The sequence below is a fragment of the Psittacula echo genome, assembly GCF_963264785.1.
Source record: "Psittacula echo genome assembly, chromosome: 3".
In the NCBI taxonomy this organism is placed as follows: Eukaryota; Metazoa; Chordata; class Aves; order Psittaciformes; family Psittacidae; genus Psittacula; species Psittacula echo.
The window spans coordinates 2,103,253-2,174,189 of NC_137736.1; the positions used below are offsets into that span (position 1 = coordinate 2,103,253).

The 70,937-nt window shown below is 43.8% G+C and overlaps 3 protein-coding genes across 4 annotated transcripts in view; 2 read left to right on the forward strand and 1 right to left on the reverse strand.

Moving 5' to 3' along the window:
* Positions 1–5,444: 5,444 nt before the first annotated feature.
* Positions 5,445–51,868, forward strand: MYH15 (myosin heavy chain 15; the record flags this gene model as incomplete). 2 transcript variants are annotated; one of them, XM_080613602.1, is made up of 42 exons in its annotated part: positions 5,445–5,535; positions 6,848–6,951; positions 7,482–7,625; positions 9,195–9,351; positions 10,934–10,961; positions 11,880–11,973; positions 13,368–13,388; positions 13,980–14,072; positions 15,336–15,399; positions 15,492–15,590; positions 17,841–17,944; positions 18,384–18,522; positions 19,111–19,229; positions 20,303–20,452; positions 21,437–21,607; positions 22,676–22,855; positions 24,125–24,257; positions 26,085–26,152; positions 27,324–27,411; positions 27,640–27,757; positions 28,068–28,191; positions 28,905–29,041; positions 29,385–29,640; positions 30,050–30,292; positions 30,924–31,100; positions 31,621–31,766; positions 32,274–32,364; positions 33,346–33,735; positions 35,117–35,243; positions 36,330–36,448; positions 36,920–37,116; positions 38,123–38,472; positions 39,129–39,253; positions 41,545–41,660; positions 43,292–43,484; positions 44,183–44,386; positions 45,411–45,536; positions 46,990–47,160; positions 47,665–47,769; positions 48,934–49,029; positions 49,545–49,682; positions 51,851–51,868. In XM_080613602.1, 42 exons carry the CDS (start codon positions 5,445–5,447, stop codon positions 51,866–51,868), a joined length of 5,814 nt encoding a protein of 1,937 aa, XP_080469728.1. The 2 variants fall into 2 exon arrangements, with proteins under 2 accessions (XP_080469728.1, XP_080469729.1); XM_080613603.1 differs by having other exon boundaries at positions 13,371–13,388.
* A 2,041-nt stretch (positions 51,869–53,909) lies between these two features.
* On the reverse strand, positions 53,910–60,569 carry HHLA2 (HHLA2 member of B7 family; the record flags this gene model as incomplete). The annotated part of the gene is made up of 6 exons (XM_080612677.1): positions 53,910–54,017; positions 54,204–54,298; positions 56,490–56,780; positions 58,621–58,881; positions 59,105–59,425; positions 60,518–60,569. The coding sequence occupies 6 exons, from the start codon at positions 60,567–60,569 to the stop codon at positions 53,910–53,912; spliced, it is 1,128 nt and encodes a 375-aa protein (XP_080468803.1).
* Positions 60,570–66,049: 5,480 nt separating this feature from the next.
* IFT57 (intraflagellar transport 57) overlaps positions 66,050–70,937 on the forward strand; it is a gene marked incomplete at its 3' end in the record, with an annotated part of 16,272 nt that continues 11,384 nt past the window's right edge. Inside the window, exons 1-4 of the mRNA XM_080613759.1 lie at positions 66,050–66,186; positions 67,976–68,138; positions 69,140–69,258; positions 70,174–70,264. Of these exons, the coding sequence (XP_080469885.1) occupies positions 66,092–66,186; positions 67,976–68,138; positions 69,140–69,258; positions 70,174–70,264 (468 nt within the window). The 5' untranslated portion in view covers positions 66,050–66,091. The remainder of the gene's footprint in view (positions 66,187–67,975; positions 68,139–69,139; positions 69,259–70,173; positions 70,265–70,937) is intronic.

A 70,937-nucleotide genomic window follows, 5' to 3' on the forward strand; every position in this document is an offset into this window, starting at 1 on the left:
CTGCCTGGGCTCTGACCTCTCTCATAACTCCAAGCACATAAGACTGCTGAAGATAAAAGGTTTCTCTCCTGGATGCCGTAGTGCTGCTTTACACCGTCACTTGCCCCCATGGTTCACCCTCAATATACTGTGGGGGGAAGAGAAAAGAAGGTGATAGCTGAGTAACTGTCCCTAAGAGGTCTGCAAATGGAGCTAGGTTCAACAGAGTACCTTAGAGCACTTTAGTGCATATTAGGACTTATGAGAATCTGTCCCAAGTCCTAGAGATTAACTCTGGAGTGGCTCCTCTGGCACTGGCATGTTTAATGTGAAATGGCATTTACATGCTCTAGCGCCGTTCTGTTTAAATGTATGAACTGATGCAATTCCACTGCTCCACTAGAGCCAGGACACACTCCCCACGGGAGGCAGAATTTGCCATGCTGGTTTTGAGCTGTGCTCTCAGCTGGGAGTTTCTCAGATGATGTGACAATAATTGGCAGCAGTTGTGCTTATGTAGGTCCTGAACCTTCAGAACAGGAAAAAAGCTAAGGCTACGAGTGAGGAAGAAAGTTTTTGCTGTACAGCAACAAGACAGAAGGTCCATGCTTGTACATGCTTGTATCGCGGGAGAGGGCTGAATGTAAAAGGTTTGGCAGTTCTGCTGCCTTAGGGCTTTGTGCTCCTGAGGAAGAAATGCGTTGGAAAAAAACCTCAACACAACTGCCCCGGCTGATGAAGAGTTTTTATCCCTACCAGGATTTTGGCAGGGGGCGTTCCCGCGGTGACGGCGGGAGATTTAAAAGCGGCTGAAACTCGATCCTAGCAGTCAGTCAGCTGATCGGAGCCAGCCCAGCTAGAGCCGGAGCCGGCGCGCTTCAGAGACCACGAGGGTCAGCAGAGATTAGGAAAAGCAGACGGGACAGCGCAGAGATATCGCGATACCCGACATCTCCCGACCCCCGAAGCCCCAGCAGCCCTTGCGAGAGAGCGGCTGACGCGGCAGGGGGCGTTCCCGCGGTAACGGCCACCTTGCCTTGAAAGAGCCTCTGAGAGGGCAGGGAGGGACAAGCCGGTCGTGCTGCGGACCCTGTTGCTGGTGTCCCAGAGTGCTGACCAATATGGTCGCCTCCAGAAGGAGGGCTTGCAGTAAGGAGACTGTAGCAACTCAGACAGAGACCCTGCCCCAAACCGTGGCTGTTCAGGTCTCTGGCTGCAGGGAGTGCCAGAGCCTGCTGCTGCCGAGGGAGGGAGGCCAGCATTCCACCTGCGTGAGGTGTGAGCAGGTAGAAGATCTGCTTAGCTTGGTGGCAGAACTTAAGGAGGAGGTCGAGACGCTGAGGACCATCAGGGAGTGTGAAAGGGAGATCGACTGGTGGAGTAACTCCCTGGCGTGCCAGCAGGAACGGTTCCAGGGAGATACCCCCCACAAGGGGATGGACCCCCTGCCCTCTCAGACAGAGGGGGACGGCCCGAGACAGCCTCTGCCCTGTAGTTGTCTCACAGAGGTAAGGGACCAAAAAAACGATGAGGACTGGAAGCGAGTTCCAGTTTGGAGTCGTGGGCAACCCTCCCCCCTTCCTGCCCTGCTTCCCCAGGTGCCCCTCCGTAATAGGTTTGAGGCCCTGGATCTTGATGGAGAGGTAAGTGAGGATGTGGTGCAAGGCCAGACCACAAGGTCACATAGGAAAAGGCGGTCGACTTCGCACCTCAAGACTGTCTCTGATAAGAAAGAAAGAAAGGTCATTGTCGTAGGCGATTCCCTTCTGAGAGGAACAGAGGGCCCGATATGCAGAGTTGACCCTCATCACAGGGAAGTGTGTAGTCTGCCTGGAGCCCGGATCAGGGATATCACCAGGGCGCTCCCCAGCCTGGTGCACCCGACAGACTACTACCCGCTGCTGGTCTTCCAGAGAGGTGGGGGGAAGCTGCTTCCCGCAGTCTGAGGGGGATGAAGAAAGACTACAGGGCCTTGGGGCGGATGGTGAAAGAGTCTGGGGCTCAAGTGATCTTCTCCTTACTCCTTCCATCTTCCGGTGATGATGTGGGGCTGAATGGGAAAATTCAGTCCGTAAACAATTGGCTACGAGACTGGTGCTGCAGGCAGGGCTTCAGGTTCTTTGATAATAGCTGGTTTTATAAGGCTCCAGTCTGGATGATGGCACTTGGGAAAGGTTTAACTCACAGAGGCAAAAGAATGCTGGGGCATGAATTAACAGGGCTCATTTGGAGAGCTTTAAACTAGATTCGAAGGGGGATGGGGTTGTAACTGGGCTTGCCCCAGTGGGGCAGCGCTCTAGAATTGATGAAGACTGGGAGGCCTCCTATAATCCTAGGGTGGAATCGGTGAGCTCATCTCCCTCCTTGAAATGCCTGTACACCAATGCGCGCAGCATGGGAAATAAGCAGGAGGAGTTAGAGACCTGTGTTAAGTCAGGAGATTATGATTGGTGGCAATTACAGAGACGTGGTGGGACAGCTCGCGTGACTGGAATATAGTCATGGAGGGCTATGTCCTTTTCAGGAAAGACAGGCCAGCCAGGCGGGGTGGTGGGGTTGCTCTTTATGTGCGAGAGCAGCTGCAATGTACTGAGCTCTGTCCAGGAACAGGGGATGAGCGAGTTGAGAGTCTGTGGGTGAGAATTAAGGGGCAGGCTGGCAGGGGCGATACTGTTGTGGGTGTCTGTTACAGGCCACCAGATCAGGGTGAGGAAGTTGACGAGGCCACCTACAGGCAGCTGAGAGCGGCCTCACAGTCACAGGCCGTGGTTGTCTTGGGGGATTTTAATTTCCCTGATGTTTGCTGGAAGGACTACACAGCAACCCAGCCACAGTCCAGGAGGTTCCTCCAGTGTATGGATGATAACTTCCTCATGCAAATGGTGGATGAGCCAACCAGGAGAGGAGCGCTGCTGGATCTCATCCTCACTAACAAGGAGGGTCTGGTCGAAGCAGTGAAGGTTGAGGGCTGCCTTGGTTGCAGCGACCACGAGATGGTGGAATTCAGGATCTTGTGTGGTAGGACCAGTACAATAGCAAGCAGAATTGCAACCCTGGACTTTAGCAGGGCAAACTTTGGCCTTTTCAAGCAATTGCTAGGGGAAATCCCATGGACAAGGCTGCTTGAAGGTAAAGGGGTCCAAGATAGTTGGTTGACATTCAAGAATTGCTCATTCCGAGCTCAACATCGGAGCATCCTGACACGTAGGAAGTCAAAGAAGAGGGACAGGAGACCTGCGTGGCTAAATAAGGAACTGCTGGGTATGCTCAAGTGGAAGAAGAGAGTTTACAGGTCATGGAAGGAGGGGCTGGCCTCTCAGGAGGAATATATGGCTGCTGCTAGAGGATGTAGGAAGGCAGCTAGGATGGCTAAGGCCTCCTTAGAATTAAATCTGGCCAGAGGGGTCAAGGACTGCAGAAAGAGCTTTTTCAAATACATAGCTGATAAAACTAACACCAGAGGCAAGGTTGGCCCACTGGTGAATGGGATGGGTGCCCTGGTGACAGAAGATACAGAGATGGCGGAGTTATTGAATGCCTTCTTTGTCTCTGTCTACTCTGCCGGAGGCAGTCCTGAAGAGCCCTGTACCCCTGAGACCTCAGATGAAGTCAGGTCACTGGAGCAGTTTGCCTTAGTCCATGAGGAATGGGTTAGGGACCAGTTGAGCAATCTGGACATCCATAAATCCATGGGTCCAGATGGGATGCACCCGCGGGTGCTGAGGGAACTGGCGGAAGTCATTGCTAGACCACTCTCCATCATCTTTACCAAGTCTTGGGAAACGGGAGAGGTGCCTGAGGACTGGAGGAAAGCAAATGTCACTCCAGTCTTCAAAAAGGGCAAGAAGGAGGACCCGGGTAACTATAGACCGGTCAGCCTCACCTCCATCCCTGGGAAAGTGATGGAACACCTTATCCTTGATGCCATCTTAAGGCATGTCAAGGATAAGAGGGTTGTGAGGGGCAATCAACATGGCTTTACCAAGGGGAAGTCATGCTTGACCAACCTCATAGCCTTTTATGAGGAAATAATATTGTGGATGGATGATGGCAGAGCGGTGGATGTGGTCTACCTTGACTTCAGCAAAGCATTTGACACAGTCTCCCACAGCATCGTCATAGCTAAATTGAGGAAGTGTGGCCTGGATGATCAGGTAGTGAGGTGGACTGCAAACTGGCTGAAGGACAGAAGCCAGAGAGTTGTAGTCTATGGGGCGGAGTCTAGTTGGAGGCCTGTATCTAGTGGAGTGCCTCAAGGGTCAGTACTGGGACCAGTGTTATTTAATATATTCATCAATGATTTAGATGAGGGAATTGAGTGTACTGTCAGCAAGTTTGCTGATGACACTAAGCTGGGAGGAGTGGCTGACACGCCAGAAGGCTGTGCTGCCATCCAGCGAGACCTGGACAGGCTGGAGAGTTGGGCAGGGAGAAACTTGATGAAATACAACAAGGGAAAGTGTAGAGTCCTGCATCTGGGCAGGAACAACCCCAGGTTCCAGTATAGGTTGGGAAACGACCTGTTAGAGAGTAGTGTAGGGGAGAGGGACCTGGGGGTCCTAGTGGACGGCAGGATGACCATGAGCCAGCACTGTGCCCTTGTGGCCAAGAAGGCCAGTGGCATTCTGGGGTGTATTAGAAGGGGGGTGGTCAGTAGGTCGAGAGAGGTCCTCCTTCCTCTCTACTCTGCCCTGGTGAGACCGCATCTGGAATATTGTGTCCAGTTCTGGGTCCCTCAGTTCAAGAAGGACAGAGACCTGCTGGAGAGAGTCCAGCGCAGGGCAACTAAAATGATTAAGGGAGTGGAGCATCTCCCTTATGAGGAAAGGCTGAGGGAGCTGGGTCTCTATAGTTTGGAGAAGAGGAGACTGAGGAGTGACCTTATTACTGTATATAAATATATAAAGGGGGAGTGTCACGAGGATGGAGCCAGGCTCTTCTCAGTGGCAAACAATGACAGGACAAGGGGTAATGGGTACAAACTGGAACATAAAGAGGTTCCACTTAAACTTGAGAAGAAACTTTTCAGTGAGGGTGACGGAACACTGGAACAGGCTGCCCAGGGGGGTTTTGGAGTCTCCTTCTCTGGAGACATTCAAAACCCGTCTGGACACATTCCTGTGTAACCTTATTTAGGTGTTCCTGCTCCGGCAGGGGGATTGGACTAGATGATCTTTTGAGGTCCCTTCCAATCTCTAACATACTGTGATACTGTGATCTGTCTGGCTGCAAATAAGCTGAGCCAGAGAAGGATTTAACTAAGGGTGCAGTATAGCCCCAAATCTGTGTTAGGTATTTGCGTTTCAAATCTCTCATCACTTTGATTGGCCACCTGCCACATTGTGCTGTTTTGTGTTGCCTCCAATTGCCATGAAAGAGGTTTATTTTCCCCCCTCCTTTTCTTTGGCAGAGGAGCTCCTTTTCTTTTTCCTCTTTGAGCTGTGCCACACTGAACCCTTGCCAAGATGATGGACATGTCGGAATTCGGGGAGGCTGCTCCCTACCTCCGGAAGAGCGAGAAGGAGCTGATGATGGCGCAGACCGTCGCCTTCGATGGTGAGTTGCGGTACCCTTTAGGCTGCCAGTGGCTGGTTAAAGGGGATAAGGGCTTCATCCAAGTGTAGTTCTGGGAGTGCAGACCAAAGCAGGATGCAAAGCCTCTCCTGTCCTTGCTGTGCTGCCTCTGCTTGTTTGAGGTAACTGGTTCAACCAAGTTCTGGTTTCTTTATTCTGCAAAGTGATTAAAAAGCCCCAGGTAGCAATGAATAGAAATAATCTATCAATTTATGGTAAGTAATTAATTAACTAGATTTAGAAGCAAGGTGTATTTGTACTGATCTGCTAAAGTGGGGATTACCTCTTTGTCCATTTGAAAGAAAAGCACCACACATTGATGTTCCTGGAATGAAAGAGTTTCTGTGGCCTGACTAGATGTCTCGTTATGTTGCACGTCTGTTTGGTTTGCAGGCTGCATGACAATCTGATGTTAGCTTTTAGTTTGCCATAATCAATTCTTTTATGAAATGGATTTATATGTGCCCTAAGGTGTAGTAGTAAGTATATATACAGCAATAAGGAAGAAATTCTTTACTGTGAGGGTGGTGAGGCACTGGAATGGGTTGCCCAGGGAGGCTGTGAATGCTCCATCCCTGGCGGTGTTCAAGGCCGGGTTGGATGAGGCCTTGGGTGACATGGTTTAGTGTGGGGTGTCCCTGCCCATGGCAGGGGGGTTGGAACTGGATGATCTTAAGGTCCTTTCCAACCTGAACTATTTTATGATTCTATAATAACCACAGCATTTTGCTATTCAGCATAGTTGCTGTAACTAAAGACCTAAGGCGTAGTGCAGCTACTCCACACTCTAAAAAGCCACATACCTAACTAAGTGTGAGTTATTACGGTTTCTGTTTTTCAAGGCAAACCTTTGCAGAATGTGCAGGAATAAGGTTCAATCTGATGGCTGGCAGGCAAATAGTGTGGGCTGAGTTCCTCGCTCAGATCACAATTTTCTGTGCGACTTTTTAGCAAACGCCTTAATTTGGGCTTGGATCTCAGTTCCTCCATCTGCACACTGGTGATGAAGATTATGGATTTCCCGTGGAGGCTGAGGCTTAGCCAGCACTGATGAAATATTTTGACACCTTGTGCTGGAAGGATCTAGAGGAAACCAAGTGGTAGTTTCAAAGGGCAGAGAACATTTGGGAGCCCTACATCTCCTGCTTAGGCATGCAGCTTCCCAACATGGTGGATCTGCTGCAGAGGTTTTGTGTTGCTTGTGCGGAGAAGTAACCCAGCAGTCCCACTTAGGTAGGCATGGTGTTACTGTTTGATGCCAGGCTGTGAAACCTCCGTCTCCTTCATTTCACAGGGAAGAAGAAATGTTGGGTTCCTGATGACAAGAAAGCTTATGTTGAAGCTGAAATTACAGAAACCAGTGGTGGAAAAGTGACTGTGCAGACAGAAGATGGAAGGGTACAGAGCTGGTTTTGTCTGATCTGTGTCTAACCAGGCTGGAGCAGCAAGCTCCAGGAATTAGCTGTCCTGCTTGAAGCTCAGTTGCCTGCTTCATGAAATGGGCTGTGAATGGGAAGCCCCAGTAACTGATGCCGTGTCAGAATGACACTTGAAAAGCCACCAAGGTTAAAACAGCAATGTGTGTGTGGGGGGTAAACGCACATCAGCCACTGCACAGCAGCACAAAGTCTGTGAGCAGAGGTATTGCAACCAGCTAGCTCTGGCTTGGCCCCAGGGGTAGAAGCCCAGGCTGTAGCTAAATCCCTTGTCTCCTTTTGCAGCCATACCACCATCCTCCTTGCTTTTATCATCTTGGCCTTCCCCTGTTCCGATAGCAGTGAAAACAAACAGTGTTACGTTCATAGGCTGGGTTTGAGCTGAAGGACTTCCTTCTGTGGGGGAAAACCCGATATGTTCTCCTGTAAGGTGTGTAAAGCAACAGAAATCCCGGTGTTTTCCAGTGTGGCTGTACTCCTTTGTTTTTGCAGACCCTGACTATAAAAGAAGATGACGTGCAGTCCATGAACCCTCCCAAATTTGACATGATTGAGGACATGGCTATGCTGACCCATCTGAACGAAGCGTCTGTATTGTACAATCTGAGAAAGCGCTACCGCAACTGGATGATCTATGTAAGGTTCACTTCTAGGGCAGACTTCACATTTTAACAGTTTGTTGCGTTCTTCACATGCAGTTTACAGCTTCAGTAAGTCACCAAACTGAGGTCTTGCTCATCTTTTTTTTTGCTTGGAGCTGGCTTGTGCCTGAATACAGACAAAAAAATGAATAAGATGGTGTCTAGTTATTGGTTTTGCTTGCTTGCCTAGGAGAGGGATGTCATGGGACATATTTCCAACAGTCAGGGCATTGGAGAGGCCTAGTTTATATTTATTCTCCCAATATTAATCCATGCCAATACCAGCCATGGAGATTTCTTTGTTAGGAAACAATGCCCCAAGCTTAGAGCACACACAGAACTTCTTTTAAGTATGAGCCTTTCTATCTTTAGTTCAGTAATTTTATTCCCTTCATTTTGAGTGCTGACATCTGTCTTGTTTCGCTCTGGCATTTTCCCTTGCTCTGTATCTTCCCCATGACATCATTAACATAATTTCTGTCAGCACCAGGACAAGCTTCAATAACATCTAATTTTATGAGGCCAAACTTTTGCTCTCAGTTTGCTGCATTTTATTGTGTCTGAAATCAGTTAGGGGAATCTATAGATTTTCTAGCCAATCTCTGTTCTGGCTTTTAGTGTTCATCAAAGGAGTGAATCCAGCTTTTTCCCATTGAAATTCTGATGGTTTAACGTTTTCTGCATTCCTGTAATAGCCCCTCTATGGACAAGTATGGCCAAAAGCATAGCTTTGCTTGCAGATCAGTATAGGTAGGAAATTATATTTGGCATCTTGCCTTAATCCATTTACTGGTTGGGTGTTTTCTTCTCCCTGTGGAAAATAAGACCATTCTGGAAGCAGGTCCTAATGCTATTTTCAGAGGAAGATACCTGGATTTCACCTGAGGCTCAATTGAGCTCATCATTCCGTGTACACAAAGTGCTTATACCCATGTAATAACTGGGGTTACAACTGAAAACTCATTCTTCCTCAGAAAGACCAGGCCCCAGCTAAATGATATCGATAGCCCAAAGAGCGACTGTGAAGACAGACTTTTACCACCTGTTTTTCTTCAGAAGCTGGAAAAAGCTCTATAGCTTTGGCGGAACAACACTATGAAGTTGTTTTCTTTTGGAACACCCACCAGATATTGCCCCAGAGTGCTCACATCAAATCCATAATGGGAGATTCTCCTCCTAAGAGTGGAACTTAACAGGAAAGCTGTAACTTTTCTTCGTAATGGCTGTTTTCAAGACCAAACAACTCTTGGGGGCTAGCAAGGCATAAAATCAGACACAGGCCTATTTGATGGTCCTCTGTTTTGATGAAAGGGCTGTTTCTGGCTGTTATCTTGAAAATACTTTTTCCCTTTTAGAAAACTGTTTAATATCTGTAGTTTTGATATCAATTGCCAGTGAGAAGTCACTTAGCAGACCAGTAGCTTTAGAAATTCGGATCCAAGGCTGAAAGTCAATTCAAACTCAAATCAGAAGCTGGCAGCTCCAGGTCCTCCTTGCTTAGCTAAGAGTTTGTTTCTTATTCCGTGAACAGTATTTGTTACTTTTGTTTTGTGTTCCTCTCTAGACCTATTCCGGTTTATTCTGTGTGACTATAAATCCTTACAAGTGGCTTCCTGTCTACAAGCCGGAGGTGGTTGCTGCATACAAAGGCAAGAGGCGCTCAGAGGCTCCTCCCCACATCTTCTCCATTGCTGATAACGCGTACCACGACATGCTGCGTAGTAAGTGGCACTCTTTGATTTCAGATTCGGTTTGCCTCATTTAGTTGACATGTCTTTCTTTGTGAGAGTTTTTGCAGTGTCCAACAAATGTGCACGTATATTTATGTATGTAATATGTCTATATACTTTTATATATATGTAACTTTAAGCTCCCCTGACTGTCCCTGTGTAGTTTTGGTAACAGTGAACTCTGCAGTATGGATTATCTACAAGGTGCACCAATTTAGCTGTCTGAACTAGGTAAATCCATTTGTAACAGGAATGGGGCCATGCCTCAAACACCTGTGAGTATTTTCTCAACCTCAAAAACAAGCCTACTGTCAGTTTATGCTCAGTATTCTAGCACTTATAAGACATATGCTTGCAAAGACTAGTGAAGGCCAGCTCCCTAGGGTGCTGCACACACACATAATCACAGAACGGTTCGGGTTGGAAGGGATCTTAAAGCCCATCCAGTTCCAACCCCATGTCATGGGCAGCGACACCTTCCACTAGAGCAGCTTGCCTCAAAGCCCACACAACCTGGAATCCACATCACCTGCATGAACCTGCCATGGGTCGGTGTTGCACTGACTGCTGAGGCTCTGGGCACCAACCTTGTGGCAACGAACTCCAGATTTTCCTTTGAAATTTTCTATCCCTGACCTTCAAGTTACTGGAAAAAAAGGAGTTTATCAGCAGAGGGCAGCAGTGATGTGCTCACACTAGGTCCTGCGAGGCAGCAGGGTAATAAATCCCAAAGGGAATGTGATAGCAACACATCCTGCTGTTAGCTGGCTTTAATAAAATGTGAAGTGCCACAGCTGTGAAGGGACAGAAAGCGCTGTGCAGAGGGGATGTGTGTGTGGCTGTAAAGAGATGCTCTGTTATCAAGTAAGGGTGAAATATGGCCAGGCTGCCTTATAGGTAGTCTGTCATGATAACTGGAATAATTAAAAAAGGAAACACAAAATTGGGCTCAACAGCCTAAATTTCAGCTTAGAAAGTGGCGATGATGTAGCATTTGCTGACCTTGCTTAATAATATATTAAGGTTGCAAAGTGTTCTAATAAATGCTTATTTCTGGCCAGGCCATTAACAGCGGGGACACCATAAAACTGTAAAGTACATGGCCAACTGAAGAAGCGCATGTGTGCATAGTAAGGAGTGGCCTGTGAACAAACAGCAGAATTACTTGGGTTTAGTATTTAGGTGTTTCAATATTGCAGAAGCAGAAGACGTAATCAGGAGTGAGAAAAGAAACATTTTGGTGACAGGAAATTACTTTCTTTATTATAGTTTCCCAGACACAGGAGGAACATGACTGACTGACAGGTCTTTAATATTGACTTGAACAAAACCTGAGAAGAGGATTCAGGGCAGGGCTAGAACTTACACTGCCGGATGTCAGACTAGGTGATACTGGAGTTTATCTTTCCATCTTTGCTACTTAGGTTTATCTTTCCATCTTTGCTTTGTGTGATTCTCTCCTGTCCTTGAAGGACTCATTTTGGAACAGTTGATACCCATTTGCAATTATAATAAGCAATTTGTACAGCCTTCTAAGCCTACTAAGTTGGTATGTTTTTTCTTCCCTCCACAGATCGGGAGAATCAGTCGATGCTGATCACGTAAGTGCTTCTTTTGTGACTGATCTGAGACTCCGTTGCTGTGAAAAACGTAGAAGAAATAAAATCCTACCAAAATACAGGTTGTCCCTTGAAAGCTCAGCTAAATTGCCCAGAACTTGATCCAAGCCAAGTAACTGGCAATTTGGCAACCTGATGGCTGTCTTGAACCCCATGGGAAAGGAGTAGCTAAGGGTTTTATGGAGGCTGGCCTATTTCTGATCCCCTGTCTGGTGCTCATTCCAAGTAGGCGTGAAAACAACTCAGCAGGCAGTTAAAGAAGCTTCTTCCAGGGTTAGTCTTGCTGTGGGTCCCCTCTTCATGCATGGAAGACTCCTATTCAACATGGTTGTTCTTGCTATGTTTAAGAATGCTTGACTATGCTATGTTTAAGAATGCTGTGCTTAAGAATGCTTGCTATGTTTAAGAATGTTGATTAGACACATCTAAAGGGAGGGACCAAGGTGGTAAAGAAGAGGCATGCCATTTACTGGCAACCATGAAAGATGGAGAGTTCTGCACAGTTCATATGTGCTCATGGATAATGCCAGCAAATCAACTGCGTCTTTTCTGTACCTTATCTAACTCATCAGCTGTATATATGTATACCTCAGATCCTCAGTCTGGGTGTCTTATAACAAAACTTCATGCCCTTAAAGGAAGCTTAGTGTAGTAGATGTCTGACGTTAAGTCACATAAAGAATTAGTTGCTGCTGTCGTAGGCATTCGCCTCTTTGTTCAGTCAGGTTAATGGGATTTCAATGGAGTGAAATGGACAAACAACAGGCTGCAGAAATCAGTCAGTGATACCGAGAACTGCCTGTGTACAGTTCTCAGGGGAGGAGCTGGCAGGACAGGAGGGTGAAAGGATGAGTTACAGCTGTTTGAGCAGTGCCTATGTTATCTTCCTCCTTCCTTTAGCGGAGAATCCGGTGCTGGCAAGACTGTCAACACAAAACGTGTCATCCAGTACTTTGCCACAGTGGCAGCCCTGGGTGAACCTGGTAAAAAGAACGTAAGTCTGCTGCTGGCTGTTGCATTTCAGACTCCCAAGGGTTTTGTGTTACCTACAACTAACATCACAACTCTGCATCTTGAACACCGGGCCATGTGCACGCCTCAGCAGGCATGGCTGAGAAAAGAAACTGCTGGGAAAAGATACTGATGCTTCTAAACGGCATTACTGAGAGCATGCTGTTCTGAAAGTAGAAAGGCAATGCTCACCTGAACCTGCCAGGTCCAGATGCAGCAGTAAAACCACCCCTGGTCCTGAACAGCTGCTTTTTGCTACTGTGTTTTTCCAGGAGCTTTAGGTTTTGTGTGTGTTCAAGATGTTTCTGATCACGTTAAATCTGGTCAAAAGATGGTGGAGCTGTGAAGATTAAGAAATGTGATATTTTTTCACATGGAAAATAGTCTTCAAAAGGACTAGGATTATCATTTCCCATCAAAATATCTCTTGTCGAAAGCTTTTTTTGTCCACAAAAAGGAATGTTTTGACAAAAGATTTTTTTTCCAATCATCTTTCCTGTATTTCTCTTTGTGCAAGTGCTGTTCTGCTTATAAGTGCTCTCTAAGGTTACAGTGAATACTGTGTTCATGCTGCTTTTCATCTTGTGTTGCTATGAGCTTATTAACTATGAGCTGCATTGCACTTGAAGGCTCAGCGCTCTTTTGTGGTGAATTAGCTGGTTGCTATGAACTGTATTTATAAGTCCAAAATTTCAGCCAGGCTTGGATTCTGTATGCATAACTCTCATCACACTAAATACATTCACCTGAGGCCTGCGGGACTCTCTTAACAAATGATTGACTGGTCTAGAACCAGCCTCCTGCATGCAATGAGGTTAGGGCTCTTAATGGTGTCTGAGACCTTGTGTGCTTATGGAGCAATTGTGCAAAGAACAGCTATTACAGCTGGAAGATATTCCATGTAATTTATCCGCTCAGTTCGCTTTTTATTTTCATTATCGTCACCCTTTTTTTTGAATTATTTTTTTTTCCAAATAATCCAGGAGTTCAAGTGCAGCAGCATCTGAATCTGGTCTGTTTGCATCCTTTTCTTCTTACCAACTGGCGCCTGCTTCTTTTCTCTGCCCAGTTAGTTAGCCTTTCGATTCATTGTGGAACACCTCCAGAACAAAATCGGGTAGATGCTTGGAGCAGGGGTTAAACCAACAACCTGGGTAGGGACAGCGCTTGGCTATTTTGTGATGTATGGTGAACATGAAGTCAGAGCTGCACGTGCTTTTTGAAGGAAGGCCTCAATAAGTCCTTCTGGTGTTGTTGCCCACTAGACATCTAACCTTGCTAATGCTTGTCTCCTTATCTTTTGTGGTGTCCTTCATGTTAGTACTCACATTCTCTCTCTTCTATTTTTTTTCCTCTCCATTGTGTTCCTCTTGACAGCAACCAGCTACCAAAACTGGGGTAAGTCATCAGCTCTGCTATTTTACCTTTTTCACCTGAAAATGGTACTGGGCTCTGTCAGTTTGTGTCATAAACCTCAGTGTCTCACTTCGCACAGTTACCCAGCGAAGGATCCCTGAAGCCCAGGCAGTTAAAGTAAAGTAGCGTGCTTCAGCCAAATGAAGTTTGTGCGAGTGCCAGTTAATGTTTTTCTCATCTCCAAAACCCTCAAAGATTAAAAGCTCTGAGTGCTTTCAAATCTAATGCATTTTAGTGCTTGTCACTGTCTTTAATAGCCCCTCTCCTACACACATTCCCTTGGATGTCCTCACATGCCTCACAGCACATGGAAAGATATGGTGATTTCTTTCGTGTGCAGATGGCATAAAATACAAAATCTGCAAAGCAAAACAGTAGAGAGCAGCAAAATGTTTGAGGTCTTTTAAACAGTAATTGACTGATGGTCTTGCTATTATGCCATTCACACTGTACCCCTACGGTGGAGCTAAATCCGCTCCATCTCTAAGTGAATGCATGGCTGACTTCCTTACAATTGACAGCTGAGTTCGTGGCCTGCAGGTTTCTCAATAGTATTTCAACCCTGATTTCTAGGGAACCTTGGAGGATCAAATCATTCAAGCAAACCCAGCCCTAGAAGCTTTTGGAAATGCCAAAACTCTGAGAAATGACAACTCCTCACGTTTTGTAAGTCTGTCACAACGCGTGTCCTCTTCAACAACGGCCAGTTAATAATGTCTCTGGAATCATCCCTTCATAAATTGCTTTTCATTTGTCTAACTAAAAAGGTTGGATTTCCACACAGTGTAAGGACAGCACACTAGGATTTCACCAGGAAAAACGACAGGAAGAATTAAAGATAAAAAGAAATGTCCACCATGGATAAATGTTTAAACTCAGGAGACAAGCAAAGCCTAGCTTTAGGAAGTCCTTTGAACAGCAATGGCAGGTCTTCCCCAGGACTGCCTCTGCTGCATGGCGTTTTTTTTCTACCATGGTTTCTATTAATCTAAATTATTCTGTCTCCCTATAATAGCTCGACTTTGTCACTAAGCGAAAATATACCGCAGTCCCTGACCCTTCCAACATCTCACCTCTCTGCAGGCTTACACCTGCAGCAGTACTCCTACCTTGATTCATACTGTCTGCCTTTATGGCTGAATAAGCTGCCCTTGCTTGTCCCCCGGTGCTGACATGACCTTGGGGCTCTCCTCATTTCCATTTGGCTTGTAGGGGAGCCATCCCCTCAGGAGCTCTGCCTCTGCCACATCTGGTTAACACTGGCTCAGAGGTCCAAAAGGAATGGCACGAGAATGACAGCCTGAGTTTATAGCCTATGCTTCCCTAACAGATCCAGGGGTGCAGAGGGTCAGAGTTTCTAAGCATCTGTGGAAAGCCACACGGTTGTATATGGAGTTTGTCAGCTGGAACGGAAATTAATTGTTTAAAAATTGAATATGGGAAATGAAAAGAAAACTGCTCTTTTTTTATGAGTTTGGGGGGATGAATGTGCAAATTTAATGGGCAAAGCAGAGTAAAATCACAGCACCTTTCTGATGTAAGTAGTTGCACATAAGTTAGGACTGGAAATGAGGAGTCAAAAAAGGAGCCTGTGTGACTTATGCTGAAGCTTATTGCTCTGAGTCCAGCATTACAGTAAACCTGCATCATGAAACTGCAAGCTAGGTGCATTCCCATATCTTACCCTGGCAGATAAGTACGCTGTTATCCTTTCCCCACAAGCTGATTACATAGCTGTATGTACAGATTTATGCTTGGAAAAGTGTGGTATTATTGTTTGATATCTTTCGTTGAAAATCTGCCTGTGCAAAACCAAGGAGTTAGCATAAGCTGATTCTTTGGGCCAAATGATTGCCTTCAAGCAGCATCCTTTGTCTCCCTCTGTGTACACTATATGCACTAATTAGAATATTCTTCTGTCTGAATTAGGGTAAATTTATCCGAATCCATTTTGGAACCACAGGAAAGCTGTCATCTGCTGATATTGAGATCTGTAAGCAGCAAACTTTCTCCTTTTCAAAAATACAATTGCTCATCTGAAAGTTTGGAGGGCCTTACTCACTGACTTTTCGTTTGTGCAACTAGATTTACTGGAGAAATCCCGAGTGATTTTCCAGCAACCTGGTGAAAGAGACTATCACATCTTCTACCAGATCCTGTCAGGGAAGAAACCAGAGTTACTGGGTAAGCATTACGTGGATCCACAGCTTGTAAGAACCAGTCTTCAGCTGAATAAACAGTGGCTGAGGAAGGGGCAGGGGGCAAACCCATCTGCAGAAAGGCTTTTATACATCTCCTTGAGGAAACAGAACTTCCACTCTCAAATATACTCTTTCAAAGATGCTGTTCCAATGGCAGCAAGAGAGATCAGTTTTCTGTGATATACTGATGCAGGTACCCTGTAAAGTGAAGTGTAGTGAAGAAAGTGATGTAGTTCAGTCTGGAGAAAAAGGAGCTAAGGGGAGACCTCATCGCTCTCTGCAACACCCTGACAGGAGGTTGTAGCAAGGTGCGTCTCGGTCTCTTCTCCAAGTGATAGGACAAGGATATGACCTCAGGTTGTGCCAGGGCAGGCTTAGATTGGATATTAGGGAAAAGTTCTTCACTGAAAGGCTTGTCAAGCATTGGAACAGGCTGCCCAGGGAAGTGGTTGAGTCACCACCCCTGGAGGTGTTTAAAAGACCATGTAGATGCGGTGCTTAGAAACATGGTTTAGTGGTGGACTTGGCAGTGCTGGGGTAACAGTTGGACTCTACGTTCTTAAAGGTTTTTTCCAACCTAAACTCTGAGACTCAGGACTTTCAATAGGTAGCATTCTAAAGGCAAAAAACTGTCAGGCTGAATGGGTGTAATCCAAGGTCTCAGAACATCCAGAAAATGCTACACCTCCAAAAGCATTTGTGGTGATAAAACTTTAATGATCCGGGTTTTTTCACATCTGAGGAGATTGCCTTACAGGTCCATGCAGAAAACCTAGTTTCCTCTTTCTTCCCGAAGTGCCAAAACTGCCATCCTATCATGTTGTGTAGCAAGAGAGAATATGCAAAGCTGGCTGCTGCTGATTATGTGGTGATTACCCCTTTTAAGCTTCGCCTGGCTGAGTGCAGTACCATAGACCTGCTGGAGAAGAGCAGAGAGTAGATGAGGTCTCTGTTCCCATCTCCTAATGCTTTGAATAAAACCTTCAATAGATATTTAAGTGATGTGGTTTGCTGACTTTAATTCGTGCTTTGATGGAACACATTTCATAAAATACCTTGAAGAGTCACTTTATTGCTCCACTAAACTCCTACTAAGCCGTAGCAATCATAATCTGTTTTGAAGTCTTATTATCCTGATAGTGTGCAGTTAAGTCCCTAAACCTCTTAGCTTTTATGTGGCCTAATTAATGACAATTATGGGAAAGATTTCAAGGAAGCATTGTACTGGATTCCCATGTGAATCCCTGTGCTGGGAAAATATGCTCTTTCTCATAAACTATGTGTATAGCCTACAAGCACACACCTTTCTGGCCAACAGGAGCATATCTGCAGGCTCTTGAAGAGGCTGAAACCAATGGGGCCTTCTGTTTTGTAGACAAGAAATGTATGTGTTTGCATATAAACCCATACATGTATAAAGGTAGATAAGTATAAATGTAGATAAATGAATACATAACATGACTACATAGCAAAGACAGATACAGAGAATAAGATTTTATATACATATATATCGATAGATACATATTCACATACATACGTATTTAGACGTATAGGTATGTGTGTATGTATAGAAAAGATTGAAATCTAGAGTAAACCTTGATGTGCTGAATGTGGATGAAACTTTCTGCTCATTTAGGGAAGCAGGGCTTCTCCTGTAGTTACGGAGCCAGCTAGCTTTCTAGAAAAGAGCTTTACATTTTGAGGTTTTGATGTGATGGAAAAGGAAAGATCAGAGAAACAGAGAACCATATTCAGTTTTGTTATTCCAGAGCCAAGTGTTTTCTGAAGGGAGTCCTGGAAGTTGCTGGTCTGTGAGTCTTATAAAAGAGGGGAACCATGCCCATTGTCCCTGTCTTAGATCATACTAAAATCTTTTTCTCCTCTGCACGTAGACGGGATTCTTACACCTACTGGCATGCCAAGGCAAAGTGAAGAGCTCTATGGGGAATTATAGATTCAGTATACGGCAAAACATGCTTAATAGATATGTATGCAGTATTCCCATGTCATTTTTATTCCCCGTTTTCTCTAAATCTTGCTCTTCAGACTGGACACTAGAATGAAGGAGTTAGTTGTTACCCTGCAGTTGTAAAATACCCCAATAAACCAACAACAAAACAGAAAACTTCATGCACAGTTGTGCAGAGACAAATGTATGTCAGATCTTTCAATCTCAGTATTTTGGGGATATTCTAAATAGATGGAGGTTTTGACCTCGGCGGTTCTTTTACAGATATGCTACTGGTATCTACCAACCCATATGACTACCACTTTTGCTCACAAGGAGTAGTTACAGTGGACAACTTGGATGATGGAGAAGAATTGTTGGCAACAGATGTAAGCGTGTATTGATTTCACTTACTGCTTCATAGATTAGGTGCACATGGGGAGGAGAAGTGCTGGTGGCAGCCTAACTTCTGTCACTGAAACTATTGGACTAAAGTAAAGGCAGAAATGGGTCTTAATTGCATTCATACCATGAAGCATGAGGCCTGATAAACTTTTACACTTTTGAATCTGGCCATCCTCCATGTAGTGCCCATATATAAGACTATTGTGTCTTATAATTTTGGTGTAGAAAATGCTAGATAGAAGGAGCTCTCCTCCTGCTCCCCAGCCACTGTTGGATCCTCAGGGTGTTCCAGTGGCTGCTTTGTCAGATAACACCCCTTGGAAGGTTCATCATATCTGCCATGCAAAGACAGACTGCAGAGCTGCAAAATGCCATTGCTTTTGAACAGGGAAGTGACAAAATATCTGCATTTCCTTTTCACAGCAAGCCATGGATATTTTGGGATTTGTGCCTGATGAGAAGTCTGGTTCCTACAAGCTCACAGGTGCCATCATGCACTTTGGGAACATGAAATTCAAACAAAGACCCAGAGAAGAGCAGGCAGAGGCTGATGGCACTGAAAGTAAGAATAACACCTAAAATCACTCGCTGCCTTCAGAAGTCTGACATGTATCACGCTCTGTCTGGAGGAAGCAGGAGCCTGTTTGCTTTGATCTTGCACAATACATCCCCTGCTCAGCAGGAGTGCTGTGCTTCATTTGGAGCAGTGACTTGTTCAGTGGCATGTAACCTTACTTAGTAGAATGGGAATAGGGACAAGTCAGAGTAACACAACTAAATCCATGTTCATGACCATTTGAGAAAAATGCTTGTAAAAAGCTGTTGCCTTAGCTTTCTCTTTCATGTCTTCAGGTTTTGCTTCTTTACTTCCTCTTGCACTTGAAACTGCTTATAACCAGCATGGAGATGCACTCTTTTCCCTATACCTGAGGAGTATCTCAAATGTGATTCCTGCAGTAATTGGGGTCTAAGGTGGCTAGGTGATCTTCTCTACCACAAGGGATAGTACAGGCACACCCGAATCATTAAAGAACAAGGTCTTTATCTGCTTTTTCTCTGGAAGTGGATATACTTACGGTTTTTCATCTCGCCTAGGCATGTTTCCAAGTAGAAGTTCAAAGCCAGTTGAAACCTTGTTTCTCTTGATTAGGTGCTGATAAAGCTGCCTACCTAATGGGAATCAACTCCTCTGATTTGATTAAGGGCTTGTTGCACCCTAGAGTGAAAGTTGGCAACGAGTATGTGACCAAAGGTCAAAGTGTTGAACAGGTAAGGAGAAACTTTCCAGGTATTTGGATACCTGTCCCTCGAGCCTTAAGGGCTCATCTGTAACATCGCAGAGAGATAGGCAGCTGCAAGAAGTATTGACGTGTGCCTCTGGTTCCTGTTCTCATTTTATATCCACCAACTTGGGGGAATATACAGTGTAAGTGCAGGAAACTGTAAAAAGACTGACAAAGGAATAGTGGCTGGCACTGCCTTTGATAGAGTTGTTTTTCTGATGTGTTAGTAGCAGCCACTGAAGGAAACCAGACGTGAGAACTGACATCTAATTCTGGAGGAGGATAGTAATCTGGAAGAGTTGAGCCAGGATTATTTATTCGCTCATCATTCATTCATTATTCCCATGATTTTAAACTCTTAGTGACCTCTATCAGCTAAAGGCAATATCCACTTAAAGGTACCTCTTAATTTAGGAAACAAAAGTCATTGGGTTGGTACTGCTGCAGCTGTAGCCGTATCATAGAAGATGCTGCAGCATTTTGGTCACAATGAAAATTGTTCAAAGACAGGCAGCGGTACAGGCTCAGAAACCAGAAAACTACTGTAGAGGTCTGTCCTATTGGTGTAATTGTTCATAGGCTAAAGAAGAAACATTTGACAGATGTTCCCTATTGCCTGATTATGCCATAACATCCCTCAAAAATTAGAAGCACATGGCAATAAGCAACCTGGGTACAGACCTCCCCTATTTTAGCAGTAGTACTGGGCAGCATGGCCTGGTATCCAGACTGTGAGCTTTCTGGTACCTAACTTCCATGGTAATGTAAGAGATTAAAACACTTGCAACTTGCTTTCCAGCTGTTTTCCAAGAGGTACTTTACTACCACTTTATGTACATGTTAGTAGAAATACACCTACATAACCATATGAAGAAAAGTCAGCATAGATAATGGGAGAAGCTGTCAGTAGTATTAAGCATGCCTTGGTAATTGTAAGAACCATGGTGAGATTTCATTTAAACCATAAGCAGGGATTGAAATAAGCTACAGCTCTGAAATCCTTGTGTTCCACAGTGAATTCTGTTCCACTCAGTGATATTTTTTAAACACCTATTTTAGGTTTTGTATGCTGTTGGAGCCTTATCTAAGGCAGTATATGATCGAATGTTTAAATGGTTGGTGGTCCGTATCAACAAGACCCTGGACACTAAGCTGCCAAGACAGTTCTTCATTGGAGTCCTGGATATTGCCGGGTTTGAAATCTTTGATGTGAGTATTAATGATGTTGGAAGGATGTAAAAGGTACCGAGTGCTAGCTCTTGGGTGGGTATTTCTTTTTCTATATGAACAGAAGGCAAAAAGGTGAGAAAAGCCGTAAAGCAAATAGTGTATATGATTTTACAAGGGTTTTCCATGAATAGGTAGAGAAAACACTCAGCATTTAGCACAGCTGGACATGCTGATAGTTTCTGGGGAGAAAGAGGGTGGTAGTCTTTAGCAAAGCCAAAGCATATCACATGCTTTGGGCTGTGTTTTAGGAGAATGCATTGTTTCCTCTATTTCTCTTTGAGAGAAAGCATCTTTTATAAGGTGTGATATTTCTTCCTTTTTGTATCTCAATATGAGAGCTATATCTTCATCCCAGTATAAGAAACGACTATTTTACAGTGACAACAATCATTCACTGGAACAACCATTCCAGAGACTTGGTAAAGTGCCCATCACTGGAGTTTTCAGGATGTGATATCTGATCTAGGCCCCCTTAAGCACAAAAGGTTGGACCAGATGATCTTTTGAGGTCCCTTCCAACCTGGGCATTTCTGTGATTGTGTCACCATTGTAAAGAACTGTATGTGAGAAAAACACATCACAACTTCTTTTTCTCAGAACCTATGCCTGAAGTGCTTCATGCTGTAGCTGCTATGTGTTGCTATCTGTACGCAGCAGAGCAAAGACCGTGTTGGCTGTGCTTCACAGGACTGGTGCGGCATGCTGCTGAAGGCAAGGCATGTGCATCCTAAGGGACCTGAACAAACCTGGGCATCCTCACACTTTGGAGGACAGTATATGATGCAGCCATCAGCCTGCTACTGAACTCCCTCCTGCTTTACCTTTGGTGTTATGCCCAGTAGTTTCTCAACCAGTTACTGTTTAGAAGGTTTTAGACGTAAACAGTTTCCTTCTTGCTGTTCCACCAAGCCTTTACCATAGTTAACTGTGGTGCAAATGCTTCTTTTTTATCTCCTTCTGCAGTTTAACAGCTTTGAGCAGCTCTGCATCAATTACACTAATGAGAAACTGCAACAGTTTTTCAATCATCACATGTTTGTCCTGGAGCAAGAAGAGTATAAGAAGGAAGGCATTGATTGGGTATTTATTGATTTTGGCATGGACCTGCAGGCCTGCATTGATCTGATTGAGAAGGTATGTACAGGAGCACTAAGGTGTATTTACTGAATTGGTTTTCTTCATGATACTTCCTTGGAAATGTCCTCAAGGCCCAGTGAACGCAGTAGAATAAAGAGCAGGACAGGTTTCTTGCCTTTGCACATGCAATAGAGAATTAAATTAGAATCAGCGTTTGTGGCATTTGTGGCTACTTGGTTTTACCTCTGTATAAGCTTGCCTTACAGAGCCAACAGTAACCACAAGCTGTAACTGTTCATTTGCATGGCCGCATAATCTTCCTTGGTTTTTACTCTTGCCTTTCTCTGTCCCTATTGTTCTTCCATTTACTTTGTTTCACATATGCTTAACATCAGCCTTGCTTGTCAGCTTTTCAGGGCTAATGCTGTTTCAGTCACATGCCCTGTCCCTCTCCCTGTGAGGTTCCCATTTCCCACATTACATGTTGATATGCAAAGTCCTTTGTGCTCTTCCTAGCCCGGAACTATTGCTTCCTTCTCACTGCTTCTCTACTGTAGAATATGCCTTTCTTTTTCCCTTCTTTGTGAGTCTAATGTGGTCCTGGTGGGGACAGCTGTCCTTTGCTGTGCATCTTTCTGCCATGTCCTATGGCATGCATCTGACCTTGCTGATCCGTGAGGAAAAGTGAAATTCTAAGTCTTGCATTAGCAGGACATTTGGAATAGCTGGAAGAGACAGGCTAATTATTAAGTGCTTTTTTCACTTGATCACCTTGTTCACTGGGGTAGGATACCTGCACATGGTCCTAGTCCCTCAAACAACCTGTCTGGTGCTAAGAAGTTAGTTAATCTTTTCCTGGAACATGGATGCTAAAATGCTAGCTAGTCCAACTGTCCTGGAAGGTAAATCAAACCCTTTCTGGAAGTCATCATAAAGCCTCCTAAGGCAAACATGGCCTAATGAATAGTGAAAGGTGTGGTTACTATTTTAACAAAGGCTTCCTCCTCAGGTATAAGAAGAAATTTTGCAGGCTTAAAATTCCATCAGATCAAACCTAAAGGCTGCACAGCTACTGAAAGCAGGCAGCCTTAGCATTTTCCAACAAAGATGCTCTTAAATCCACAGCCATTGGGAATCCTGTCTATCCTTGAAGAGGAATGCATGTTCCCGAAAGCTACAGATATGACGTTCAAAGCCAAACTCTATGACAATCATCTTGGCAAGTCACCTAACTTGCAGAAGCCCAGGCCCGATAAGAAAAGGAAATACGAAGCTCACTTTGAACTTGTTCATTATGCTGGTTCAGTAAGTTCCTCTGCTGGTGGGTAGACTTCACCTTAGAGGTCTTCCAGGTGGGGTTTGGCCCATAGCACACAACAAGGGAGGGTGGGAATGATGAAGAGGGGAAAAGAGGAATAAAAGCAGACATCTACTCTCTCTGCACAAGTATTGCCACACAGTAAGATGCCATCAGTCTCTAGGACACCTGGTCCTTGGATATACAAATAAAACAAAACAGACTGAGGAAAGCTAATAGGTGAAAATATGCCTGGCCTTGACTTCATCACTTTTCCTATAATCGCATTAAGACTAGTGATTAAATAGCAGCAGCGTCTACTTTCCATCTTGGTTCCCTATACGAATGAACGGAGTCATTTCTGCCTAATTTCAGGGAGGGGTAAAAAAACAGGGAAGAGAAAAAAAAGAGGTTTGATATCACTTTTTTTTCACAGTGTGTCAAAGTAGCAAAAGGAAACGTGGTTAAGTCTGTTGGCAAGGTTTTATGAACAGGTCCAGTGACGATGGAGTAAATGGGAATACAATCCAGAACTGTGATACCTGAGCCAAACCCTACCCAGTTTCAAAGCTCTGTGTGCAGAGCAGATGGGCTGAAAGATTTAGAGATGGATACAGGAAATTCTTTGTCAAACTGGAGCTGAGATGAAGCCTGAGCACAGCAGAGCTGGAGCTCACCTGATGCCATCAATTTCAAATTGCAATTTAACATGAAGCTAATTTTGTACTTCATAAGTGAAATACTGCCCATCTTGGTCTTTATCTGTAATTGTTAATGTATTCAGTAAAGAAAATTAGGATTTCTATCCCCTTGGGACACTAATAATGGAACATATTTTCCCACTAAACAGAGCTGTGGTGAAGTCCTGCCGTTGGATTTTTAATCATTAAGTTCCTGCCAGAAAACCTTAATTATTCCGGAGTAGCATGCTGCTGTGAAGTGCCATTATTGCTTGTGCATTTCACACTCCAGCACATATTAGTAGGGATCCTGGGATGCTGATGGCATGTGGTATCTCTACAGCCAACTGCACGGAGTCCATGAGATGTAGGGACCATATAGTTATGAAGGGGTATGCGGGATTCAGATGGTAATTATTAGGAAGAGAGGTTTGGGAACTAGGAAGCAAAGAACTGGAGGGGAAGTGAGGGAAAAATGGGCTGCTGGTACTGCTCTGAGTACCAAGGATCATCAGCTTCAAGCCAAACCATAAAGAACTACTGGCTGCTGTGAAGGGGAACATTTGCAACCTCTGGTTTCTTTCCGATTCGCTGTAGGTTCCCTATAACATCATTGGGTGGCTCGAGAAGAACAAAGACCCACTTAATGAAACTGTAGTAGGCATCTTCCAAAAATCATCTAACAAACTCCTGGCAAGCTTGTTTGAAAGCTATGTTGGTGCTGACAGCGGTAAGCAGAATCAACTCATATGGGGTGTCTTTTGTCTCTGGGATGTGTGCTTAGGAATTAATTTCAGAAACAAAACAATTCTCTCCACTGCAATTGACTCAGTGCTAAATGAGGCAGTGACTAATTATTTAGATTCACGCAGCATCTGTAGGAGTTTGCCAGTTACACCAACGGGGCCATTAACTCAGCTAGTCTGAATGCATAATAGCTCAGAGCAATTTTGGCAAGGAACTCTGTGTGTTGCGAATGCTCCAGTGGGAGTTTGAGCATGCAAGTGTTCAGATACGCAGGCAAGTGTTGCACAAGATATTTCGTGCATAAATGCCTATGAAGTAGAACTAGCTCTGGTTTCCCACACTTGTGGTGCTCCTTGCTATCCACCCTGAATTAAATCTAGACTACAAAATTGAGGAAAGAGCTTTGGAGGATTTTGTTGGGTTTTGTTCGATTAGTGGCAAGTACGCACTGGAAGTACCTGAACACCACTCCACGCTGGCCAAAGTAGATTTTGCTAATACAATCTTCTCTTTTGCTTGCTGTTGTTTGTTTGTTTGACAAGATTAATTTATGTCTAGGAATGTATTTAAGCTGTATGCATTACACAGGACTCTTTTATTTGTGAGAAGTAGCTAGCATCCAGAAAATTGATCTTAAGTGAATAAGACTGCCATTCATTACAAAGATGTAGCTCTTAACGTCCTGAAGTTGCAATCACTTACCAGCCTATTTATTAGTAATCTCATTTCTATAGATGTTGTTGTCATGAATCATAAGACACTTTCTGAGGAAGCAAGCAAGCTGCAGACTTTATAATGTGAATAAGAGATGGAGCTGAATGCAAATAACAAACACTCTGCCACTAGCAAAGTCTTGCAGCTTACTAGCTGCCTACTTGCCTGGGGATATTCCTGTCTGTCAGAATCCTACCTTGCTTTTCTTCAGCATCAGGAGAAAACAACAGCCTGTGCAGATTAGCCTCTTCCAGTCCCAGCAGTGTCACTCTCAAATGGGAGAAAGGCTGTGGATAATTGCATCAAGCACATTGCACTCTTCACTCCTTTTATGTTGACTACTGTTGACAAGTGACAGAATGCCTGACCTCCTGGGAATGATCTAATAGTCCGGTGTTTAGAAAGCTGCAGCAATCGCTGTACATTTCTGGGTCATGTTTGGCTCTTGTGAAACTTGGTAAATGTCATGTCAGGAGCTAGCATTCTGTTAGAGGATCAGAGTGATTTTGAGACTGCAGCTGTAAGCAAAATTCAGGGGATGTCAGGTTACTATATTTAATATTACAAATATCCGTTTTCCTCTATTCTAGACTAATGTTACTTGTGCAAGTTCAGTGTCTGTATAGCAGACACGTGAGGGTCAGTGTCTCTACAGTCCAATGTACAGTCTAGATTTTCCATGAGCATTGCTGTTCTTCAGCTTTTTCTCCATCATCTCACCCTATGCGCTGTTTAACGAACGATGAATACCTTCATTTTGTTAAAAGTTGGTTTTCCACCTTATTCATATTTATGGACTTTCTGCATGACAAGTGATGCTTTGTAGATCTGAAATGCAAATGCAATCCAGGAAGCTTACAGTGGTCTGACACAAATCCCAAGCATGGACAGAGAGCTGCAAGCTTGGGATATATCACACTTGACGTTCAGAATGTTTTGTATTGTATTTGAGCAATCAGAGCCACCAAGTCAGTAGCTGTGCCTTCCATCCAAAGGGAATTGCACTAGTAGAACAGTTGGTCTCCCATGCCCTGCCTGCCCCCCTTACTGAGATGGAGACTGTGACTTTTTTAATCCCTTTTTTTTTCCCTCTTAGCTGACCAGGGTGGAGAAAAGAAACGCAAGAAAGGGGCTTCCTTCCAAACAGTGTCCTCATTGCACAAGGTTGGTTTGTCTCTTCCCTCCTGATGGTTTTTGTTAAGACAATACATTGAAGAGGAGTGTTAAGGATTGTAATGGATGAAAACATTTACATCCAACATCAGAATTTGATTCAGGGCCTGGGTTGTTTGCCTTGGCTAAGTGAATACAGCTATTAAAACTCCATGTATTAGGGGTTGCTCCATTTTATCTTCTTTGAGCATTCAGGAGATTAAGTGGGGTTTATTCTATTAGAGAAAATATCACAAAATGTTGTGAACAAACTTTATCGTTTATTCTGTGGCTTATATCTTCATGTATGTCGTTGGAATAGGACCTGATGACAAGTTAATTTCCTAGTACCTATCCGATTGCTGATTGTAATTGGATCTTAGGGTTAGAGCAGTCATGGGAAACAGAAGTTGTTGAATGGAGTGGCACAAAGCCTCTTTTTTCCTGAGTAATTCCCTTCTACTGGGACTGGCACATGCTCCTGGTGGAAGCTGTTGCTAGGACCATGTCTGCAGAAAAATGGGGCCTGTAATTTGCCATTAGTACCATTTCTTATGGGTAACACTGAAAAAGATATAATGTAGGTAAACCTCAGGTAGGGAAGGAAGTAGTTACCTCCCACTAGTCATGTCATTCTGTCTTGTTTGGAGGTACTCCTTATGAAGGGAAATCACAGGAAATTGAGACCTGTATCTTACCAGTTGAAGAAGTGTAAAGATAGCTAAGCATCACTCAGGCAGTAATTTAATACTCCCCAAATAGAAGCACACTTACTTTCCAGCACATGAGGATCTGCTAACTGCTAAGCTCAGGTTGAATCATTTGTCATCCTCACTGAGTGGGGAAGTGAATAGGCAAAAATGCAGTTGGCTTTACAGAAACACTCTGCAGGATGATACTGCATCTTGCTTGCTGTTCATCTGGTTTCTGACATTTCTGGGGTTGTAAGCAAAACACGTGTCTTCTTAAGGCTCTGCTAAAGCTGATGTGGTTTCCTATAATTAAGTTAATTCATACTTTGAACAGAATTATGTGTAATAATTCTGGTAAGCTTCTAATTTTGTTGGAGGCTATTTAGAGATATGACTTTAATAAACTTATCAACCAATAAACCAAGGAAATAAGTGTTTGGAATCCCACTAAACCACTGAAGCTAATTGTGTTTTTCATATGTCTGTTCTAGGAAAATTTAAATAAGCTGATGACTAACCTAAAATCTACATCCCCTCACTTTGTACGATGCATTATCCCCAATGAATCAAAAACTCCAGGTATGGAAAACAAAACAGTCTTACAACTTTGTATATTCTAACTATGTCATTCCAATAGTTACTCCAAAGTCACCAGAATGTATTTACGTGTTGTCTGTGTTGTTCACCTTATCCAATGGTGTTGCTTTTTCAGGAAGTGACACCTCACATTTTCCAGTTCCTTCAGTCAAATGAAGATTAAGCCCAATGGAGAAGCTCCAGTAATTTATCCTTGTTTTTTCCCTGTAGGTGAAATGGATGCTTTCCTTGTCTTGCATCAGCTCCGCTGTAATGGTGTCCTGGAAGGCATCCGCATTTGCCGTAAGGGTTTCCCAAACAGGGTGCTTTATGCTGACTTTAAACAAAGGTAATGCAGAGCTGGGTTGTCTCCTGTCCTAACCCATCAGTCAAAATAAGCAAAGCATGTCTCCTCATTTTTATGCTGAGGTATTTTATTCCATTCAAGCTTATTTTCTATTCAGTTTGCCTGAACATGAAAGGCAGAATTCTGCTCTTGCTTGTATCTGTGTAGATGCAAAGTAGGAAATTACTCTGATTTGATTTTAATTTTAAATTATTATTTTTTAGGTTCTGGGGTTTTTTTAACTTTGGGCTAAGATTGGGGGTGGGCAATAATCTAGACCAATTTTTACTCATTGCTCATCTGTTATTAACAGATACCGCATTCTGAATCCAGGCGCGATCCCAGAGGATACATTTGTGGATAGCAGAAAAGCTGCTGAAAAACTGCTGGCATCTTTAGATGTCGACCATAACCAGTATCGTTTTGGACACACCAAGGTAACCAGCAAAGACCATCATTGCTTATGTGAAGAGAAAAGTGAGAGACCTAATATCTAATTTGCCAAATAAGACATTATACAGTTTCTGGTGGTGGCGATTAATGAAGAGTTAATAATACAAGAAACCAGCAATACAGCAGCAAAGTGATACTATTTTTAAGCTGTGATAGTGTAAATTAATTTCTTTGGCTCAAGCTTCCATGCAGCTTATATTACAGCAACACTAAAATTGGACGCAGCAGCAGCTGATGCTCCATGCCTCACCCCGCATGAAACAATAGCTAATGTAATATATACAATATAATCTAGGTACAATCAAACAGAGATGGACCACAAAACGAGCTGCAGATTTTGAAATGGGACCATGCGCAATTATGACATGATCCTATTAGCAGGGATCTCTGGAGCTGGGAGTTGTGGTTCAGCTGACCTGCTCTGAACCTTGCCACTGTTGAAAAGTACCGTGGCAATAAAATTGTAGCAATAAAATACTTTGGCCTCTTCAAAGCTGGGGAGATGAGACCTGGTTTTAAAGTATCTTTGGGCCTGTACAGTGCAGTCCCCGGTGTAAGTAGCATTTGGCCCTTTATACTCTTTGACTTTATGTTGTGTCAGTAAAAACACCATTCTTCTGAAGGATTTCAGTGAGGTCAGTGTAACTCAAGAACTCAGTCTTTAGCTATGGTGAAATGACATCTGTGTATGTACCAGGTGTTCTTCAAGGCTGGTCTCTTGGGCCACCTAGAAGAAATGAGGGATGAGAGACTGGCGAAAATCTTGACGATGATCCAGGCAAGAGCTCGTGGCAGACTGATGCGGATTGAGTATCAGAAGATAGTGGAGCGCAGGTATGAAGGCACCTTCCTAAATCTTAGCGGATAATAGTCATTACCATTTAATTGTATGTTGAATAAAGCCATTATGACAGTCCCATAGGCTATAGCTCACCCTAAATTAAAGGTCTAAAGTGGACGTGTGATAAAAATAACAGCAACTGTGTAATAATTGCCTGCAATTCTGGTGAAAATCAAGAGAGATGGAGGAAGTTTCTTGTATAGCTTGGAACTCAGTACGAGTTTCTAATGTTATTGAGAACAAAGCCATAATACTGACTGAAAATGAAAAAAGATGAATCTCACTTTATCAATTCATGCTAAGCTTTAGGGAATTTTGTTTGTTTCCTTAAACCAGGGATGCCCTTCTTGTGATTCAGTGGAACATCCGCGCTTTTATGGCTGTGAAGAACTGGCCCTGGATGAAGCTTTTCTTTAAGATCAAGCCTCTTCTGAAGACCGCAGAAACTGAAAAGGAGATGGCCAATATGAAGGAAGAGTTCTTGAAGCTGAAGGAAGCCCTGGAAAAATCAGAAGCCAGGAGAAAGGAACTTGAAGAAAAGCAAGTCTCTCTAGTTCAGGAAAAAAATGATTTGCTTCTCCAGCTCCAAGCTGTGAGTGGACACATATATTCATGTGTTTATGGTGTTCTTTGAAACTCAAAGGCTTACAGACCAGACTGTTAGTGCAATTCAATTAAACTAAGCTGTTGCTCGTGTGAGGTGTTGTAGCATATAACCAGGTGGGTTAGCAATGAAAATCTTAAGAGGTTCTGTCCAAGGCAATGTCCATGGCAGTTAGATATGGAAAAGTCTTATATGTCACTAGTCATGTTTACCATTGTCTCATCCTGCTCCACTAATTACTTGTCAGTTTTGTCTCCTGAAATCAGGAGTATGAAATTCTCCTTATGCTTCTCTGTAGCGCTGGATCAGGCTGTCTGACCACTTACAGGATAGGGGACAAGCAAGGAATTAAAAAGGCCAGGCAGTCATTGCTGTCCTCTTCCTTGTGCCACACCAGGAGCAAGACACTCTGGCAGATGCTGAGGAACGGTGTGACTTGCTCATTAAATCCAAGATTCAGCTGGAGGCCAAAGTCAAGGAACTGACGGAGCGGGTTGAGGATGAGGAAGAGATGAATTCTGAGCTGACTTCTAAGAAGAGAAAATTGGAAGATGAGTGCTCTGAGCTCAAGAAGGATATTGATGATCTGGAAATAACACTTGCAAAAGTAGAGAAAGAGAAGCATGCTACTGAAAACAAGGTACCTCTAGGACTTCACCATGTATTCAAAAGAGGTTGGGTATAGATTCAAAAGAGATTGGGTATGGATTACCTTTCTGACGAGACCTACCATTCTTCTGTTGGTTTTACACTGACTGTTACACAGGCCACACTGAAGGATCAATATATGCATAATTATTAGACCTTATGAGGGAAAACGTGTTAACTCTGAGCCCAAAGTTTCCCTTTTTCTGGAGTGAGTTTTGCTGCATTTCAGCCAAAGAATTATGTCTAGTTTGTGCATTTTTAATTACATAATTTTCTGCTGTAACAATGAGTTCTTCCAGTTCTTCTTCTCAGAGCCTGTAAATGTAAAGCTCATCTCCTCCTTCTCCCAGAGAGAATCAGGGGCTGGAGTCCAACACAATGAGAATGACACTGAAAAGAATTTAATATATTTGAAAGAATGGACTAAATCCACAACAAGAACTGGCACACACTGGCTCCCTGATGGCAATTTCACTCAAAAATCCACAGGGGGCAAGGAGGGAGAGATCCCTTTCTTTCCATTGTCTTCCTGCATCCAAGTTCAGTACAGACAGTCATTTGAGCCAGGTTATAATAACCCCTTGCTTCAAAGGCCTACAAATACCTCTTTCTTTCTCACACAGGTCAAAAATCTGACAGAAGAAATGGCAACTCTTGATGAGAATATCAGCAAACTCACTAAGGAGAAAAAGTCTTTGCAGGAAGCTCATCAGCAGGTTCTGGATGACCTACAAGCAGAGGAGGACAAGGTCAACACACTAAGCAAAGCTAAAGTGAAACTGGAACAGCAAGTGGATGATGTAGGTTGGCTCTACCTCCATGTTTTCCCAGGGTTGTTTGTCCACCCTTAACAGTTTTCATGAGCCTGGAATGTTGCAGATCTTTGACCTGTATTCCTGTCCCTTTAGAAATAATCGATTTAGAAATGCAGTCCATGTACTGTCTGTAAAAGGTATAGTCACAGAAATACTATAAGGCATTATCTGTGTAGCTCAGCCTCTGAAAGGAGTGCAATAACAAGGGGAAATCCTCTCAGTTTGCATCAACAGTGTAACTAGCATGGAGTCAAACAGAACTTTGCTAGTAAGAGAACTGTAATGCTTGCACAAATGTAAAGCATGGATAACCCTTATGTTACATTTCCATAGCCCATATACCCACTGGCTGCTAGAAAACAAAAAATGCTGATTGGAATGCTTGTACTGAAGTACTTCTGCTTTGCAACTTGCTATTGCTCAGCACAAAACCCGGCTCAGCATACATCTGACTGTTGTAAACTGTTGTGTTCAATATCCTTCATATGTTACTTTGTTCCTAAAGCTTGAGGGCTCACTTGAACAAGAGAAGAAAGTGAGGATGGATCTAGAAAGGGCCAAACGCAAACTGGAAGGGGATTTGAAGCTGACCCAAGAGAGTGTCATGGACTTGGAGAATGATAAGCTGCAGATGGAAGAAAAGCTTAAAAAGTAAGAGACTGATTCTATTATACAAAATAAAGCAATGAAAGCAGTTTCAGAGCCTCAGTGTCATCCCGCTCTGATGGCTAAAAGGAAATTTCACGACAAGTGAGTGCGGAGCCAAAGAGGGAGGGAAAAGTCACTCTTACTTTTGCATGGAATGCCTGAAACATTCCAATTCATGACACTTTCCACCACTGGAAAGAAAAAGGTTATGTATGTTTTTCAGTCTCTAAGCAGTTGTTCACCCTCACTAGCTATGACAGTAAGATCTGACAGTTAAATATATTGATGACACAAAGAACCAGAAATATATTGTCCAAATGCATGCAGAGTCCTGCCTTGGAAACCTCTGCTCGGAGGAAGATGTGCTTTCCTGCAAATTGCAATACACGAGGATTGCTTTAATTTTTAGATGAGTCAAAAGTTTTATTGAACAACTCCTTAAAAATTGCAAAAGCCTCACTTGAAACTACAGGAAGACTTGTCACTGTGGAATTTTCCTTTCCATGGCAGGAAAGAATTTGAAATGAGCCAACTGAATTCCAAGATAGAAGATGAGCAAGCTATTGTGATGCAGCTGCAGAAGAAGATCAAGGAACTTCAGGTTAGCTTGCTTCTTTCTCATATATCTTAGGAGGAGTTTCTCTTTGTGCCTCACTGAAGGGCTTTGTGGAGACTTTTCATGGCTAGCTGCAGCTTGGCTTGGAGACCCAACGTGCTGCAACTCCATAGCTTCCCAGATGAATCCTTTTCCCCTCAGGATGCTTGCTCTATAGTGGTTCCGTCCCAGTCGTACGACATATGACCACAGAATGCTAGAGGTTTTAAGCAAGGCAGGAAGGCCCTGGTGTTGTGTTTTACGCAAACAATATTGTTCCAAACAATATTGTACCCTCATGGACCTGAGGGTAGATGCAGCAGTGATAAGCATGGCTTTGAAATTTAGGGGAAGAACTCAAATGCACAGGAAATTCTCAACCGAAATGAAAAGGCCAAAGAAAGTCAGCACAGTCCAAACCTAATGTCTTGACCCAAAGCTCTGCCTGTTTGTAAATACAGAACATTTGCATAAATTGGTCATAAAGTATAGATTGGTCAAAATAAGTTTCATAAAAAAGAAGAGTGCTCCCAATGAATATTGCTTATTCAAGCAATTCTACACATTCCTGTATTTGAAATCCTGCCTCAGCACTCCTAAAAAGAAGTTATTTTGGTCACAGAACTCTTAAAATGGGAACAATGAGTCCCTTTCAGTGACAATTTGTTGCTGCTACTCCTACTATCAATCAGCTTCTCTCCTGCACTTCGGCTAAATGTCAAGTACATGAGCGTAAAGTTGATGCACTTGACCTATATGTCCTGAACTACAGCTTGTAGAGCAATCTACCGTGAGAAAGATGTGACTCATCATCCTTAGTCTAGTTTAAGATCTGATTTCCCGGCACAAATGGCCAAGTCCTTTACCCTCCATACTCCCGTGTTGTAAAGCATGGGCTGGCAGAGGGTTTAACAATTTGTAAGGTTCTCCGTGGTCTTATGGGAATCATCATGAAGGTGACCAAAGGCATTTGTGTCTCTTTTGTAGGCTCGTATAGAAGAACTAGAAGAGGAGCTGGAGGCAGAAAGAGCTGCTCGAGCCAAGGTAGAAAAGCAGAGATCGGATCTGGCCCGAGAGCTGGAGGAATTAAGTGAGCGCCTTGAGGAGGCCGGTGGAGCCACAGCTGCCCAGCTGGAGATGAACAAGAAGCGTGAGGCAGAGTTCCTGAAGCTGCGGCGGGACCTCGAGGAGGCCACGCTGCACTACGAAGCCACGGCTGCCACCCTGAGGAAGAAGCATGCAGACAGTGTGGCTGAGATGGGGGAGCAACTGGACAACCTGCAGCGGGTCAAGCAGAAGCTGGAAAAGGAGAAAAGCGAGCTGAAGATGGAAGTGGATGATCTGTCATCCAACATGGAGCAGATGGTCAAGGGAAAAGTAAGGGTCCTGAGCCTTCCCACACCCCTAAAGGTCATGTGTAGCTGAGGTTGGTCTGAAGCTTTCCCAGGATACCTGATAGGGCTTCTAATCACTGTATATGCTCAGAGGAGGGATTTTAATCTGGGCCAGGGTCTTTCTGACCTGTGGGTGTGATTTTTAGTATTATAAAGAAGCAGTTTACTTCAGGGTGCCTTCAGCCTGGCAAAAGCTGGTTCTTTTGCCAAGTTGATTAATCAAATGGTCACTTTGCCAAGCTGTCAAAGAACTCATCCTTAGTACTACCAATCCTATGTGTTCTACTTTGATACAGGACCAGGACCTGGTTTTCACAGTATCACAGTATCACAGTATGCTAGAGATTGGAAGGGACCTCAAAAGATCATCTAGTCCAATCAGGGGAACACCTAGATGAGGTTACACAGGAATGTGTCCAGGCAGGTTTTGAATGTCTCCAGAGAAGGAGACTCCACAACCCCCCTGGGCAGCCTGTTCCAGTGTTCCGTCACCCTCACTGAGAAGAAGTTTCTTCTCAAGTTTAAGTTTTACTCATGAATTCCTTATTGTTAAAGATCATCTTGACCCAAGATGCAGTAACTGTGACTATGAACTGCAGGTGTACAATATAGATTATATCAATCCTGCCTTTGGTTCACAGTTTTGACATGTTGGCGGTGTTCAAGGCCAGGTTGGATGAGGCCTTGGGTGCCATGGTTTAGTGTGGCGTGTCCCTGCCCATGGCAGGGGGGTTGGAACTAGATGATCTTAAGGTCCTTTCCAACCCTAACTATTCTGTGATTCTATGATTCTATGTTAGCAAGGAGTGCAAAGCAAGGCTTGCATGACTACCATGTGTATTTTTACTTCCTATGGCTGAATTCTGGATGTTGTTTGCTGATTAGATAGTCTTGGTAGCTTTCAGAGCATTCTAAAGAGTTCTTTCAGTGCAAGTGGTGAAATTTCAGTATTCTGAGAGTTAGAAAGCTGTAATCAAACTCAATTTATGATAAATAGCAATTAAAGCAGAATCAGTAGAGCAATTTTCCTTGGAGGTGATTTTCCCATCTAGTAATTATGAGGAGGCTATGCCCCAACTTCATAGCCACGTGATTGCTTCTGAAATTCTTGCAGAATCATTTTACGCTGCTGCTTCCATTCAGAACACACTTCAGGGAAAACAAATGGGGAAGGTGGTCTGATGGGGAGTCCCCTGGCCTGGGACTGTAAACACAGGGATCCTATTCCCTGCCCTGCTGCTGTGGTATTTTAGTTTTGCTGTCTGCAAATGACCCAAAACATGGATCCGTTTGGAATGCTGCAGCTTCCAAATGGCTGCCTGGAGGCTACAGCTTTGATTGTCTTTTCTCCTGATTCCCATTAGGCGAACGCAGAGAAACTTTGTCGCACTTACGAAGATCATCTGAATGAGACAAAAACAAAACTGGAGGAAATGACTCGCCTTATGAATGACCTCACTACTCAAAAGACAAAACTCCAGAGTGAGAATGGTACGTGCGCAGCCAGGCCGGGTATTGTTTCCCAGTAATTTACCAGGTGTGCCTCAGCACTGCATTGGTGAGCTGTATTGTGCAACGGCATCTGCTCTGATGATGGCTGGATTAGGATTGATGAATGGAGCAGTAGCTTCGTGTCTTTTGAAACTCATATCTTCAATGTTTTTATCACCTTGGTGAGGAGACCTTGCCTTGGACTGGCTTTTAAAGCAAACCTGTAACTGTATTTACCAGCATACTGTGATACCATCTCCTGAGCTGAAATGGATGTACTGGCTAGGTACCCAGTTTGCAGAACAAGGACATGTGCATTTATTTTGCAATATTAGAGGGAAGGCAAAGGAGTCAGCATACTGCTTCTGTCTTTATGGATACCATCTTCCTCAGTGTGACCTTGGGCATTGCACTCTAGAAGATGCTTACATTCGACCAAAAATGGCACATATCCTCTAAGAGCTTGCTAAGTTTTTAGCCATAGTTCTACTATTTAACCTCTGCATCCTCATCAGACAGCAGTGCTCTGTGTATTTACAAAGACATGTTTTTCATTTCCTGTGTGTGTCCTTGTTAGTTCTACGTACGCCTGTAAAGCTGCAGTTTCCACCTCGCAATGATGCCCTCCATGTGATAAACAAAGTTTTCCTAATGTATCTCTCTGTTCTGTATGCTGGTCATTGTGAGGTTCTCAGGGTGCTTTGCAGCCATCTGAAAAGAAGTCTGTGGAAAAGCATGTAAAGTAATGGAGAAAAGTATAGACAAAACCAGCTACAGCTGCACGTGAAAGTAAGCATCAGCCTAGGCTCATCCATGAGCTGAACTAAAATTAACGAATCAAGGTATTGGCAGCACAAAATAATAACAGCAACAACAAAACTAAACCCAGAAAAAACCCCATAACTCTTAGGAAAATGTCCTGGAGAAGTGTCTGATGGTTACAGCTTCAGAAGAAGCTTCACAAATGGCCAGACACAATCACTGCTAGCTCTTATCCTCAGCAGAATTGGACAGGCAGGACTTTGATTTTGCCTGGGGCTTTGTCATTTCATCATCTTACCTTTTCTTGGGTACATCCTATGGCAGGTGAATTTGTAAGACAACTTGAAGAGAAGGAGTCATTGATAAGTCAGCTGTCCCGGGGAAAAACATCCTTTACGCAACAGATTGAAGAGCTTAAGAGGCAGCTGGAAGAGGAAACCAAGGTAATTCTTTGACTGTGTCCCATTCATTGAATTGAAACGGGGAAAATTGTTCATGTTCATTTGTAGCCTGGATAAAATCTGAAATGAAACATAGGAGTGAGAATGCTTCCTGGTAATTGTACTGACAAATGTTCCTGCCACTGACTGAGGCAAGTCACGAAAGAAGAGCTTGGGAGAATAATCAGCATCCATAATTGTTACATAAATCTTACCCAGTAGGATAGCCAAAATCTCAGATCTTGTATCTTAAAAGTTTGTATGCTTCTTCAAAGATGAAAAATTATCTTCAGTTTTAATAGCTTCCTCAGCATGTCACCAGTTAGGGATGACTCCAAACGCTTCTTACTTCACTTGATCCAGTGTCAAGGCTAGAGGCAAAAAGGCTTAAGCCTCTGTTTGAGCTTCTGGGGCTGTTTGTTTGGGTTTTGCTGTAGGTAACCCTGCAGTGCTGTGACCTTTCTATTCCTGCAGTCCAAAAACGCCCTGGCTCATGCCCTGCAAGCAGCCAGGCATGACTGTGATCTCCTGCGGGAGCAGTATGAGGAGGAGCAAGAAGCCAAGGCAGAGCTGCAGCGGGCCCTCTCCAAGGGAAATGCAGAAGTAGCACAGTGGAGAACAAAGTACGAGACTGATGCCATTCAGAGGACTGAGGAGCTGGAGGATGCCAAGTAAGTGGATTACGTGGGTTTCAATGTGCCCTTGGCTGGCAGGATTGTGCTCTCTATTGTTAGAGTGCTAGCGAAATAGGGCAAAATGGTTGGGAAAATCCCTCTGGCTTATGGATGTCATTTGTGGCTGTCCTTCTTTTCAAACTCTTGAGCAGGTCAGTGTTTCTGCTAAGCCCTTGTCTGGGGTGATGGATGTGGATACTGGGGTTTATTTAAGAACTAACAAGATTAGATTACCCGACTTGGTTATCTTGCACGCTCACTTGCTTTGTGTGGCCCAGTGCTATGTTCCCTTGGTCTTGACTTCCCCTCCCAGCAGGGAGATGATGGCTTCCCTGGAAGGGCAGGGTACAAAGTCATGTTGGCTTGTGCTGTGCAGCCACTCCCAGCTACCACACTCAAGCGTTATTGCACAAGGTCTCTGAGCGTCTCCAGCACCTGGCTCTGTGCGTCTCTGATCTGCAGGGTCTTCCCCAATTCCCACTTTCTCCACTTAGCATCTACATGTTCTTCTTTATGGGCCCTCCTTACTTTCCAGAAGCTTTTCTTGCTGGGACTCCCAGTCCCCTGTTTTCCCAATGTAAATAGTCTATGAACAAAAGCCCAAGGCATGACTGGACTTCTGCCTCATATCTCTTAACTGGAGGAACAGGACACTTTCATTTAGACCAAGTCTGATCCGAATTTACAACCAGACTGTAGTGGTTACAGCAAGCAAGTAGCAACCTGCTGCTTGGGAGTTCAAACTTTCAATTTCAGATATTCAAACACTCACACACATATGCACAAAACTGTATGCCACATGGCAGCACTCATAATTTGAACTGTTTTTTTTGCCTATCACAATCCCTTCTCTCTATAAGCCTAATTTCCCCCTCCCTTCTCCTTACCCCCCAGCTTTCCTTTTCAGAACTGATTTATTGAGATCCTGCTTGGGGTCAGTTTTTTCTGGATACCATGGGAGTGGTGGCACTCGGTCATTTCACTGTCTCTTCCCACCTGGCAGGAAGAAGCTTGCTGCTCGCCTGCAAGAAGCTGAAGAAGCAATCGAGGCAGCCAATGCCAAGTGCTCTTCCCTGGAAAAGACAAAGCACAGGCTGCAGAACGAGCTGGAGGACATGATGATTGACCTGGAGAAGGCCAACTCAGCAGCTGCCTCCCTGGACAAGAAGCAGCGCGGGTTTGACAAGATCATCAATGACTGGAAGCAGAAGTACGAAGAGTCACAGGCTGAGCTGGAGGCTTCCCAGAAGGAGGCCCGTGGCCTCAGCACTGAGCTCTTCAAGCTGAAGAATGCCTACGAGGAGACGCTGGACCATCTGGAGACATTGAAAAGGGAAAACAAGAACCTCCAAGGTAGGCTTCATTCATGTCCCATGTCCAGTGTGAGAGCCACACCGCAGCACAGCTGGAAGGATGCAGGTTTCCCATAGCAACTGTGGGGAAAGGTGTTTATCTCATCCTTGAGACTAGCTTTCCGATATGTTTGGAGGCACTGGCTGATGCTGGCGATGAAGGTTTTAAACATAGTAATTGGTACAGACAGAGAAGAGCAGGCTTCCCTTTGCTCACCTGTCCATGAAGCTCACTGGCAGAGTTGACAGTCTAGAGAGGAACAAGAAAGATGACAGAGGTGCAGGGGATGAAGCCTAGGCAGCTCCCAAAGCAGAGCACAGTGCAGCTGGCCTACAGAACACAGATTAAAACTAAACCACTATAACCACCTCAAAAAGTGTGTACAAGAAAGTCTGCTCCTTTCAGTTGGTCAAGTAAAAGAAGTTGCTGTAACTGAAAGTAAGGCAGCGCTTGTGTACAGACAAGTGTGAGGTGTCCCTGCCCATGGCAAGGGGGTTGGAATTAGATGATCTTAAGGTCCTTTCCAACCCTAACTATTCTATGATTCTAAGCCCTTGAGGTAGCAGCTTGAGGCACAGGTCCTTCCATCCACGCTCTGTGACTTGCAGTGTGTTTGGGACACACTGATGGCTAAATCCACCCTTTCGTCATTTCAGAGGAGATTTCCGATCTGACCAATCAGATCAGTGAAGGAAACAAGAGCCTCCATGAAATAGAAAAAATCAAGAAACAAGTTGAACAAGAAAAGTCAGAAGTTCAGCTGGCTCTGGAAGAAGCAGAGGTAAGGAAAGAAAGCTCAAAGGGAGAGGAAAGGGTGTCTTTCCCTTTTCATCTTCTCAACAACATAGCCAGTGTTTTGACCATAAGCAAAGTGCACCCTCTCTGCAATCAGCTCCTCCAGCCTTGCTAGCCGGTGTTTTCAAGAGGGACTGATGACTTTTGGAGATGTCAGCTCTAAGACCATCACTGGAGGCCCTTTCAAAGGAGGTGCCTTGTAGGTTTTGGGGTTTTGTTGTTGTGTTATGGGTTTTTTTTCCCCTTTCAGGAAGCTGACACATCTTCTGCACACTTCCTGAAAATCCAGTTCTTGCTTACCTCAGCACAGAGTATTTCAGTCTGTCAGGAAACAGGAACTGCTGAGAATTATGGTCTTATACTGTTTTATCAGATATTTTTAGTGTCTAGTTTCCACCAGCAAATTCACTATCTCCTGGTTTTAGAGAAGAAGAAACCAAACCTCCTGATGACTTTAAGTTTTATAAGGTCATAAATGTTGCATTGGATACTGCAGCCTGCTTCAAAAAAAAATGGTAGCAGTCTCAAACCAAATGGAAACAGGCCATTTGGAAAATCTTTGACTCCCAGTAGGAGTTTCATAAAGACTTTCAGCATCTCTGCATTAATTTCTGTCGTGACAAGTATGCACATACCCAAGAGGGATGCCTCATCCCAGTTTCCAGCAAACAAACCACAATACAGGACAAGTCACCTGGCAATCCTGGTCATCCACTGGAAGGGCTCAATTGTCAGCTTTCTGGAAGTCTGGTACATAGCAAAGCTAGGAAGGGGTGTAGGTGTTGCGGGCTAGAAGCAATACAGCACACAGCAAGGGATTTTTAGTGAAGGCTGCATTTATCCGCAATTGTACTCTAAATAATATCTGCTAAAGCAAGCATCACCCAGTGACAGGGATCCATTAATACCTTACATGCTGTGCAACCTCTTTTGTCTGTTACAGGATGCTTTATACTTTGCAGGAATTTCACAGCCAAATAAACAGGTCTCGTGGTCAGAGCAGAGGAAAAAGCTTGCCTTTCTTCCACAGCTCTGAGATGCGGAGAGTGTTTATATACTCTGTCAATATCTTTGTCCAGGAAAGAATACATCAGTTCCTGAGGGATCTAAGTGACACACTTTACTTTCCTGGGCTGTGTGGAATGGCTTCCTAAAGCTCAGTGATATTAGGAACTAACAAAAGTAAAGTGGTGATGTATCTTATTTTAATCGTGACAGAAAGGGTTTAATGCAGATTTTCTCCCTTCCTTGTGAATTGGGGTCCCTGGCAGTCACCACTGGTGACACAGTACTTCTGTGTGCTGTTCCCACTAATACGTTGTGGCTCCTAGGCATGAAGTGTGGGTTTGACTGACCTATAGCTGCTGCATGACGACTGGAGTCGGCAAGGGGTTTGTACAGCTTTGTCTTCAGAAACTCCGATCTGTTGAGGGAATCCTGAGCAATTCTGCCCTTCAGAGAGCACTTCCAAAACAGATGGTGTTCAATTCTGCGCTTTCCTTCCCAGTTTGATGCGAGCAGTAAGGAGACAGAATGCCACTGAGCCCGGTTATGTAAGACCTGGAAGTCAGAGGCTCTGTTATTTCATTATGGGCTATTAGCTTAGTTCTTGACTTCTGTATCTGAGAGTAATGTAGGAACAAAGACATAGGAACAAACCTCTCTTGTTTCATAGACTTGTCCTCACGTTAAGTGGAAAGAGCAGACAGACTCTTTTTGCACTCTGTCACATAGAGCTGATGTCTGTTATTGCTTTCCTCGAAGTCACATTGCCCAATAAGATTGTATAACTGGGAGGCTTTCAACACTTCATGATTTGGAGAGAGCTTTGTGCTCTGGGGGATGTGTGGACCCCTTCACCCTCCCAACTACAATCCTGGTTTAGCTTTTGCTTATCCCTTAGAGGCCCATGAGGGTGCTCGTACAGGGCTGTGGAACAGAGAACGTCTGTTGATATCAAAACCATGCAGGCAGGGCCTAAGGTGGGTTTTGGGTTTGTTCCTGTGAATCATGGCCTCTTTGACGATTTGTCCTCTGAGGAGCTTGCTGCTCAGTTTTCCAACTGCCAAGTTACATTAGAAGGCAAATAAATGCGTTGTTTTGCCATGGAAGTTGTTCATGCCCTTCCCTAGAGAGAGGCAATGAGGAAATAGTGCTGTTGGGAATGGGAAGAAAAGTGTGAAGGGATCATCTTTGCGCAGCGGTTTGTAATTTGAAAACCAAAACCAAACAGAACCCAACTCCTGGTGTGCAAGCTCTTGGTGCTTTCCATTTCAGGGAGCTTTGGAGCATGAAGAAAGTAAAACCCTTCGGTTTCAGCTTGAACTTTCTCAGCTTAAAGCAGAGTTCGAAAGGAAACTGACAGAAAAGGAGGAAGAAATGGAAAATATAAGGTACTGTGCAGGAAACAGCATGGTTTTTAAGGGGAAAGGCTCAAAACACCAGAACTAGTCTCAAGACCCAAGCCATTCAAATGGACCATAGGTAGTTATGCCAGTGCAAGCAGCACTGCCTCAGCGATGCTCAAACCTGTTGTCTGAACACATTCAGTTAATTTATGCAGTTACAGCTACACTGATTGTGGGAGGACGTGAGGAGCTTGCCATTATGTGTACACCCTTTAGGTAAGAAGTGAGAACTGCAGAGCTACAGAAAGTATGAATTATAAAAGGAGAGGAGCTTGTGGGTGAAAGGGATAAACAGGAAAAATGGAAAGCAATTAGATGAGAGGAGGGTGATGTCTTTTGTCTCTCCCCTCCCACCCAGCACAAATGGTAATCTGATTTTCAGCAGTGTATGTGTGCAGTCCTGCAGAAAACTCTGCTTTTGAATTAGGCAGTGTTGCAACACTATCAATCCAAGCAGCCTGTCATTGTAGATAGGTTAAAGGGCATGGAAGGGGGAAGTCCAGGACCCACCTTGGCCAGGGTAAATGCAAGGGTTGATATGTTTTAATTGCTTCAAAACCAAGAATGTTTCATCCCTTTCAGAGGATACTATCCCCATCAGAAGATGCTATCTTCTGATGTCCTGCTGATGTCTGGATTACAGAGGTCTCAGGACAAGCTCTCCTAATAAGTGCTTTTTGCTTCAGTGTCTTTATGAGTTGTTTTGTTGCTAAGCTGTTCAGCAGCCATGCTGTGCTGCTCCCCGGGAGTCTAGGGCACAGTTCAGTATCTCGCTGAAGCAATAAGGCCCTCAAGGTTTTCCTTGTTGACTCTGTAATTTCCCAGAACTCCTACACTTTCAGCACAACTTGGCCAGCAGCGAGATAAATGTTTCCCTGCGTGAGTCATGTTCTGTGCTATGAGTTATCTCTGCTTGTAAGAAGCAAAACTTTTCATTGTAGCACTTGACTGTCATAGAGTCAAGAAAATCAAGCACCTGTCTGTATTTGTTTTGCCAGCTTAAAATTGACACTAAGCTGCCTTTCACAGGGGGACAAGCCTGTTAATTGGATAGGCTTAACCTCTTCCAACTTTGGATATCTGTAACACAGGTTTCTATTCCTGAATTATTCCCCTTATAAGTAACATAAGAAATGGCTTTTTTCCAAAATGCACTTTAAGACACAATAAATTATAGCCTACACATGCCATTTACTATAAAGAACACTAAGAGTAATTAGCTCAGAATGTAGCTGCCTACCTTCACTTTGATTAATTCCCTCCGCTAACGCCTTCATAAAAAGGCTGAGATGTAAAACATGATTCAGTAAATATCCATGCTTCAAGTGCTTCTTGCTATGGTCAAACCTCGACTTGCTTGAGTTTATAAGAGATCTGAGAGAACTCCTTGCTCCCATGTTGCCAGAGGGAACATGGGAGAAGGATGATACAGGTGCTTACAGACCAGGAGCTAGCTGAGGGTGTGAAGCACACTAGCCAGTCAGACAGCAGTGAGGCATTAGAAACCTGTGCTATGTGAGACACTTCCAGAAAGTGCAGTACTGTTGTATGTATGTAGTCCTACATTCCTGCACAGAGAGGAAAATTGCTGCATTTGCCCTTCCTGTCCTTTCCAGGAGAAATCAGCAACGTGCCATAGATTCCCTGCAGTCCACCCTTGATTCCGAAGCCAGGAGCAGAAATGAGGCCATCCGGCTCAAGAAGAAGATGGAAGGGGACCTCAATGAGATGGAAATCCAGCTCAGCCATGCTAACAGGCATGCTGCAGAAGCAACAAAGTCAGCACGTGGCTTGCAGATACAAATAAAGGTACTCTGACAACTACCAGTCCCAAGTACTAAATGGCAAGTGTAGGCCAGGTTTCATCAGCACAGAGCAAACAGCAATGGTGATGGTAATTAAGAGGGAAACTACTCCCAAGGATGTGCAGGGAAAGTCCTTATTGATCATGTCTGGAATAAGGGAATAGGGAAAATAGGATTTCTTCCAAGAGTTGCATACAAGCTGGATGAGATCCAGTTACAAAACCATTGCTGGCTACAGCCTCCTGCAGAGACAGAAAGCTACACCACGAGGAACTGAAAATCTGTGATTTTCTTGTGAGCTTGCAAGTCCTTTAGAAGTGGAGCGCGTCAGTTGGCTGCAGTACAGGGAGTGTGCGTATTCAGCTTTGTTGTTTCCTTCAGCATTTGTAATAGCTTCAAAAAGTGCTTTGCTAAGGCACCTCCTCAGTCATCGCCTCTCCCACACCTAAGCAGCTAGCACTGCCTCGGGCAGAACTGCGAGCTTTGATGGGTTTGAACACACTGGCTTTTTCCCACCTTGCCCCACGTATCACAAACGCTACCCAGCTTACAGTGTGGAGGAAGCCTTTCTCCAACAAAGCAGCACTGAAATTCTAGAGGTGTGCCCTGTGCAACCTCTGCAAGCTGGGGTCCTTCCATATAAGCACAGCGGCTTGCAATGGAAATGCACTGGTAAGAAACCAAACATCTGTTTTGTTATAGGAGCTTCAGGTGCAGCTGGATGACTCGGGACACGTGAATGAAGATCTGAAGGAGCAGCTGGCGGTCTCTGACAGAAGGAACAACCTGCTCCAGTCAGAGCTGGATGAGCTGAGGGCTTTGCTGGACCAGACTGAACGCGCGAGGAAGCTGGCAGAGCATGAACTGTTGGAAGCCACTGAACGTGTGAACCTGCTTCACACTCAGGTTGGCTTTTTTCTGTGCTCACTGGGTTTAAACTGAGCCTTGTCAGTGCATCACTGACACAGTTTGTCTAGGGCTGTCACAGGTCAGACATACCTTGCCTTCCTTCAGGTGAGGCAATGAGGGAGAGGAGGTAAGTCACTCTGTAGATATGCCACCTCCCTCCCTTCAAGGTAGCTGGAATGGATGAATCAGCCAACTGCTTAAAACAGTTTCCAGCAAAAGCAATGGTGGAGGATAACCAGAGTAAACTTTCTTCCTTTCCTTCTCCTATGCTGTAAAACCAGTTTCCTGCTTTAGATAAGCCATGTCTGGGATGCTGAGGCGTTTCTTTGAAGAAGTGACACAGGCGCTGTGTTTGTGCAGTTGTGATTTGGCAATGAGTGACGGCAGAGGCTGGGTTCTAACAACAGTTGTATTGTGCAGGACAAGAAACTACCCCCCCCGCACCCTGCTGTGTCCGAGGGCTTTGTTAAGAGGGGCCTTTGGACTTGGATGGGTAGATCAGGATGGGCACTGCAGTTTTTACAGGGCCATGGAGGGGAATGTCCTGACTGACCAGCATTTTTTGCTACAAAACTAAAGCTTCTCTTCATCATGGTCAGAAAGAAATGAAAATGAGCTACAGGCTGGCGATGTTTTGTAGTGTTTCCTCCAGCCCATTGATGACATGGGGCTTCTGTTTCAATCGCCTCACTGACTAACTGATTATGGATCACTAGTTTCCCAAAAAGAATTGCCTTATTAATTCTTCTATTTCAGCCCATTGCTTATTTATTTTACTTGAACCAAAATCTAAATATTTACAGCTTTGAGAGTATTTTTAACACTTCCTCAGTCTGAAACTACATATGCTCGCCAGCCCTTGCCATGTACCTGGGTTTCCCTTCCCAAATCCTGCTCTCTGTAATCCAGGAGTTGCAAAAATCAGTAAGCCTTGGTGTGCTATGGTATTTAGAGGAGTTACGTCTCTAATCATCACTTTTCCTCCTTTTCCACTGTTCCTTTGGGGAAAACTTAATAAAAGAACACAAGCCTGATCAACCAGAAGAAGAAGCTGGAGGGTGACATCTCCCAGATGCAGAATGAAGTGGAGGAATCGATCCAGGAGTGCAGGAATGCAGAGGAAAAAGCAAAGAAAGCCATCACAGATGTGAGTAGACTGGTTCCTTGCTCACTTCTTTTCAGTCCTGCAATGTCTTAGGACAGCCAAGAAAGTAATTCCCAGGTTGCCATTTCTGTGCTTGCTACAAAACTCGCATCCAAAGCACCCCACAGGTGTCTGGAGGTAACTGATGGAACTACAGAATAAAGCAGACTAGAGCTGCAAAGAGAGGAAGTGCCTTTTCCTGATGTTTAGGTTTTGGGGGGGTTTGGTTTGGTTTAGTTTGGTTTGGTTTGCTGTGTGTGCTTGTTGTTGTTTTGGGTGTTTTTGAGGGAGGTGTTTGGTTGGTTGATTGGTTTTTATTTTCCCAGGAATGCAGTTTCCACTGATCCTCAAAGTCTCAGGGTCTTTGACTCAGGTAAATCATACACCCGGATGCGCTAAATCAGTTCAGTCTGGACTAGCGCTGGTGTACACAGAATCTGATGCAAGAAACAAAACTACTAAATCCCAAAGAGGTTATCTTAGGACTGGGTGTCTATTGGAAAAACATGAGGAGGAAAGACAGTGCATTCTTCCTCTAGGGAAGATACAATTTGGGCAGGTACACTTTCATTTCCCAGAGGCCTAGAGAAATCCATGCCCTCAGAGTTCAGCTGATGTGTCACATCATACCAACAGATAAAATGAAAGCTAAAACTGGACGTTTCTGTGAGTTATGTGTCTGGAATGCCTGGACAAAGCTATTCCTGTACCGTGGTCTTAATTGCTTGTCAGCTGATGGCAATTATTACCACCTGGCAGAGAAGATGCTGATGGTCATTGATTCAGTTCCAGCTGGGATTGCAATGACTGCTGTCTTCTGATGACTGCTCAGTGATGGGTACAAATCTGTAAATGGCTCTTGGTGGCAGGCACAAACATCAAAGCAGGAATGAGCTAATAGGCACCCTTGTTACCTGTCCTACAGAATGGCCAGGTACTATGCAAGATGTTGACACCGAGCTTTCTATCCCAGCACAGGCTGCAGAAACTGCATTCTTGTTACAGCTGCTCAGGCAGCTCTCATCTGTGGCTGTGCAGGGGAAGCTGTCTGCCAGTTAGTTTAAGCTATTACCTTTCAAGAGCTCCAAGCACCAAGATTAGATTTTGAGTAAGTTCTAGGAAAAACGTCTGCTGTGAATGGCACAAGCTTACTTGTAGCATTATAAATAAAATGTGATATAGCACACATAGCAAAAGAAACAAAGAAAAAGAAAGGGAGGCGGTAATCTTAAATCACAGCATTCTAATGCTGGAAAACATGAGGTAAAAAAGGCCTCAAGGCTGTCCATGCATTTTCTCCGTCCAAGCAAGATATACACACACCAGATACACTGTGGAGCTTTGGGTACAGTGAATGATCCAAACAGGAATAATCAAAGACGGATCTTCCATCATTTCTTCTGAGGCATAATCCAAGAGCATAAGAAAGCTGCTGTAAAACGTGGTTGTTTTTCAGGCAGCAATGATGGCTGAGGAGCTTAAAAAGGAGCAGGATACTAGTGCTCACTTAGAGAGAATGAAGAAGAACATGGAGCAAACCATTAAAGACCTCCAGAAGCGACTGGATGAAGCAGAACAAATAGCCCTGAAAGGTGGCAAGAAGCAGATCCAGAAACTGGAATCCAGGGTAAGTTTGTGATCCCACATCGGATCACCTTCTCCTGCTTACAGACTTGGGACCGGTTAGGTACCCTGGGGCAGCCTGATAAGTTCATAGAGGCCAAGCAGGGATACTATGAATGGTTGCCCGTGTCACGAAATTCAGGTGAGCAGTTCTTGAAGGCATGCTTCCCCTTCCTCATCCAGCTACATTAAGCTGTTGTAGCACAGCAGATGACCAAGCCCTTGATTAAAAACAACACCACCACCAAAAAATCCCAGCATCAACAGCAAAAGCCTCTCCAATGCTTGCTTCATTTAAATTACTTTGGCCTTCACAAAGTCCACTCCTTTGACTGCTGATGCAGCTTAAATGCATTTATAAAAGCAGAATGGAAGGACATTTTGATCTGTTACAGAAATTTGACTCTGTGAAGATGCTCAGAAAATGAGCATTTCTTGAACTGTGACCCAAATTATCTGCTCCTTTATGCGTATATAGCAAAATGGCAAGGGGTTTCCGTTTTTGCAGGTTCGTGAGCTGGAGAATGAACTTGAGACTGAACTCCGTCGCAATTCGGATGCCCAAAAGGGAGCCCGCAAGTTTGAGAGACGCATCAAAGAGCTGACTTACCAGGTATGCTGGGAGCTGTAGTAACCACTGGGACACTGGAAAGAAATGTGGTCTCCCAGACAGTGTCTAAAGTTGCCTCACTGTTTCAGTGAAGGATGAAGGAGAGCATTACCCAGAGCTTTCTGATTGTAGGAAGCTTTAGGGGTAGGAGAAACATCTCCCTAGGGCTACCATCATCTTGCCTGATTTATTCCTAATTCATTCATAATTCCTGATTCATTCATAGCTGATGTTAGGAAGCCTCTATTGCTGGGATTTGGACAGTTTTAGCACAGTATTAATATGGAGCAGGCTTAGATGACTATTATTTTCACTGTGAGTGAACAAAGAGCCCAGCTGTCTTTCAGCTGTGCTGATGTTGCTAAAAAGAGCCAGAAGGATTCAGTTGACTCTAATGCATCCCTCAGTGTAGGGTTGCCCAGTCCCAGGGCTGTCACCTATGGCTGAGCAGCTAGGTCTAGTCTCCAGCCTCCTGCAGGTTTGCCAACAGCTGCTGTTGCTGCTTGCCTTTCAGAAAAGGTCTTCAGCACAGAGCACTGATCCTTTTGCTTTCAACAGCATTCTGAAGAAGATAATCTCATCCATCTGCTGTAGATTATTTAGCCTCCTTACTGTTGTTTGACTATTGTATGCGGAGGCTGACAGTTGTTCTCTTGGAATACAGTGCACGGGCAGAATTAGCTAGTCCTTCTGCTTATGGAGTGTGACAGCTTAAACCTGTCTCCTTTTACCAGAAATGCCTCCAAAACAGACTTTAAAATATGCAAATGACTCATTTTTAGGCCTGCCCTTAAGTCTGTTTCACTAAATAATGACTTGCTTTATAGTGACAAGAGTGCTTCTCACTCCTGAGTGAGGAACACTGTGCTTATGTACGTGTATACCTCTGAAAGAGCACACACGTATATACCTGTATTTATGTATGTCTATATTTACAAACGTATAAATTGAGAGGGTACTGTCTTTTAGTCCTCAGCCTTACAGATGTCTTCGATCATCCTATAGAAATTTTTCTCTCACCTATACATAGGGTGATCAAACAATACGGCTTGGTAGTATTTTGAACTAAACACTTCTAGAACAGTATGTATAGCACCCATACCTACTGCACTGTGGGAGATGCTTTAGGCCTCTTTACACTATCAACCCAATGGTGTTTTGATACAGTCCGAAGAAGATAAGAAGAATCTGGCCAGGATGCAGGATCTGATTGACAAGCTCCAATTAAAAGTGAAGAGCTACAAGCACCAAGCAGAGGAAGCTGTAAGTAACTATTTGGGCCTTTTTATCTGTGAGAAATCTGTTGTTCTCAATCCACAATCTTCAATGCATAGAAGCTTTGAGTACAGATACACTTCTTGTGAGTGTATTAATATTTGTATTTATATCTATATAAACCCTGTCTGTACAAATGTATTTATAATATATGTAAAATAAAATATAGAGCATGTGTGCGGATTATATTTAAGAAAAGGTATTCAATTTTATTTTAAAATTGCAGTATAATTTGCAAGGGGATTGGGGAAAGGGAGAGAACAGGAAAGACTTTTTGCTCCTAGTTCCTCAGAAGCGATGTTGAGAGCCTTCCAGTTCACTTACCATGGAGAGTGCCATTGGAAACATCAACTCTGTAAAACAACAATCTCAGCTCTCCAGGAGGCAAATGGTTCCCATAAGGCTGTTACCTAGTCACACTGAGCACTTCTCATGCACTTGAAATGAAAAGCTTTGTTTCACAAGGACAGGAGGAAATCAGCTGCACTGTTTTCTCTCACCAGGAAGCTCAAGCCAATCTGTACCTTTCGAAGTACAGAAAACAGCAACATGACCTGGATGATGCTGAAGAAAGGGCTGAAATAGCTGAATCTCAAGTTAATAAGCTGAGGAGCAAGTCGAGAGATATTGGCATGAAAAAGGTATGATTATACTCTGTGGGTAAATGTGACTGTTTAACACACAACAGTGGATGGTATGTATGCAGGAATATCTGTTACATGTAGCATGGACTAGAATTAATTGTTTACTACGTTTTTTAGTGTCAGTCTACCTGTTATTTTAACATTAAGGTAAGCCTAACATTTAGGACAGCAACCTGATGCTTAGGCAAAATGCCCTCTGCCCTCTTGATGTTGTCATTTAACCTCTGTGTTCAGCAACCAGAAGTTTTAAGAACTGGTGATTTTGGTTTGGTTTGGGTGGTTTTCTCTTCTTTCTTCCTTTCTTTTTTCCCAAGGGATATTAAAAAGCTCCATCTCTTTCTCTCTCCGATGATGTGGATTTCTATGTATGTAATACAGCTTGGGGATTACTGTACTAGCAGATTGCCAGATATTTTAACACTGCTCTTTCACTGAACTTGTATTGATTTGAAGAGCTGGATGAGAAGAAAATATTAGTGATTAGTCACTTAGGTGCTGGGAAACCATTAGTACTTAGAAATGCTTTTGTGGTGTTTCGCACTTGAGCAGAATGGTAGTAGAAAAGTATTGATGAAACTGAAAGGTGCCTAAGAACTTGGTCTGGAACTGAAAGCAAACCCTTGCTTATCTGTGCTTGCCTTGTGGGAATGATATGAAGTGAAGCTGGGTCAGTGCTTTATCTATTTCATTTGCAAATGAAGTAACCTGCCATGCTTAACGTCTTAAGTTTTATGGGGTTGACAGTTCCTGAGTCAAGAAAGAGGGGAAAAAACACCTTTTTGTATAATTTTTGTATTTTTATCCCACTTGATCCCAGCACCTTCCTCCTCTCTTCTGTACCCACTATTCTGTGGGAGGAACGGTCCAATTTCTGCTTTCATATTGGACTAATAAAGTCGTCTTTGACTGATTTAAATGATTGTAGCTCCGCTGACTAGAGCAGAGTTACATTAAAACTGCGTGAAGATCTGACCTCTCACACATTCATGCATGATGAAAGCAGGGCTGTCGTTGAAGCTCAAAAAGAAGGTCCACAGCTTTTAAGAGTAAAGGATTCCCACATATTTTTCTTTATGTTATTCCATATAAATAATATGGATACTGGAATAGTTGAACCATGAGAGTAATCCATTTTGTCTAGCACTGTGTGCTGTTTAACACTGAGTACTTCATGGAATCATGGAATGGTTTGCATTGTAAGGGACCTTCAAAGGTCATCTGGTCTAACCCCCCTGCAATGAGCAGGGACATCTTCAATTAGATCAGGTTGCTCAGAACCACATCCAGCCTGCCTGGAATGTCTCCAGGGATGGTGCATCCACCACCTCTCTGGGCAACCTGGGCCAGTGTTTTACCTCCCTCATTGTAAAAACTTTCTTCCTCGCATCCAGCCTGAATCTCCCCTCTTTTAGTTGGGTAAAAGGGTAAATCCTTGTCCTATTGCAACAAGCCCTGCTAAGAAGTCTCTTCTCATCTTTCTTACAGGCCCCCTTAAGAACTAAAAGGCCACAATAAAGTCTCCCCAGAGCCTTCTCTTCTAGTACCCTCTTTCTGCCCCAAATATGCAGAAGCTGTAGAACAGTTTTTATTGCCTGTATTTATTAGTCAGATGCTAGTTTGTCAACACCAATCCCAGCTCTGGCTTAGAGTATTTTACTGTCAAAAGGTGAGCTCCATGGTACACATAGAGGTGTCATCTCCACAAGAAGGGACAGTAATGGGAGTAGCTGCCAGGAAACATGTTCAGGTAGCGAGTGCTGTCCCAAAAGTCATAACGCATCTCCATTGGGGAGAGAAAGGTGCTGGAGAGACTGCTTTAATTCTCTGGCATTAGAAATACCTTGTCTACTGCCACTAGAGCCCATGTTCCTGGAAACGCTGGGAAGTGTGAGGGATTCAGAACAAACACCACCATCTATTGAAACAGAGTTGTATAGAAGTATCTGCTGTCAAAGGGATGTATGCTCTAGCATGAGGACAAGAAACCAGTACTATCAGCTGAAGCAAGATGGCAAAGGTTGGCTCGATTGGTGCCACTTTATTTCAGATACAAACTCAGAAGAATTACTGAAGAGAAGTTTTTGTCATTTATTTGCGATCTTACTCTAACACCCCCTCAATGCTTCCATTTTTAACCGTTGGATGCTATCTCAATTTCATTTCAGGTTCATGAAGAGGAGTAAATACAGTCCAAGCTGACAGATATGAGAAGATGCTCGATATAATCGGGCACAACTGAAAACAGATGTAGAGATAAATAAGCACTTACAGAAATAAACATCAAGTGAAAATCCAAAGAGGCCGTATAGTATATTCCATTCACTTATTTATATTTCTATTTTGCCAAGCCTCAGGGATCAATAAAAGATTACATCTTGCCAACAGCCCTCTTCATTATGTTGGAACAAATACTAATTGGCAGATCTCTGACAAAATCAAAACCAAGGGCAAATCCAGTCATGCTTCACAGCACTTATGTATTTCACATGCAGATTGTTAAAGCAGCACAGATTAAAACTGTGCAGGGCGAAGCATCAAACCTGGCATAACCCAGCTTCCATCTGTCCTGCCAGTCGCAGTCTGTATGAGTTTGGTAGGAGAGCAGAAAGTCAGCTTTTGCCTATGAACAGTTCAGAAGCTTCCACAACTCCCAAAGCACTTTTGTTCGCCAGCTGCAGGAGAGATAGGAGATGCTGTGGAGAGACATATCCCATCAGGACTGCCTGTGACTCAGGAGCAGGGTGTTCTCTTAGATCTTTTCCACTTTTGAACAGGTATGTTGTCTCTGCTTGAAATTAAAATACTTATTGAAGTGCAAAACAGGAAGCCCTCTCCTTCCCTCGTACGGGGTGGGGGGGGAAGAAAACCCCCCCAAACTGATTATTTTTCTGTGGAAAGTTCTTCTTAGGATACCCAAGTTCTCATTTTCCACGCTGACTCCTCACATTCAAGTGTCAATTGGCTTACGTTCATTTCTTCTTTCTACCGGTTCAATTGTTTGTTACTGTTGCTCAGATAATCACATTTCCACGTGGCTTTTGGAGCAACAGGGAAGGTGAAGGAACTCTTTGTTCTTTTCAGCAGCAATCTCAGCAGCATTTGTGTGTGCAGAGAGGGGTTTTCTCCCAGTATGTCAAGGTGCTCATAAGACTCCTCTTCTTTTGCGTTTCTAGTAAAATAACAAATGCTTGTAAGAACTACTCATGTGTAAAATGAATCCCATAGTGGGAACAGAACAAGACACACTCACTATACAGTCAGTACTTTCCATTTTAACATTAGCTGAGTAAAACAAACATCCAGGTAACAGTGCACAAACATCCCTGTTTCTTCCGTGTAGTCCTCCATCAATGTAACTGGAGCTGAGTTAATCTGTTAACTGTTCTGTTTCCTCTGATTGTGATGTGTTAAAGGTCTCAACAGGTCCCAAGATACATGAATCTTGCTTAAATTCTTTAAACAGCTGCATCTCGAAAGTATGTTACCATCTCTAAAGCAAGTTAGCATTAAAACTGACTAATAAGAAGCATGCAAGTGAATCTGTAAGTGAGAGAAAAATGAGAAAAGGCTGAGACCTAATAATTTTAGAGTTGTCTTTCTGGTGTTCTTATTGACCCTTACGATGGTAACCATCATAAAACATCTCCTGAAGCTTAACAAATTCAGGCTGTGCCAAAATCTTCAGGCCCAGGGTGTATCTCTCCATGGATAGGGCTATATTGTCAGACATAGAAAGATGCATCCTAAGGACTAAGAGCTAAGCTCATTTTTTAAGGATGCTCACCACAAATGCAGGAGACAGAATATAAGACAGAGCCAGCCTATTACAAAAGCACAAGAATAAAACACATCCACTTGAAGATGCTGTACTCCAGTAAATTGAAGAGCTGCAAACAGTATTGAGATCAGAGACTATATGGTTGTAGCAGTCTCCTTAGTTATATTAGTATATATTATATATAATTTTATATATTAGTATATATTATATATAAATCAGTATAACTTTTCACGTTGAAGTTTTGGTGAGCTCTGCCATCAGATATAATTGACATAGTAATTTGGGCCCTAATGAAGACTAGCGATGTGCATTGCCTGGGCACTTTCTGATTTGATTTGAAGGATTTTGTTTGGCTTATTTGGGGTTTCTTTTTGTTTGATTAAAAGAAAATGAACCAGTTTGGTTGTTTTTAAAGCGAGTTATCAGAAAGTACTTGTGAAGGGCAATCAATTTTTAAGTCTATACAGAGCACAGGAGAGCACCTGGTCAAAGGAAGGGCACATTAACATTGTTATAACCAACGTACTATTGCATTCAGGACCAAATTGGACATTCTGGACACAGAAAATAACAAGAATGAGGACAATTTATTTATGCTGAGACTCACAGTTCTACATTTTGATTCTTTCTTGTATGCTTTATCCCAGGAAAATCAAACTTACGTTTTAATCCAACATTCAAGGTTTGTATTTAAGCTTAACAGTACCTCTAAAACTTAATCCCCTAGTGATTGCCCATACCTTGCGCAGGAAGCAGACAAAGCCAATGATTACTGCCAGCAGCACCACTCCAACAGTGACTCCTGTGACAACGTCCCAGGTATTACCTGAATTTTCTTTAAAAATACAAATTCCATCAGTTTAAAGTGCTTGATATTGCAAATTAATGTCCACTATGGTTCAGTCAGTATATCAAAGCTATGATTTTTCTCTTATTTATAGTCTAAAAGCTATGATTTAGGGAGAATGTCTCAGTTTCTTTTGAATATTACTAATAACAACAATGCTTGTTACTTGACCCATACTGTAAAGTGATACTTTCATTACATAAGTGTAAATAGCTGAAAGCAGATCATTTTACTTAACTGTGCTGATACACAATTCCACGTGTGCTCATGTAATATCATTTGACGATTTCTTAATACAAGTCGCATTTAAAACAATCAAGCGCCCAGTATGGTAGGCACTGCCTCTAGGTACAGTGCTCAGTACCATTAACGGTACTGCTGATTTCCAGTAGAACAACTCAGTGTTACCCAGCCTGGACCATAGATTTCCTAACTTCTGTTGTGAACGTTTTGCAATTTTCAACTAAAACGTTTTCTAACTCCATGATGCAACCATGCAATTCAGGCAGGCACAAGAAGCAGCAGATCCCGAGGTGAGTGGTAGCAATGAATTCCATGGGAGATAAGAGCCTGTCTAGCAGGCACTTCTGCACGGCACCAAGCATCTCATTACTCCCATCAATTTCAACACGAGAACACTTAGACCAGGAGGACTCATTCCTTAAGTACAGTTCTTTCACTTCAAGCTTCCTTTCCACTGTTGCATCTCATTCAAAGAATGTGAAAAATTCTACATGCCTCTGGAAATTCCCTATGAATGTCTGGCAAACAGTTACAATACCATCACCCCCAAACCAGAACATTTAATTTAGTCATTGCCTTTAGCTTGGCTCTGTCCCCACATGCAGGCCTATGTTAGCATCTTGTCAATGCCTTTGGTAGAGCAGCTTTAAGCTGCAACCTTTCTTTACACAGATCCGAAATGACCGCAAGTCCATCTCAGTTTTCCCCTTAAAAGTCTCCTTTTTCAATGGCACTTGGAAATCTTTCTGGTGGTTGAGCAACTGCTGTGCTATGACCATTGTCCAACATACTGATCTAGCTCGTTCGCGTATGCCTACTGTCCCTGTCTGCTTGTCTGCTTTCAGGCTGCGCTGCCACAAAGGTAATAATCCTTCTGGTGTCTTCTCTGTTCTGCATTTCTGGCCCATGAGTCGGAAAATTCTGTGAGTGGAACAGTAATTTAGCCACTAAAGAGGGTATTGGTATCACCTATGGCTACTGCAAGATACAGCTGCAGAGAGCAGCAAGAGAAAGGCATTTGTAGAGGATGATCTGATCATATTTGGACTGTACATGTAAACGTACATGAACTTGAGCATCAGTTAAGTGTGTAACTCCTTGGAGGTGTTCGATGCTTTCCACTTCAGAAGCACAATGCTAGGTTTACAGGACAAAGAAGATCATGCTGTAATTCAAGGTGCAAGAAAGTGTGTTTGTCCGACTTAACTGTTTTCTTTAACTCCCCTCCTCTAGCTTGCATATAGCTACTGCCACTTAAAACACACCTGACATCAAGTTTTCAGTCTGTAACTAAGCTATAATAGGGGAGGAGGAAGGAAATAAAGAATATGCAGTTCTTATCACCTATTCTAGCCCTTTTCCTGCTATGTTGCCTCTATTTTTCAGGCACTACTGGCTTGCTTCAGGTTCTCTTTAGTTCCCAGTCTTTTAGGTGACGGTAATTGCATAAAACGCAGGTGTAAGAAAACACCTGCTGTGTAGAATTAAAGCTCTGAAAATAACAACTGTGTGTTCTCCTCAACAAAGTTTCTTCTGCAGGCAAATTTATACCACACTTTGGCTTCCCTTCACCTCCCTGTCACCTTTAAAGGCCATATTTGCTATCAGCAAAGCATCTAAGACATGATTCTGAGAGTTTCCCTGTGCCCCCAGCTCTGAGGGCCGTTGGTGCTAACTGATGGCAGCCACTGATTGTGAGACCCTTGCCATAGCAAGCTGCTGATTGAAAACAAGAAACTTCAGGTCTTTAAATAAATCCATCTTGGGTAACATTTCTTTTTCCATGGGACAACAATAATAAAACCTCTCTTCTACACCCCTGTACTAACTACTCAAGATGCTTTTTCTTGCTCTGTTACACATTTCTGACTGTCGCTTTGGCTCTGCGTTCCCCTCGCCAGTGCCCATCTCCAAACTGGAAAGAGTGGCAACTTACCAACTTCCAAAGTTCTCACAGTAAGTGTCGTGTAGCGAGGCGTTGAAACATTGCACAGATACTCTCCACTGTCGCTGGCAGTAAGATCATCCAAGATCAGTGAAAAATCACTTTGGTTAACCTGGACTCGAGGTTGGTAAGAGTGAGATGTGCCATTGTAGGAGGCCAGGAGTGAAATCACTGCATTTCTGTGCAGTGTCCAGACAACACTGAGACCTTCACTGATAGCAGTCTCATTGCTATATCCACAAGGAATTGCAATGCTACTTCCTTCCACATTAGACAGCTGGTCTGAAACAGATAATTGAAGAACTCTCTGCAACTTCTTTGGAAAGCACTGGGAAGGTTATCTAGACATTTTCTGACTCTTTTCTGGAGTCTGATACAACTATAGACAAACGTAAAAGCATATGTTACTATTTTGATATATTCAAGTATCACAGTATGTTTCCAGAAGCATCTGAAGATGTTAAAAGCAAACCTATCTTGCATCAAAAAGTATCCAATTTGTATCCAATACCAATAAATAATATAATCTAATGTCAAAAATATCTAATTTGGCATCATATACCCAATTACGGTCTTGTCATTTGCCTGTTTCTCCTCTAATTAGGCGGCTCAAAAAAGAAAGTGATTCAGCCTAGTCTAAGTTACAAGTGAAGCAGCATGAAATTCCACATGTTGGGAGCAGAGACAAAATGCAACCTTCACATTTGAAGCACAAAGGATAAAACTGTTACAAAGTAACTGAATTAAAAGAATAAAAGTTTGTATTTAGTTAGAAACGTTTTTCAGCTCTGGCAAACTTAGGTACTTTACATGTGTGAAACACAATTAATGCACAGCTTTAAAGAAAGAAAGGAAGAGGAAGGAAAGAGCAGGTTAAGTGCAACTAATAGCTAATATATGAAAAACCAGTGTAAGACAAATTAATATCAGAGCACAACCACCGATGTGACAGCAGGGATTTGCTGCAAAGGAAGCAAAACCAGAGGAAACTGTGGAGGGTGGCAGTCTGCTGCAGAAGGAACTAATGTGTTATTCTGACACTTGCTTTCGGTGTGTGGGGCTGAATGAGCAGAGCTGCAGGAGTGAAACCCATGAGGACAAAACAAAACTGTACCCCACTGTGCTATTATATAAGGAAAAGGAAAGCAGTATGCTTTCAAAATGCTCTAATGGGAGGATAGATGGATGCAGGGAAATTCAAACAAAGGTGTCATGAAATACCCCTTTTTCTCTTGTGGATCAGAAGGACAGATTAACAAAATAGACAGTTACAGTGCTCTTGTGACTTACTATAATACCATACTTGAAACCTTCCATATTGTAAGCTGTTCTATGTAAACTAAAAACTGCGCTCGTGTTCTGAAGTATATGCAGTGGATTAGGAACTGAAAGTGTCTGGGTACACTTTAAGGGGAAATCAGGGCAATGGAAGCAGCCATGCACATCTCACAAGGGAATTGCTCTTGATCCAATGAAAAAAGTATTCCCTAAGAAACAGGAGAGCTTGAAAAGTACCAGTTATTTACTTGAACTGAATTTCCAATGAAATTCAGGAGGAGGATAAAATGGTGAGTTAAAATTTCATAGTCCTTTTTTCCTTAACTAACAAAATGAGCTGATGTTTGCTCAGCTGTGAACAGTGCTTGCTGCTCTCCACTCCCATGCATCCCCAGCACTCAACCTGGGCACCTAAGGATGCACTTCAAGGGAAGTACAATGAAAGGATCAAACAGGACTAAGCAAAAGATGGGAAATGGACTGAATAGAGAGCATATGCATCTAGAGCAGCAGGCAAACTTTCATCTCCCTCATATAATCCACAGGATCACTGAGGTTTCCATATATTTTATCTGAAGTTCAATTACTAGGCACCTTTTCAAATGTGAAACCAGTAAGGAAGAAATGTTCAGAATAAAGCTAACTACAGAAGCGTGAGCTACCCTCTCTGAGCCCTACTTCTTGGATGCATGCTGTCTTGTAATTCCAACTGATGAGTGTCAAAAAGGAAGGTGCATCCTTTTGCATCATCCCATATGCCCCACTGCAGAAATACTGTATTCAATTTGGGTCTGAAACCAGTTGTGACATTCAGCAATGGTGCAGGAAGAGACTACATTCCTACCTTGCATCTTCCATTCAGCAGCCCACTCGTCATCAGGCAGAAGGATATAACAATAATAAGGATCCACTGTGTTTACAATGTTCTGGTCACTTCTAAGAGAATAGAGAACTCCATCCCTGGTTTCTTTCTGACCTGTTTCTTGGATGGATTTGTTGCCTCGTACCCAAGATATACGTGGTGCTGAATAAGCGAGAAAGGCATAGCACTTCAGCATCCTTTCTTTGTTTGTCTTTTGGTATTCCAATGCATAGTAAGAGGGTACTATAGATAGAAAAAAAGAAAAGAAATCAATCCTACTACTTTCAAAATCCTTTTTAACTTGAAGTGACTCGTCTTTTGAAATAACATTAGGGAGAATACATGTAACTGAGAACAAAATTTAAGCTGTGTTTGAATTCAGAAGAAAGCATAGCACACAAGAAATTCTGCCGGTATAATCCCATTTCCACTGGCACGATCCAACCACTTTTGATGTCTCACTGACCTTTTACGCGCAGCGTGACTTCCACTTCTGTTTTAGTTTGCTGGGTTCCCACATAGCAACTATAAGAGCCCTCATCAGTCAAGGTCAGGTTGCTGAGTTTCAAGGAGGCATTTCCACTAGGAATGTTCTCATGGAAAAGGTGTGTTCTGTGTCTGTAATCCGGGTTTTGACTTTCCAGCTGATCCCTCTCGTAGTAGTAGCTGTGCACGTATTTGTCCCCTTTCTTCCAGTAAATTACTTCATCACTCCCAGGTGGGAAAAGACAGGGGAGAATGCAGTCCTTGGAAAACAGTCCTGTTACTGTTTCCTGTTCTGCAAAACCTAAAGCCCGTAATTACAAATGAGTAAGTTAAATCTAGTCTACAAACATATTTCTGCCTCTCTTTATCCCTGACAAAACACTGTGGCAGGCAGCACATTCCTACCAAGCATACCAACAGCTCAGCTCTTCTGCCATGTGAGTCTCTGGGACAGCAAGGGTCTTCATTCAGTTTAACCAATACTATAATACAGAGCTGTGGTCTTTGAATTTCTCATCAGTTTAAGTAGATATTCTGAGTAAGCACCTACGTATTTAAATCAGCACACCACTACCTTAGCACCTCAGCTTTCCAAAAGCACCACCTTGACCCTCAAAACCTTTTGAGCTGCAGCTTGCTACTCGCTCAGCTGTTCATAGTGCGTGTTGCAATGACCCAGGTTACCAATAACCCTCACATAGTGTCAAGCTACTGTACCATCACAGGAAAAAAGAACACCATGGTTCAACTGACAGGAAGGACAGAACTTCTTGAAACAGCTTCAGCACCACAAATGAAGCTCAGGGAAGCTGCTCAAGGAGCTCTATGCCAGCCCCTGGAGTTAACTCAGGTGTGAATTCCCCCAAACTATTTCACATAAATGGTAGCATCTGATAACATTTAATTTAGGCCTTACTGGCATAAAAGAACGATTTGAAATGAATCTTTTAAAAACCCTGACTGTATTAACACAGCATTGGCATATGGACCTTCTTGGCCAAAGCCAGACAACCTGTTAGGCTGGTAATGAGTGTCCGGCTGCTTCTTGGCCGTTTTGATGCCCTCTCGAGCTCATTTTGCAGGGCAATCTGGATGCCTTCTCAGTCTTCTCAGTGCAAAGTCAAGCAACGTACTTCAAACCATTTTCAGTGCAGACTGACAGCTACCGTCTGCTGAGCACTGACACAGTGTACTCCACCAGCTAGAAACATCGTCAGGTAACAGCGTGGGTGCTCGATGGCCACGTGCAGTTGTCTTTTGCTTCAGAAGTTTTTTACATTACCCCAGGTTGGTTTTTTACCATTAAGAATCAGTGTCTAATTAATTCCCTCTTAGTTAAAAAAATGAGCAAGAGTCTCTCTTGTTTTCCATAAACAACAGAGGTAAAACCTACCCCAAATTTGAAATAAATATATAAGAAGAGATTGTATTTTCTGTCCCTTCATGTCTTCTGTGGTTCACAGTAGACTCACGTCAGACTGACAGCATGAAATGAGGGGAGAAAACCTGTTTAAACACAAACAAAAGATGTACTCTCATTATATAATTCCCTTTGTACACTTAATTAAGGACTGTAGTTCCTTTGCATCATGATTTTTGTTTGCAACAGTCTTGGCCCAGATTTTTGGCCTTAAGATCATTATGTAATACTACACACAGCATAATGGTTGAGGCCTCTTCTTAACATATAATCCCTTGCTGATCATTTTTAATAAATAGAAAGGGATTATCCTCAGTGTTCTTACAAGGCTGGGGAACACGAACCTTCATCATTCATGAACAGGACACTGAAGAAGAATGATAAAGTACAATTTCCAAGCTGCTGTAAGACATCCGCTATCAAGACAGCTTTTTCTACTTACTGAAATATATTTCTGATTACTGCAACATTTGACTTTCTGGGGCACGGAATTAGCCTGCATTTGCAAATACTGCAGATACAAAGAACTTACTCTTCAACAGGTCAAAAGGCCATCAGCTGAACTTCCAAAAATGCATGTATGGAAGTCTAGCACAGGAATGCAAAGGAGGAGGCTCACCTATCATACCTTCTGGTTTACCATTTAAATAACAATGAACTGGAAGCTCCACTCTTCCTCCACCCAGCCATGCTATTCTGAAACATAGCATGCTGCAGTGGTGGAACTACCTCCTGAATCAAATGCTTTGAAAAGAGCTTAAAGAGCTGCTACTGGTCCTTTTCTTCTACCCAAAGATTAGGTACCTACTAATAAATCTACTAATTTATTAGTAGATTTAGGTACCTACTAATAAATCTACTAATAAATCTACTAATTAATAAGTAATACCTAACTTACACAGGGCTTAAGTTTAGCCAGGACTGTTAGCCAGCTTTTAATACTATGGACTAGTTTTGACTGGTGTGTGTAACTGTATTTGTGGTAGATGTGAATGTTACGTGGATTTTTGCATGTTATTTCCTTTGTAAAGCTAGCGTGATTATTTTATGTATTCTCACTTTTAGGGGGAAAAAAAACCCCAAAACCAAACAAAAGAGGGGCACCAAAGTATTAAACTCGAGAGAGTTGATGCAAGATTAAAACAAACACTTCTGATGTAGAATTTTGTTCCATGTTAGCAGCCATTGCCAGCATCTACCTACTTTTCTCCTTGCATTGGCAATGGTGTACATCATGTTTGATTGGATTTTTTGCTCATGTGCCCATCACTTCCAACTTGATTGATACAATATATTGTGCTTGGTGTTTGCATTTCAGAAACTGCAATCAATACTAAATTTCCCTTTGTGAGTGATCTGCCACATGTAATAGACAATCACATTCAACTGGCAGTGATGCTCTAAGTAACATCATTCCAACAGTACCTCTGTGATGCCTTTTGGGGCTGCATCAGGGAGTGAAGCCTGGACAGGGACAGCATAGGCTACTTCACATCATCCGGGTGTACTCCATAGCAAGCGCTGTGCTGAAATACAGAACTAGAACTAGTTAGCTGAAAACTTCCATGTTCAGCACAAATCTTAGTGTGTTGAGAAGAAAAAGGTTTGTTGGTCTGCAGGAAAACCTGAGGAGTGGAGGCTCTGGCCAGTCTGCAGCAGGTCTGGGGTGCCACAGGCATAAAGTATACATGTGTAACAAAAATTACCCATTCCTTAGTAAAAAGGATTCTGATTAATTCCTTTTCAAGATAACAGCAGCACATTTCAAGCATACATACTTAGGAGGACTGGAAATCATAGAATCATAGAATAGTTAGGGTTGGAAAGGACCTTAAGATCATCCAGTTCCAACCCCCCTGCCACGGGCATGGGCACCTCACACTAAACCAGGTCACCCGAGGCCTCATCCAACCTGGCCTTGAACACCGCCAAGGATGGAGCATTCACAGCCTCCCTGGGCAACCCATTCCAGTGCCTCACCACCCTCACAGTAAAGAATTTCTTCCTTATATCCAATCTAAACTTACCCTGTTTAAGTTTGAACCCGTTACCCCTTGTCCTATCACTACAGTCCCTGATGAAGAGTCCATCCCCAGCATCCTTGTAGGCCCCCTTCAGATACTGGAAGGCTGCTATGAGGTCTCCACACAGCCTTCTCTTCTCCAGGCTGAACAGCCCCAACTTTCTCAGCCTGTCTTCAAGTGCTTGAGGATTTCGAGTTTTACCAACAAGCAAACAAGAAAAACAAATGTGTAAAGTTCTAAAAACCCCATGTTCATCACATGCTGCTAAATTCTTGTCCTAGCTCCAATGATACTAGCTTTCCACAACTTCACAGCTGAACCCTTCAGGGAGCACGTTCTGTAGTACAAAGAGAATTCAGTCTCTGCCTCCCCTCAATGAAACCCTTACAACTTAAATGCGAACTCCAGACCTCACTTGCTGAGAAACAGTCCAAAGGAACAAGGTTCCCACATTCTAAACATCCAAAACTGCTTTAGGAAGTAACAAGAAATACTGCATTTTACCTTGTTGTACACATATCTTATTCCTCCCCCATGCCATACACCATAGAGCTGTTATAAGGACAACAGGGGTTTTTTACCTCTTCTGATTTCGTAAGTAGTCCAAGAAAATCAATCTTGTCATTTCAGGTGTTTCATGCAGGCAGGATTTGTATATATACATAAAAAGAAAATGAATATACAGAGCTCCAAAGCCGTGGAACTTGGCGTCTTCCTGTTCCTTTCGCTGCCTCACCTTTGCATACCATGGCTTAAATATTTACAAGTCCCTTCCTGTCCAAAAATCAAAGTTTGTTTCTCTAGTGTGAATCATGTTTCTATACACATAAAGCTTCCACTCGTTTTGCTTTCTCTTCTCCCTCTTTGGGCTTACAAAGCTTTTTCTCTTAGCCATTTATTTTGCCTGGCTTTGTTGAACAAACTCTTTCATGTGAGCTCCTTTGAGCTGCAGTAACAGGAGGAATCAGTTAACTGCCAGGAATGTGCTTTCTGCAGCAGTAGTGATGGCACTTGGGGATTGTGCTCAGGCATTACGAGAGCATGCTGTTCAGCCTGGAGAAGAGAAGGCTGCGTGGAGACCTCAGAGCAGCCTTCCAGTATCTGAAGGGGGCCTACAAGGATGCTGGGGATGGACTCTTCATCAGGGACTGCAGTGACAGGACAAGGGGTAACGGGTTCAAACTTAAACAGGGGAAGTTTAGATTGGATCTAAGGAAGAAATTCTTTACTGTGAGAGTGGCGAGGCACTGGAATGGGTTGCCCAGGGAGGTTGTGAATGCTCCATCCTTGGGGGTGTTCAAGGCCGGGTTGGACAAAGCCTTGGGTGCCATGGTTTAATGTGAGGTGTCCCTGCCCATGGCAGGGGGTTGGAACTGGACGACCTTAACGTCCTTTCCAACCCTAACTATTCTATGATTCTGTGACCACTGCTGCAGTAGAGACCAGCAATTCTCTTACTAAGGCAGAACATAGAAACGTGATGCAGGGAACGAGGTCAAAAAGGATGTAAGATACACATTATCACAAGACTTTTCTCAGAAAGCTGGTACTCTGAAAGCAGAACAGTAGGTGCCTTGTTTGCAGGGTTCATTCTTTTCTAATGATATTTCACCAGTGCTTCACTTGCTCTGGGCAGTTCAAGCCTGGTGTTCGTTATTTGATTTCCAATAGAAATGGCTGGTTTCTAGTAGGAAAAAATCTGATAGAACAACTCCAGTATTTTAGGGACGATGGTTTACTAAGTCAGAAAACAAAAGAAACCAAATCCTCCCCCCCAAAAAAAAGAACCCCAAACCAAACAAAAAACTGAAAACAACAAAAACCCCAAACCCCAATGAACAGGAGGCAGAAGGAAGCAGTGCGTGTCCTCAAATACCGCTGCTGGCGTTAGCAGTACATGGGTGTTTCCAGCCTTCCTGGCAGAACCAGCTTTCGCGCTGGCTCTCTTCCAAACCACCCCAGACCCAGTTCCAGCCGGCAGCTCCAGCTGATCTCCAGCCACAACCCCTCTGCCCTTTGTTTTTCCAAGCATCCAGCTGTAAATACCACACCTCAGGCCATGAGTTCTGCTATCAGTAGGTACGGAATCAGCTAGGTTGGAAAAGCCCTTTAAGCTCATCCAGCCCAACCACTGCCCAGCACTGCCAAGGCCACCACTAACCCATGGCACTGAGGCCTCGTCTCCACGGTGTGTGAGCACTTGCAGGGACGGTGACTGCAGCCCTGCCCTGGGCAGCCTGTTCCAATGCCTGAGCACCCTCTGGGGCAGGAATTGTTCCTCAGCTCCATCTAAACCTGCCCTGGTGCAGCTTGAGGCCGGTTCCTCTTGTCCCATCCCTTGTTCCTTGGGAGCAGAGCCCAGCCCCTCCTGGCTCCATCCTCCTGTCAGGCACGGAGCGATCAGGTCCCCCCTGAGCCTTCTCTTCTCCACACTGAACCCCCCAGGTCCCTCAGCCGTTCCCCATCACACTGGGCTCCAGGCCCTGCACCAGCTCCATTGCCCTTCTCTGGCCCTGCTCCAGCCCCTCAATGTCTCTCTTGTAGTGAGGGGCTCAGAGCTGAACACGGGATTCAAGGTGCAGCCTCACCAGTGCCCAGTGCAGGGGATGATCACTGCCCTGGCCCTGCTGGCCACGCTGTTGCTGATAGAGGCCAGGATGCCGCTGGCTTTCTTGGCTGCTTGGGCACAAGCCGCCTCATGTTCAGCAGCCATTAATCAGCACCCCCAGGCCCTTTTCTGCTAAGCAGCTTTCCAGCCGCTCTTCCCCAAGCCTGGAGCGTTGTGTGGGGCTGTTGCGGTACAAGCGCAGACCCAGCACGTAATAGCTTCCTCCTGTCAGCCTGAATGGTGTAGTATGTTCACAGCTGAGCATTAAATCGGCTAATCGTTCCACTGAAGAACCAGCACAAACACCCCGTGCTTATGTACACAAGGCCAAGGTCAAGGGGCCCGTCAGGCGGAGAACAGCAGCAAAGCTTTAATAAACGCGGTGCCTGCGGGCCGGGCCCCACACCGCAAGGCTTTCTTCACTGCAAGCAGTGTGAAAGGAGACGCCGATGCCCACCCCGCAGCCCCTACGGCAAACACAGTAACGGCGCCATCTTCCCCCGGCGCCGCTGCCTCCACCGCCACTGAGCGGAAGCGACAGACCCCGACACTTCATCACCCGTCACCGCGGCGGCGGCGCTCGGCATGGGGAGCAGGGGTGAGGCGCTGATTGGACGTTGACCCCGGCATGCCTGGCCTCCATTGGTGGATAGCGCTGAACAGGCGTGGCCTCTCGGCGCGCGGGGAGCTTGTGATTGGACAAGGAGGTGGGCTTCGAGGCCGAGGCAGGCGGGGATTGGTAGGGCCGGTTGCCTCGGTTACAGGTGGCGGCGCTCCAAAATGGCGGAGGATGCCGCGGGTGGCGGCGGGGTCAAGAGCGGGGCGGCGGGGGGGGACCGGGACCGGGACCGGGATCGGGATCGTGGCCGGGATGAGGAGGGCGCGGCTGAGCGGGGCCCGGGCGCGGCCTATCACATGTTCGTGCTGATGGAGGAGCTGCTGGACAAGCTGAAATTGCTGAGCTACGAGGAGGAGGCGCTGCGGCGCCACAACATGCGGCCGCTCTCCAGGTGCCCCTCGCCCCCTCCCCTGGGCGGCTGGCGGCGGCCTGGCCCCGAACGCGTTCGCGTGGCTGCGAGCGAGGGGGAGCGGCTGGGGCCGGGGATCGCGCCGCCTGGTATAAAGCTCCACGCGTGGGGGCCCGCCGCGGGCAGGCCTGCGGCGAGAGGCGAGCGTGCGGCGGGGAGAGCCCCGGCCGGCGGTTCCGCCTCTGTGGCAGGGATTAAGGAAGGCTGGGTCTCGGGTGACAGAGCCGAGTGACAACCAGTCAGCTGCATGGCTTCAAGCTTGCGAAACGGGAAGTGTCTCTGAATGGTGGGGTGTGGAAAGCGAATAGTGACTTGAGCTTCCCTGCCCCCAGTAGGTGTTGAGTATTTGAGTGCCAGCGTATCTGTGCAAGAAATAATTCTGCCCTAAATGCGTTTCTTGTATTCAGGGTGTTTGTGGGGTGTGTGTAAGGGGGCCTGGCCCCACTGTGTTTAAGTCTGGTTTTATCATATCTAACACATATTTGTTTCATGATTATGGTAGGAGACAGAGAACTTGGGAAATGGGACCACTATGCTCCCAACATTCATTTGGCCAAGTAACTTTAAGATCCATGTGTCAGTTTCAGCCAGGCTCCACAGCAGCTTGTCACACAGTGTGACTTTCCATAGCAACATTTTGGTATCAGATAAAAAGTAGTCCAAATTATTACCTTGTTGGGAAAGAGGCTTGAGTATGAGCGCAGTGGCTGTGGGTTGGTTTTAGCCAGCTGTCATTTCATCAGTACATTTGGATCAAGGAAGTAAACCTTTGTCCACTGTAGTGAGCAGCCATGTCTGTAAAGGGAAGCGTTTGTTTCTGATTTATATTTTGGGGGGCCTGACTGTGTTCTGACTACTGAATTCTTGTTAGGACCACATCTTTCGATTTAGTGTGATCCAAAGAATATCCAGTCTGTGTATCTTGCTCTCTAAAGCAATCCAAATCACAGTGGGTGGGGATGGGTGGTAAGATGACGTCAAAAGCCTGCTCCTGATCTGGGCTAATGCACTGATTTAGGTAGACCAGCCTCTTGCCGCTCCTGAGGAATGTGGGAAGAGGAAGAGGTTTGGGAAGTGCTGGAGCAAAAGGAACTGGTTGTATTGCTGTTGTCAGGAAGAGTGAGGATGCTGAGAAGAGAACAGGAGGTGAAGTTACTGTGCATAATGTCATGGATGAAGCCAATATGCAGAAAGAGGCCACATCTCTTCAAGCAACGAGGCTTCAGTAAATTTGGTCTCCCTTCCTCAAGGAAGGGCCATTCAAGTTTTCCTGCAGTCACTTGCTGTCACAATTTCTTTAATTATTTTTAAAGAGGCATAGTCTCTTAATAGGCTGTTAATTAATGGTGGTATTTTATGAAGTGATGGGATGGATTCTGCATCCCTTAAATAGGAGCAAAGTTGAGCTCATCATGACTTGAGACTGTTGAGGTAAATAGGAGGGGTAACTTGTGCTTATGTGAAATGTTAGTTTGGTGGTGGTTAACTGAAGCTGTGTGATCCTGCTGGCAGGGCAGAGCAGTACCCAGTTTCCATTTGATTCCTTGGAAGTCTGGTGGTGTTTATTAGCTTAATCAAACATGAGCTGCGTGTAGAAAACTTAGTCTACTGTTCTGTTATGTGTGAAACTAAGACATCCTGAATTTGGTTCAGATAGATCACTCATTGAAAAAGTCAGTTAAAGAAGCTGCTCTCTAGCCTGTGCTGCTGTGATGCTGTAACAGCATCAGGAGCCCAAAATAGTTACCATCTTTTTCCTCTGTTTAAACAGGCACTACTTTGCACTGCCCACTAATCCCGGAGAGCAGTTCTTCATGTTCTGCATGCTTGCTGCCTGGCTCATCACTAAAGCAGGACATCCCTTCGAACAGCCACAAGAATACGATGATCCCAATGCGATAATATCAAACGTACTCTCACAATTGCGATCGTTTGTAAGTGTCGAACTTGCTGTTTTCCCCAGTGTATTTCAAGCATGTGCATCGCCTTCAGAAACAACAGTAGTGACACACTTCTGTCTGCTGTTCCTAAGGACTGGGCAGATTTTCTTATCTAGAAGTTTGTTATTTAGTTAACTGGAAGTTTATATGGTCTCTATGTACTTGCTGGTTTTTTGCCACTACAAAATTATGTATGATTCCAGTTAGTTTTGTTCCACATACTGTAAAATGGATTAAATGTGGCTTCCTTCTTGTAGTGCCACATAGGTTTCTCTTTTATAGCAATATAATTTACAAAGATTTTATCTGGGAAGTTTACACAGTGCTTGTGATCCTGCTTCTGCCACAGTCAGTGATAAAATTCACGGTGAAGGAAATGGTTTCAAATTATGTTCGTGTTTTCCTCTATTATTTTATTGTTGTTGTCAAGGAGTAAAAGGTTGCACAAACTGCCAGGAACTATTGGGATTTTTTTCAGTATTAAAGAAAACAAACCCAAAGGTCAGGAGAGTTTATCAGCTTATGGGAAATATGATCCTGTGTACAATTACACTGCGGTGCAACTGTGAATGGTGTTAAGAACAGTGTTCTCTAAAGGACTTAAACCATAACAAACTAAAATGCTTATTCTGCAGAACAGCAATAAGTAAAACAAGGAACAAACAAGGCAGTGTTGAAAGTCTCAGTACCTGAGTTTCTCCGTAGCAGTTCTTACCTTGCCAGCACATCACTTGTACACTTGACCATGTAGTTCCCTTCTGACTCTTCTACTTCCTATAAGTATGCTTTTACCAGGTGCTTAAAGACTTCAGCATCTGTTCCTTGGCTTGTTCTGTTTTCCCTTATGTTTGCCTGACTGGAACGCGTGGGGGAAGAATGTGAATTAATATTAGTAAAATCTTCATGCACGATGGACGCTTTGGGTTTAGTGTAAAAAATCTTGTTACTTGGATTGATGAGCAGCCACTAGTAAACAGCATATCTCTTTATTTTAGGGAAGGCCTGTGGATTTTCCTCCCTCAAAATTAAAGGCAGGTTATGGAGAGCAAGTGTGTTATGTTCTTGATTGTTTGGCTGAAGAAGCCTTGAAATACACTGGTTTTAGCTGGAAAAGGTATAGTACACTTTTAAGAGTTCTCCCTTATGCGTTGTTTGTAAGTTGTAATTATAAAGACAAAACATAGTGATGACTATAAATGTCTTCCTTGATGTTTCGTAAGATACAGAATTCTACTAGGCTTGAAGCAGTGGGACCAATTAGTTCCTATTGCAATTTCACACAATTTAGTCTGTCACCACCAAGGATGAGTTTGGGCTGTTACTAAACTTAGCTAATCAATAAAGATTTGACTGATGACCTTTTTTGGTCATTTTCCTATGCACAACTCCTTGTTAATCTGACTGTTGAGTTGATGTCCTCTTAGGTGCTATCAATCAATAGCTAAATTCTTGACTTCCTCAAGATGGAGGTACACACAGTATGCGATCATGTTACAAGTAGTCTACGGTAACTTGGAGTATTTAATCTGAAGGAAATCTTGGGAGAAATGAGATGGCAGACAATTTCAAGTATATGAAAATGTCTGTAAGTGTTCTTTACTTCACTTCTTCCCTGTCTGGGGGAAATGCATATATAGCTATGTAATGTCTACCTTGGAAATACTTCACTGTTACTTCTGTTCAGTACGCAGATTCAGCTCCAGGCTGAAAAGAAGTCTGTGGTGACTTGCACTTGAATTTTAAGAGATTAGACCAAAAGAGAAAACAAATCAAAAGTTACTCTCCAGACGCCTCTGTAGTATGAATGTACTGTACTGCTTGGAATAGTTACTAACCCTTACTTTTAAGGCAGATAAACAAAGACTTTTAAGGCTGCTAGTTTTATTTAACTACGAGACACTAATCACTTGTCTAGTCATATCCCAAATCGTCCATACTTCTCCTAAAATGGTTTGTTTGCTTAGGAGCAATTCACGGAGGTATTTATCGTTTACTGTGTTTAAAAGCTCTGTTCTTTGAAATAATTCAGGCCAGCATATCCAACAGAAGAGCTAGAAGAAGAAGAAATAACAGAAGACGATGCAGAATTAACACTTAATAAGCTTGAAGAGGATGTTGTGGTAGGTTTACCTGGCTAGTTTTGATTGTAATTGGTCAACTATGAGGAAACATTTGCTCATAGCTCATTTTGTTCGTCTTTATTTAAGAAGTCTTTTCTATTAGCGGTTCAGTTGCCTTTTTTTCCTGCATCTCCATTCCTGCATCATCAGCTTTCCTGTAGAGTTTTTCTGTTTCCTTTCAGATAAGGTTATTAACTCTTTGGGAGAGACCATATGTTGTTATGTGCATTTATAGTTAATGTAAAGTGAAGTGGAATCTAACCATACATTAAAATTATATAGATTCTGAATTGTTTGTTTTCTACTGATACAAGCTGTTGATGTTAAACCAAACTTCAATCCCTGTTCACAGAATTGGCTCATATTTGGTAAAACTTGCCCAGCACTTACTTAATAGAGTGCTCACTATTGTAATTCAGATTTCAGTGAAATAGGAAACATTAACTTTGGTACTTAGTCGGTCTAAAGTTCTGGGAACAGAGTAGATGGAAATAAACTACTGGAAAGGGAGCATTTGTTTAAAAACACCAACAAAGACCTAAGTAAAGGCTGCAGAATTGTTTCTGTAGACAAAGGTCATGGCATCTCATCTCTGTATATTCCATTAATGGAATGGTAATATCCCGTCATCCACTCTGCAGAATAAGCCTTTCTGTGTGCTTTGAAATACTTT